The sequence below is a fragment of the Solea senegalensis genome, linkage group LG20 (assembly GCF_019176455.1).
Source record: "Solea senegalensis isolate Sse05_10M linkage group LG20, IFAPA_SoseM_1, whole genome shotgun sequence".
NCBI classification, from domain to species: Eukaryota; Metazoa; Chordata; class Actinopteri; order Pleuronectiformes; family Soleidae; genus Solea; species Solea senegalensis.
The window spans coordinates 4,217,800-4,289,888 of NC_058039.1; the positions used below are offsets into that span (position 1 = coordinate 4,217,800).

The 72,089-nt window shown below is 39.2% G+C and overlaps 4 protein-coding genes across 5 annotated transcripts; 2 read left to right on the forward strand and 2 right to left on the reverse strand.

The window, feature by feature from the left end:
• Nucleotides 1-2,869: 2,869 nt before the first annotated feature.
• Nucleotides 2,870-5,762, reverse strand: LOC122786798 (G-protein coupled receptor 20-like; the record flags this gene model as incomplete). The annotated part of the gene is made up of 4 exons (XM_044053295.1): nt 2,870-3,457; nt 4,732-4,864; nt 4,971-5,227; nt 5,616-5,762. Coding segments are annotated over 4 exons (1,125 nt in total), but the record flags the coding sequence as incomplete, so codon positions are not given.
• Nucleotides 5,763-11,490: 5,728 nt separating this feature from the next.
• Nucleotides 11,491-14,185, forward strand: cfap20 (cilia and flagella associated protein 20). 2 transcript variants are annotated; one of them, XM_044052243.1, is made up of 6 exons: nt 11,491-11,682; nt 13,049-13,128; nt 13,216-13,327; nt 13,503-13,691; nt 13,797-13,910; nt 14,039-14,185. In XM_044052243.1, the coding sequence occupies exons 1-6, from the start codon at nt 11,599-11,601 to the stop codon at nt 14,042-14,044; spliced, it is 585 nt and encodes a 194-aa protein (XP_043908178.1). In that variant the 5' UTR covers nt 11,491-11,598; the 3' UTR covers nt 14,045-14,185. The 2 variants fall into 2 exon arrangements, with proteins under 2 accessions (XP_043908178.1, XP_043908179.1); XM_044052244.1 differs by having other exon boundaries at nt 11,498-11,682; nt 14,042-14,185.
• A 133-nt stretch (nt 14,186-14,318) lies between these two features.
• dgat1a (diacylglycerol O-acyltransferase 1a) lies at nt 14,319-27,412 on the reverse strand. The gene is made up of 17 exons (XM_044052241.1): nt 26,950-27,412; nt 25,090-25,177; nt 21,200-21,240; nt 20,675-20,760; nt 20,320-20,372; nt 19,808-19,913; nt 18,944-19,072; nt 18,605-18,679; nt 18,403-18,506; nt 18,088-18,126; nt 17,955-17,996; nt 17,810-17,854; nt 17,409-17,521; nt 17,096-17,161; nt 16,811-16,898; nt 16,478-16,540; nt 14,319-16,359 (listed from the first exon to the last, which is right to left on the reverse strand). The coding sequence occupies exons 1-17, from the start codon at nt 27,237-27,239 to the stop codon at nt 16,213-16,215; spliced, it is 1,575 nt and encodes a 524-aa protein (XP_043908176.1). The 5' UTR covers nt 27,240-27,412; the 3' UTR covers nt 14,319-16,212.
• A 1,260-nt stretch (nt 27,413-28,672) lies between these two features.
• On the forward strand, nt 28,673-39,697 carry zgc:63863 (uncharacterized protein LOC393372 homolog). Its single transcript, XM_044052242.1, has 10 exons — nt 28,673-29,007; nt 29,991-30,045; nt 31,192-31,322; nt 31,408-31,488; nt 32,162-32,348; nt 32,431-32,532; nt 34,746-34,887; nt 36,103-36,287; nt 37,509-37,618; nt 38,993-39,697. The coding sequence occupies exons 1-10, from the start codon at nt 28,938-28,940 to the stop codon at nt 39,172-39,174; spliced, it is 1,245 nt and encodes a 414-aa protein (XP_043908177.1). The 5' UTR covers nt 28,673-28,937; the 3' UTR covers nt 39,175-39,697.
• The last annotated feature ends 32,392 nt before the right edge of the window (nt 39,698-72,089 follow it).

The window sequence follows — 72,089 nt, forward strand, 5'->3', positions numbered from 1 at the left end:
CACAGAAACAACAGAGCTCCTTTTTTAAATTCAGATATATGTATTACAGTTTGAAAAACAAGATACTTTTATTATTTATTAATGTTAATAATTTATTTATTAAATAGAAATCATTCAGGATTTTAGAGGTTTAGAAATTGTTATAAAGGTTTTTATATTAAACGAAGGTAAGTAACTAGTTTCCATACGTTCAATTTAACTGATTTAACTACATATCTGCTCCATGAAAAATGATTAATTATTAAAAATAATAACTACAGTTTGTCAGTTCCACTCAGTAAATTGTTGCACACAATAAGAAATGACTCCCGTAAGTAATGGTTGACAAAGTGTCTCCATCGAGTTTAATGAGCAGTTTTGATGATCCTTTGTTGTTGCTTTCGTTCTTATTAAGAAAGAAACAGATTTATTTTTTCTTATTTTAAAGACATCTGTATCACTGTTGAGTCTTTTGGTGTTTAAGCTTTAGAGATGATGAAACTAAGGCAAAAAAAAAACAATAAGATCTAGATAATATGCATATCATTACAGAATGAACCCGAGAGAGTGAGAAGTGAAAGAAAAAAAAAGATCGAAGATGACTTTGTTTTAAGTTTGCTGCTGAAATAACCTGCTGCTGCTGCAGTTTCGGAACCGTTTTCCTCTGGTCACAACATCTTAACTCAGCATCTTTACAGCAGACGACTGGTTTCCCATAATGCCTTGAGGCCAGACAGCAGAGAGAAGAGATGATGAGATCATTGTTTCTGTGACCGTGTGTGCTCATAATGAACTGTTATGACCTCTCATCCCTCTGAAAGGATTAAAGGGAAGTACCATCAAACTAAGTGAGATGATCACATGACTGCTGTGAGTGACACAGGGATTTGTCACACTGTAGCTTTAATTATCATAGTCATTATAATTATTATCAATTTGCACGGTGAAAAATTGCATGTATTTCAGTCGTAACAGTCACTGTAACCCCAGTTATCTAATGACGATGACGAGAACGTCAGCTTATTACTTACTGCTGTGGTGAAACACTGCCCTCTAGTGAGAAAACAACAAACTGACTCTTAGGAATGAGTGGATTTATTCAGCACTTTGTGCACATTACAAACATTGATTTAGTATTAAAGAAGCTGCACAAACACTTGTCACTGGACTACAACAGCAACAACTTACAATATTTCAAATGCATTTATGCACACATATTTTAACATTTTAAAAAAAACTCAAACAAAACTAAACTAAATAAATATACATACAAACAAACAATATCAATTATGAAGATAAACGTTTAGGTACCACTTTACAATAACAACACCCTACGAGAGGATTAATGCAAACACTCAATAAATCTTTAATGTGTGTTATAAAATAAAAGGGGCAACAAAGATTCATTTTAATTCATATACTCCTGTGAATTAATCATTTTGACCACATGTGCAAATTATTAATTCTTAAATACTTTCATTGCTGTATTATAAAGTGGTACAAACTTTTGACTATGACACATACATGGTGTTAAGGACACTTTGTGTTGTTTTTCAGTCTTTTCCCAGATGGACAGAAAACTAAAATAAGACAAATCAGACTAACAGCTAACATCCACATCATCATCATGTCCACTAAAATGTCAACAAATCAATGTGTTAAGGTTCAAATTATGGATTTGCTTTCCATGAAAGTAGGTGTTTGACGCTGACATTTGTAAAATGCTAAACAAAGGCATTGAAGGGAGCAACACGTTGTAGTTGAGAGACTCTCATGAGGGTTTATACTCATGAAGAGAGCTTTGCTTCCAGCTTATAGTGTGTTGACTCATGACTCGGCCCTTTTCTTTTCCTCTTTGTGTCATTCTCCATTACCGTGTCATTTACATCATCCTTTCGGCTTGTTTTAACCTCCTTACAGCATTTAACAGCATTACAGCAGTAAATTTCACAATGTGTGGTTTTGCAATTTACTGTAAACAGTCAAAGCTGTTCAGAGAAACATCATGTTCAGGTTGAAACTTTTTCTAAATACTATAACCTTGACCCGATACAGGTCAGTCACTCGAGACGACCATGTTATCATCTCCACCCTCTTTGCTGCTCTGTACGTTCATGATATCCTGCTCCATGTGAATCAGCTGACTGAATTCCTGACGTATTCTTTTGAATACTGCCTTAATTATTCATCTGCTGCTGGTGCCAATCCCAGCTGACATAGGGTGAAGGGTGGGTTACACTCTGGACAGATCACGTCCATCACAGGGCAAATATGAAGAGACAAACAATTATTCACTCTTACATTTTCACCAGTTTAGAGTGACCTGTTAACCTCTGCATGCTTTGGACTGTGGGAGGAGACTGGAGAGAACCCACATGCACACACAGGGAGAACATGAAAGACCTAGACCAGTGCACAAACCAGCAACCATATAGCCGTGAGGCAAAATTCTAGCCATGTGTACCACTGTGTGGCCCCTGCCTTAATTAATTATTTAGCATTCTAGTGTTTTTCAGTATTTTACGCCTCAATTAATAAGAAGATGAGAGGATGACGCTTGTTTGTGTGCGAGGCCTGTAATGTAAAGCACTTTGTCTTGTTGATTAGACAAAATCAATATATATTTAAAATGTAGCCCATTTACCATTTGAACCCGTAAACCACAGGGGCGTCTTCAACACCAACATCATAATTTCATCATGCAGCATCTTCCATTAGTATGAGTTCATTGATTTCACAGCAAAGCTGTTCAAGGTCTGAGCGATAAAGAGGTGAAAACATGGTTCTGAGTGACTGATTTTCCGGTTTTCTACTGCAACCTGTTTAAGATGGTGAGAAAATAAGTGAGTCTCTCTGGAATCTCTCCACAGGTTGAGCGGTGGCCACCTGCCTAAGCAGACTGGTCCACGTTGGCTGCAGAGAGGGGTGTGTTGGTGAGTGCGAGAGTGGCTATGCTGTGGGCTATTGCCAGTGCCGTGCCAGGACATTTATTCACTGAGATCCTCTCAGCTTCTCCTCCACTCGAGTGCCCGGCCTCCCTGTCCCACTCCGTCCGGCCCCTCCTCCTTGTCCTCCACACTCTCTTGAAGCTGTCTGTCACAAAGCAGTAAACCACTGGATCCAGGCAGCTGTTGAGGCTGCTCAGAGATACTGTGATGTGATACGCAAGCACATGCCCCGCCCCCTGACTCGGACCCTCCCCTCCCACTTTGACCCGGAAGTAGACAAGCACCTGCCGGATGTGGAAGGGTGTGAAACAAATGGTGAAGACCACGAGGACGGTGGCCAGAAGCCTGATGGCCCTCGCCCTCCTCGCCCTGCTCTGCTGAGGAATCAGGCCGTGACTGGAAGAAAGAAAACAGGCGACACGCAGAGTGAACACGACCACGACCAGCAGGGGGAGGAGGAACTCCAGGATGGTGAGGTAGAAGAGGGCAGGGAGGAGCACACAGGAGGAGCTGAACTCCAGCGCTGTGGTCTGGAAAGAAGAGGAGAGAAGGAGACCATCAAGTATATTGACCAGCAGGGACTGTAATGACTTATTCAAATACTTATACAGTACTTTAAAGGTAGGGCTGAAGATCCTGGAAAAACTGTTTGAGCAGGCTACATTTTGAATTCAAAAAGTCCAAGCCCCTTTCTTCGGACATCCCTCTGAAGCTATGCCTCCAGAGCATAGGAATGTGCAACAAACACGGATTCACAAGCACCGTGCAGCATCGGTAAGACATAAGGTTAACCTACCGGTCCAGTAGAAACAGAGACACCATGTCATCACTCTGCAGCCCTTTCTGGGCTTTCAGTTCATCGTAAAAAGCAGCACTGATGTTCACTCTGGTCTTGGATCACTCTGCATCAGCCTTTTTCTTGACCGTAGCTTTCCTAAAAACATAATTCGTTTGCGACCAAAACTTGCTGTTGGCACCTTTTCTGCCATAATGTTGTTGCAACTGTCTAGTTGGATTCCGCAAGCTAGCACAAGTTCTGGCGTTTGTCTTCTGAGCATGCACGATTAGTGAACGAAGAGGGGTCCGCGCATAGTGGGATGGGGCCGATGGCAGTTTGATTGATGCATCACGATCCAATTATTTCGCTCGGGCCGTTCAGTATGATTGGATGTTGTTTCTACAGGCCCGTCTGTTCCACAGCTGACTGACATTTTTTATTTTTGTGACAACGCATTAATTAATTGGTTGTAAAGTGGATTTTAAGCAGGAATTACAGCATTTTTACAGTAAAAATGCTCCAGAAAATGATCTCCCACCCTACCTTTAATATAGAGTTGGCCCCTCTTTTTGCAGCTATAACAGCTTTCAAACGTCTTGGAAGACTTTCGTCAACATATTGAAGTGTTTCTTTGGGAATTTGTGCCCATTGATTCTGTAGAGCATTTATGAGGTCAGACACTGATGTTGGACGAGAAGACCTGTCTCACAATCAGTTCATCAAGGTGCTCAATAGGGTTGAAGTGAAGTCAGTCAAGTTCTTCTACACTAAGCTCGTCAAACCATGCCTTTATAGTCCTTGCCTTGCATGTTGGAATAGAAAAGGATTTTCCTCAAACTGTTGCCACAAAGTTGGAAGCATAGCATTGTCCAAAATGTATTGGTATGCTGAAGAATTAAGGTTGTCCTTCAATGGAGATAGGAGGTCTAGCCTAAAGCCTGAAACTCCTGAATTCAATACTTAACATGTGTGTATAAGGTGTGTTTTCTGTGTGTGTTATGTTTGTAGATGCATATAAATCCTCACCTGGAAAGAATAGGTGACCACAACAGCGATGAACCACACGGTGCCACTGATGCACTTTGCTGCTCCTGTGGTTCTCCATCGATGAAGAGTGCTGGACATGTGGACAACAGCGAGGTACCGATCTATACAGATGCTGAGAGGAAGAGTGCGAGCGGAGTCAAAGGAGAAAAGTTGTTTTTCATAACACGCTGACAGTGTTTACTCATTTTCAAAGCTGATGAACAGAGAGAAACACATACCTGGTCAGAAACAGGATGCTGCAGTACATGTTGACAAAGTAGCTGAAGGTGTGAACGTAGGAGCAGGCCACACAGCTCCCCCCACTGTGATACAGGGCGATGCGTGCCGGTAGTGACAGCGCCACCAGCAGGTCAGCTACAGCCAAGTTGATGGTGTAAACCACAGAGGCTGAGGAGTGGGCAGAGGCCCCGCAGAAGACATAGAGAGCCAGACAGTTGAGGACAACACCGCCCACCAGCATCAGGCAGTTACACACCTGCAGAGGAGCAGAAAAGACTAATGCACTTTTCATGATCCTTGCACTGAACACATTTCTTTGAGTTTCTGGAGAACCAGAGGGATCTCAGGGGACTTTGAAACCAAACTGTCCTTTACATCTGCTTTCTTGACTCTCTTTTTGACTCAGTGTTGGGCAATAGCATGATGAATATAATTCACAAAACAGCCGACCTGTGGAGAGCAGGTCTTTGTGCAGTCAGGCTCTGTTGTTGTCAGTTCATACTAATCAATAATTGTTTTAATCATCCAGTGACTTTGAACAAATAGAAATAGCTCTGACAACTGTTACAACAATTGTCACAAAGTGCCTGATCGTTTCTTCTGATATACTTTAGGAGCTAGCATAATCATGATAATGAACTCACCATCAGAGAGACCCACACAGCATAGAAGTCTTGGTACAGCTGCACATCCAGGTGGGCTAACCTGTGTAAATGTGGCGCCCCCCACTGCTGACTCCAATTACTGCAGTTTATCAGGTCGGGTCTCAGGAGCAGCTCAGTGTTGGGAGCGGAGCTGACGTTGTCAGGAAAACTCTCCATTAGTTGTGAAGGATGAAGGAAAATGAAGGTTCTGTGAGAAAATAAGAAGTTAATAGTTAATATTATTTAGTGCAAAACAACTTCATCTACATCAGAGCACACAGAAAGTACATATAACAGATGATGTTGAAGATAGAAAAATACCAAACAGGACAAAAAGTAAAATAAAGTATCTATTAAAACACAACATGATGATGTGTGATATGACAGTATTGTGATCTATGAGTTTTGTTATATATGAGGTTGTGTAAAGGGAAGTTAAGTGGACATTTTAATTTTAACGGTGGTTAAAAATTAACAAAACTATTCCTGAAGCCAAGACTAGAACGAGCTTTAATGCTGACAAGGTTCTATGTGAATGTACATGTATATGCAGTATACAGTAAGTGTACAAATCCTAAAAAAAACACATTTAGTGTTATTCAAAGGAAGAGATAAAAGAAAAAATACAAACACATCATCTGCATATAGAGTGATTTTTTTTGTTGGATTCCTTTAATTTACAGGAAGGAAATGAGTTGGTTGTGGTGCTTAAAAGATTTAATGCTTCTTTCAGACGTGTATTTTTTTAATGTAAATGTTTAAGGCATGTTGAGATGGTTTTCTGAACTGAAGCATTTTTTTTTTTCTTCGATGAGACTGTCATAAATATAATGAAACCTAATGACTCCCATAAAGTTAGCTGGAGACAAACAACAGAGCCAATCATAGATGTTGTACTGTAAATAGACTCAAACTGCTGAAATGTCAAGTGACGGCAAGTGTTTTATCAGATACTGAAAACAGACGAAAGACATGTAGGATGAAAAATTTAATCCAGAGAATCTCGTTTTTATAAACAGTGTTCTCTCAAACTGCAGAGATGACTGAATCCATCTTCATCCGCTCTCTAAAGAGGATGTGACACTTTCAACAAAGTGAAGTGCGCAACCTCGCGTTTCACTCTATACACACGGTTCTTTTATTAATAAGAACCATATCAGTGTGAGCTGTTCTTTGACACAGTGGAGATATTTGGTGTTGAATACGAGGTTCATGTTTGACTTGGAGGTGTCACATAAATCTGATGAACGTGTCACATCCTGTTTGAATGAATGGAGACGACGAAGGCTTCGATGTGCATATGCTGTACATTTCACTGTACAATAATCTAAACAAAACTTTGAAGGGAGTTCCAGTTACGGAAATATGTGTAGAGGTTATATAGAAATACTTGACAGATTTGTCTGTTTGTTCCATCAGTGTCTTGATTCAAGTTACAAAATTATAATTACTGAATCTGATGACTTTAAAATGTCCTCAACTGAACCTTTTGAAGCTCTGTTTCCCAATCAGTTTTACTGATTTCAGAGAAAGTCAATTACTTAAAATCATAATTATGCATGTGATTAATTGCACCAATCAGGATTTTGCACTGAGGTTATTTAAACAAATAAAAACGTGACTTTGAATAAATTGAATAAAATGTTCTCAAGATAATTTTTAAACAGTTTTCTTCCCAGTAGTATTACCACATTAATCGTACCACTATTACTCAAAGTTGTTTCAACATAAAGGGACATGTGAAGGATTTCAATGACATTTTTATGAGCTTGATACATCCGTGAACCTCTTTCTTTTTTAATTCTCAAGAGGGGTACCAGGAAAGTGGTTTCTCACTAAAAACCAGAGACCGAAAGCCAAATGGATTTAACCTGAATCACAGCTTATACTCAAAACGATCTGGACAGAATCACTGGTTTCAGTCAAACCTTTCAGTTTTTTTCCTAATGAATCTCAGAGACGGATGAGTTCCAGTCTGTCAAAGCGTCTCGCTGAAGAAGTTGTTGGCAGATGGGTAAAACGTAGCTGGATTACGAAGTCTGGATTATAAAAAAAAACAGGAAAACACTTGCTTTCACAAAACTAAATGTGTTTTATTCTTGATTTCATATTCAAGTATTATAATTATATTGTGTTTGTGGGCTTTTGTTTTTGTGCAGATTCTTGTACCAATTTATTTGGCCAACGTTAAACGCGTGGCAAGGCTAAAGGAGCTCCAGTAAGATAAACAAGAGACCTGCAAAGAATTTACGTATACACAGTGAGTGTGCCTGCACAGGTTGGCCTGGATATACATTTGAGCACTAATAAACCATAAAGACTCTTCACTTATGTTAAAGATAAACCTTGAGTCAGTAAATCAGACGGAAGAAGAGCAGACAAAACGGGGAAATTCACTTCATGTTCTCTCATAAAAATGAATGAAAACTCATGTTCCCTCTGCATTAGAACAAGATGTAGCTCCTAAGTGATGCATTCTGTGTCATTATTTTACAAAAGAAGATAAAATTCATACTTTTATGATAGTAAAGGATAAACAAGGAAGGTGAACGTGTTAAAATGTTTCTTAAACATACCTGATGTAGAAGATGAAAGGGTGAGAGCCCTTGTTCGGTACACTGACGGACTTAACAGACTTCTTAAAGGTTACTGATATGCATAATATCCATATAATGAAGCTGTAAAGCTGATCAGAATCTTTCTTGTCAGTCTCTCCCTCTAGTTGTCCCCGCACAGTTGGTGAGCAGACAGGCAGAAGAAAGAAGGTAGAGTTGGAAAATGAACAACTGTCGAGTGGGACGACAGCTCCGGCACCTCCTCCCCATAATTTGCATGTCTCACATTGTAGAATATATATATATATATATGTATATATGTTTTTTGTCTCTTTTTGTTTCCTTCTATCTTATAATCCTGTCTCTTATATCCCTCTCTCTTCTTCTTATAACTCTCAATATCTTCATTTTCATAATAGTAATAGTTATTCTGTAAAGCACTGTTTCTTTGGCTTAATACCAAACAAATACAGAAAAGCCAGGTGGAAAGTAAACACTATATTTTGAATGTAACAGAACAATCAGGAAACAGTCTTTGGCCATTTTGATGTCACCAACAGCAAACAGAGCATTTGTATGACTCAATAAACGATGGGGAGTGTCTTACATGGTATTTAACTGCAGTTGGAATCTGTAACGTTGCATTACTTATTCCTTCTTTGTCATCATATTCTTTTTCTTCTTCAATGTTTATGCTGCAGTTGGCATCCATATTGTTGGATCACTGCCTGCGTATTTCGTATTCCTTCCTCATCACCATATTCTTCTTTAGTTCACCTGTAATTGTAACCGAGGGTAATATAAGAGTAAGAAAATGTAGGTTTGTTTGTTGACTCCCCACAGGTATAAGACTGGTATAATAATACAAAGACATGGATTATGACATTGGATGGATAGATTAGTTAAGTGCCAACTCATCATGGATGCTATGGGGTGAAAATGATCAGGATCCATATAGTCAACAAGATCATGGTCAAATTCATATATATATGTATATATATATATATATATATATATATATATATATATATATATATATATATATATATATATATATATATATATTCATATAGCACATAAAAACAACCCCTGTTGCCCCAAAGTGTTTCACATGCTTTAAAAGTTAAGGAGCACTAAAATACAGTCAAGAGTAGAGTTGGAGAAGAGTTGGTAAATGGTCTGTTTATATATATATATTATATATGTATATACATATATATATATATATATACATATATATATATATATATATATATATATATATATATATATATATATATATATATATATATATATATATATATAATATATAGCTGTTGTCTAGTCTTGATGACCACTCAAAGCTGCTTTACACTACAGTTTTGCCATTCACCCATTGACACCCATTCATGCAGCACATTTTCTATCACACATCTTTCACACACTGCCAGCACAGCCATCGGGAGCAATGTGGGGTTAAGGGTCTTGCCCAAGGACTATACTTTTACTTCTCAAGTGCATTTTATGGCAGAAAAAATACATTTGACATTTACTGTACGTAAATGTCAAATACTTTAAGACTTTTACTTCTATCAACGTAATTTCTGTTAAGATACTTGTATTTTTACTCATCTATCACTTTAAGGTATTTTATACAAGACTGTGATAACCTGACAATGTGACTGATGGGCAAACTAAAGACAATTAATGTATTATAAATCAATTTGTACTATGATGCAGAGCCTTGCCTTTGTGAGACAAAACAAAAAGAGAGGTCAGAATGGACTATATTATTTAAGTGGACTTTCAAGAGCGTTTATTTAAAGCTGCCTCTGGGGTGGTCCAACACTTTATCAGTCTGTGAAAAACATTTTATATATGTTCTGTTCCACCTCTGTTTGTTTCTGTGTAAATGCTTGACTCAGTTGAAGAAGGGCGAGTGAAGGGGGATAATAGTGAGACACAGACAAAGAAGTATAAACCTCTTTAAGATGTTTTCACTGAGCTGCCAGTCTGTGAACCAGTTTCATGAGATTTACAGGGTCTTGGAACCACATGCAGAGGGTCTGTGACGTTCATTTGAACACAGGTTGTATTTGGAGAGAAGCAGCACCTCATAAACCACAGTAACGTAAACAGTCAGAGAGGAGGCCATGCACCACTCCACAGTGTGTGTGTGTATGTCTCTGCTAGAGGCGACATTTAGGGACACATTTTAAATCAAAAACCAATCAACTGAAAATGGGTCTCAATTTAGAAAAACATAATGAGGGTAATATATAAGGTTATGCTTTATAATAATGGCTGTGTGTCCTGTGACAACATGAGTGTGTGTGTTTAAATGTATGTCCTGGTACATTTGTGTGTGTGTACATTACCTGTAATATGTCAAACAATACACGGTCACTTCTCATGAATTGTAATAGTGGTTGTTTTATTTTGCCCATGATGCTGTGGTGCAAAACACCTGGCTAATGTTTAATCGAATGTTTCTCAGACAGAGTGTTCAAATATTTGAAATTATGATCCGACCTTTTCCTGGCCCAGTTTGTTTAATAAAGTGCTGGAGACAGTAAGGAAGGATGTCCCACTTCACATGTACTTCAGTGGGTGAAGTGCAGTCATATACTTGTGTTGGCGTCACACCATATTTTCCCACACTCATACTATGCATATAATATGGGAATTTAAAGGGGCATGAGAATGTCCACACAGCCTGTCCACACAAAGTGCTACACAGCCTGTAGAATTAGTTGTATAATGATTTATGTTATTGTGGATGAGCTCCACATTTACACAGCATTCATAGTGAGGATACTATATAGATATATCCCTAGCCCCTTACCCTAATCTTAACTATCACAACTAAATAAGTGACAGAAGGACCAGCCATAATGTCCTTAATCCCTATGGTTTGTGTCTTGGTCTTCACAAAGATACGGATACAAAAATTCACATACACACACACACATCCAAAATGTCCTCATATTCCCAAAATGTCCTCACTGTCTTAGTTATAATACGTTTTGTGGTCCTCACAAAGATACTGATACAAGAACTAACACGCACCCACACACTCAGAGCATTCTGTTGCCACAGTGACGTGTGTCACTGTGTAACAGAGTCGGATTAAACGTGGACATGTGTATTCTTAGTAACAGCAAAATAATGACAAGGGTGACGGCTCGTCTTCGTTATTGTAACCTCTCAGTAAATACAGATGTGTAGACGTCGCAGTATCCGTCACATTTAACAGGGACAGACATACAGCTGAGCTTTGTGATTAACACGAACTTTGTGCTTTTTTTAGTGCTCGGCAGCGGAACAAATTATCTCGCGCTCACACGGAAGCGGTAGCGTTGGGAACACGGAAACCTAATCTGTAAACACCAGCTAGCAACAGTGAGGAGCCAAACACAGCTGACACGAAAGCGGGCTGAACAGAGACTATGTTCAAAAACACATTCCAAAGCGGATTTCTGTCTATTTTATACAGCATCGGCAGCAAACCTCTGCAGATATGGGATAAGAAGGTCAGTAAACAACGAGGTGGAGTAAACGCAACCAAACTTCGTTAGCATTGTCGTGCTAACGCTAATTTGTGACGCGTGTCTGTATAATGCTCAAAAATCGTATAGGATTATTTTCGCAGATTACTCCAATCTAACTGTTCCACGTGTGTGTTTGGAATCCAGAACGATATTGTTCAGGACCTATGTTGGAATGTAACATGGGGATTTAACGATGTTAGTGGTAGTCAAGGACACACCAAACATTGACTATGTGCTCTAAATTTGTAACTTTATAGTTAGAAATCCTGACATTGTCTATACTGTTTGCGTTATTAGATTTCACCTAAATTTAAATTCCTTTTTTGTTTTATTGATGTTTCAGTTATCAATATTCATGGTGTAGTGTTAAATATTATATATTTTGAATCCAGTGTTCAGGGGGCTACCGAAGGTTATGAAGCTACTAACATTTCTACATTGTTTTATTTATTTCTTTACTTGTTGATTGAATAATTGATTGATTGATTCTGCATAGCACAATTCTGCCCCAGTAAATTCATTGTAGGGCTTTAAATTGTAAAATTAACAAGGTGATTTACAGGTTTGAAACTGGATATAATTTGTAGAATCAACAAGAAATTAGTAAAAATATAAACTATAAATAAACAAATACTATTTCTTCTAAAATGCACCCTGAGGTCTTCAGGTTAGAAACTGTTAGTTAAGACAGTAAGAGACTGTTAGTTTAGGACCAAAGCTGATCAAACCTTTTCAGGCAGTGGCTCCCAAACTGTGGAATGTGCTGCCTCTAATCCTATGTTGCTTAACTTGCTTGGATTTATTTAAAAATCAGCTAAAGACTCTTTTATTCAAGCAAACTTTTAGTTAGATGTTTGTTTTTATGGCTTTGAATGTGTATTTAGTGTCTATGTTTTTATTCATTGTATTTTTATGTCTCCTTTTAATATTCATTGTATGTATTTTATTGTAAAGCATATGGTTTTATGTGAAGGGTGCTCTATAAAGAAACTTTATGTATAAATAAATAAACTACTCAATTACTAAAATAAATGGTAATTAGTGAAACAACTTCAAGGTTGCTCAGTTTTGTACAGTGTTGCAGTAATACACTCCCTTCGTATACAAGGTTAAACATCCAAAATCAATTCTTCCTTGGACCTTAACCTTCATACCCAGAACATTCAACATTAAAACTGTTTTATAGACAAGAACTAAGCAATTTCTTGGTAAACTATGCTGTGTCTTTTTTTTTTTTTTACATCAATACAAATATACCTGTGACAAACTAGTAAAATTGCTCATTTACTAATAAGAACATTTTTTCTTTTTAAAACATAACGTAATTAACCTATTTCTGTGTCCACAGGTGAGAAATGGCCACATTAAGAGAATCACAGATAATGACATTCACTCATCAGTGTTGGAAGTTGAAGGGACGAATGTGAGGTTAGTATGTGTGTGTGTGTGTCTTTGACTCATCCTTCAGTGTGTGTGTAAAACACACTCACCCTTACGCCCTCTTTCCTCTGACAGTACCACCTACATTACGTGTCCAGCAGACCCTAAGAAGACGTTGGGCATAAAGCTTCCATTTCTGGTCATGATCATAAAGAATCTTAAGAAGTATTTCACGTTTGAAGTCCAGGTGAGGAAAGCAGTTGTTCTCTGTGTCTTATCTTGGTGATTCAAACTAGTAACTTACACTACATACACAAGAAACCCTAACTAAACTCAGGATTTAATATATTTTGCGGTTTTATTCTATGTTGTGTTGGGTTTAATGGTGTCTCACGTTCCCTCCCCATCTTTGCATCTCTCAGGTGTTAGATGATAAAAATGTGCGCCGACGTTTCCGGGCGAGCAATTATCAGAGCACGACAAGAGTGAAGCCGTTCATCTGCACCATGCCCATGAGGCTGGACGACGGCTGGAACCAGATCCAATTCAACCTGTCCGACTTCACTAGGAGGGCGTACGGCACAAATTATATAGAGACACTGCGTGTACAGGTTAGTGTGCAGACGTGCCACTTCAATGACTCTAATATCTTTATATTAAAGGTTTATATTAGACTGTTCTGTCTGTTGCTCATGTACACACTGTTTTTCTCTCAGATACACGCCAACTGTCGAATCAGACGTGTTTATTTCTCAGACAGACTGTATTCAGAGGACGAGCTCCCTGCAGAGTTTAAACTCTATCTGCCCGTCCAGAATCAGAAGGCAAAGGTGAGACACACGCCTCCACACACAGATTAACTTAACATTGACTTAGTCATGCAATACACATGGTATAGTATGCGGACAATGGGTGTTTAGATATTAAAAATGTGTTTGTTTTTGTTTGTTTCTTGCAGCAGTAGTGCTTCTCAGGCTGTACCATTCCTCCACACCTCTTTTCTGTATAGATATGAACTTTAAAACTTAAATATTGTAATTTTGGACCTGGTTTTGAATGTTGTCATGTGTTGCTTTCAGCACAATAAAGTTTTTGTATGAACTGACCTGTCATTACAGTGGTATTGTTGAGACAGCAATTATAGTACATGTTTGAATGAGGGTAAAAGTAAGTGTTGTTTGACAGTAGACTGAAGACCCAAGTGCTTGTTTTATAAAATACAAAGTCAGACATGTCCATCAAATATAAACCATCTTTATACAACAACACAAATAATCTCAAATAAATGTCCGTGAAGATCTTCATTTCCAAAAACAAAGTATTTGTTCCACTTTGGAATCTTGTTTACAGCAAAGAACAAATTACAAAACGTTCAGAAAAAAGAAAGCGGTGGACATTTGGGGCAAATAACACCCACACACAAAAAGAAATGATGCTAATAACATTTTCTCAATACATATTAAAGTCATCTTTATCACTATATTTTTCCATTTTCTAAAAATTTCACAGAAATCAAAGTGCAAGGCAGAATTAAATGTTAAACTTTGGACGTACATTTTTCATGATGGTCAACTGTTTTATTGTATTAATAATTGTAATGTAGTCACTGCTGCTCACAGACCATGCACAGAATTACACCTTAAAGGTGGGTCAGACTTAGAGATACTTAGCTGCCATGTGTGCATTGAAACAGCATTAATGTGATTTAGCCACAAATGTCATAAAGCATAAATAATACTGTGTTTAAATGGACATTTGAAAAAGGCTACAGTTTAATATCTGGACCAGATTTTAAAGTTGCACTGGAAGTTTTACTGTAAATTTCCCTCATGTTTTTTTTTAGTATTTGGCCTCTTTGATTTTCTACATAAAACTTAAAGTATATGTATTTTTTATCAAGCACGTTTATGCAGCAGGCACTTTTCCAACAAGAAATGTTAACACACAGTTTGAAAATATGTTTTAACAGCATTTTCCCTGAAATATGATCAGTGAGGGAAGACGATGGGATGCATTTTTAAAATTAAATTTTAATACGTCTATTCAGCTCTTATTGTGTATTTAGAAATTGTGTTAATACTTAAACATCTTTCCATATGAGGCAATAGTGTTGGGCTGTAATGAATTAAATATATGGTCAAAATAATGCTTCTGAAAAATGTCGGGCAGTAAAAGGCAGTTTGACAATGTTACCGAATTAGCGGTTTGACTGTGTTTCAGCAAAACTGGAACACAGTCAAACGTATACAACACAAATTCCACCAGTAAATTACAAAACTTGATGACTCTTCTAAATGGCATATTTCCTCACACTAACAATGTGAAAAATACATTCATAGAAATCTATTGCTTTAACAGCATGCATCTCTTTAAAGTGCAAAAAACATTCATTGGTTCAGATCAGTAAATCATCCACTGCCTCAAATCAAACGACAAGGAAATCCCCCAACATAAATAATAGGTTCAAGATGGCATAATTCCAACAAATGAAATATAAAGGGTCAAACAAAACGTTGGATGCAAAAAATCCAACTATGCCAAAGGCGAATAACACGTTTAAGTTTGTCATAGTCACAAAACCAGCCTTTTATCCTTTAAGAGGGAGTTCATCCTTCTTCATATTTTCTTACAAATAACTTCATATAAATGTCTGCAATACAACTGGACAGCATCAAAGGGAATAATGTGTTATAAACACAGAACACGTGTAAAAAAAACAAAACAAAAAACCTGTCCCTGCCGTCAACAAATAAAGCTTAGGCAGCTTAGATAGGTTAACCTAACCTGGATCAACCACCTTTATCAGTCACTTTGGGAAGATGCACATATTTTTAATGATAAAATTAAACTGAAGGAATAATTTCCAATGACATAGTGATTAAACATCCTGTGCTGGATGCAGATATGAAGAACTAGTGACGGTGGCTTTGCAGACACTGGTGTTTGACGACAAAGGTGTGTGCAAGTGGAATGTCACTTCAGAATCTCATGTTAAACATATGTGACATAGACTGTCCTGCTGTTTACTGGCAAGTTTATTTTACTTTCCCTTTATTTACTCACTGCAGGCTGGAGTGTGTGTCTGTATTTGTGTGTGTGTGGGAGCATGACGTGTGTATCTATCCAGCACTGTTATGTGGTGCTGCCATAATGAATGACATAGTAGTCATGGAAATACATCAACACCGCGACGGGCTGGCCAATGATGAGCGAGATCCACACGGCAGCGTTTCCATAGTTCCCATTGAGAAAACGGCCCACAAACCAAGCCAGAGGAACCTGCAGAGTTCAAAGTTGAGAGCCTTAAAGTGTGCTTGTGTAAACATGGGGGACAGAGAACAGCAGTGGAGAAATTGTCTGTGACAAGAGTGAATGAATTTAGTTGAATGAGTCTTACCTGAGCCATCATTCCCATAAAAGCCCATAGTCTGAACATCTTGAGAGGAACACTAACCAGGTACTGAAGAAAAAAAGACAGTACACAGTTAATCTTACACTAATGCTCCCAAAAATGTGATAAAATGCCTTAATACAAAGGCAGAAAAGTTGCTTAAAGCTGTCTATTTTTTCCCAACGGTTCCAAAAACCCAACCTTTTTAAAATACATAAAATAAATGACTCATAAAATGCAATAATACAAATTTTACTGTCCGTGTAATACAGGCTATTTCAGGAACAGACCTAAAGTGTAAACAAAACTCTTAATGATTGAACAATGCCATCGATTTACCTCGTGGAAGAATGCAGACAAAAAAAAAACGACAGTTTGAGCCAGAAACTTGTTGGTCCCCCTCTTCAACATTGGTTTGTAGAAGTGTCTACAACACACGAAGACACATGAATGAGTTCATACACAGACACTTAGTCATAATGATGATCTATCTATGTATCTTAAATAGGGCTGCAACGATTAATTAATTACTAAATGGATCTGGTTTCTTTGCTGCATATAACAAAGAAATCATTAAAACTGAATCATTTTTGTTTGTGGACAAAACAGTAGATTTGTGCTCACCTGAGACACCACTTGTGAACCGGAATATTCCAGTTGGCCCAGAAATAGGTGACTGTCTCAGAATTCCTAAGATGAACAAATATGACAGACTGAGAGATGGACCTCAAGAGTATTGTTCCAAATGATGGCTGCATACGGTTTATTAATACATACACACTTTGGAGACCAATATTATTTATTGTCGTTAGAGTATGAGACATAATTCTGAAAAACAGCAGTCTATCAACAAGATAAATTAGCTTGGAAAATATCTACCTCTGTCTGTTTTCAGGTCTTTTTTAAAAAAAACTTCTACTGTATAATCTTTACTCACCACCAGTCCCTGTAGAACTCTCTGTCTCCAAACTGCAGCAGCTCTGCCACAAAGTTCATGGAGGAGTGAAAAAACCAATAAAAGAATATTAACCATATCAGATGGTTGGGAACCTAGAGTAGAGGAGGGGACAGGGGGAAAGGAGAGGAGGGGAAAGGAAAGGAGAAATGATCAAGGGAGAAATTAGGGGAAGATGTCTGGGAGGGTAAGACCACTATGTTGCGAGGACTTTCAGCAATTCACCCTGTGCTGTTACACTATATCACACACAGGGGCAATGTCTGTGTCTTACCTAAGAACACTTAGAAATAGAGGAACTGTGGATTGAACCACCAACCCTCAGATTAGGAGATGACCCACTCTAAACTGCTAAACCTGTGCAGTTCTGTCGTGATACTCACAGCTAATTTCAACAGGCGCTCCACCATCCGAGAAAAGTTCATTTCCTGTGAAGGAAATGCATAAAATTTTACATAAAATACAATATTTGGTGTTTACATACACAGTATAACATAAACTTTATATAGTGTGTCAGTGTATATGCACCTGTAAGGGTTTCATTGAGTTCTGTATTGTGGGAACCATCCACTGAAAGACACAAATGTGAATCACTTTAATTAATAGCTGCTGAAACTTGTGTTTTGTTCTGTGTTACGTGTTGAAGACTTCTCTGGCTTACCTGCTGTATTAATCCCACCAGTAGCTGCATGAGGAAGAACTACAAGAGAGGACAGAATATGAGAAAAAACAAAACATGCTTTTATTCGTTACCTCTTTTAAGGCCTTTTCTGGCCTTTTTAGGACCAGTAATGTAATGAGGCAGAACCTCATTTCTGAGGAACTGGTTATGTTTAGGGCTAAGACTTGAATTGTGGTTAGGTTAAAGTTAGGGTTAGACATTAAATGGTTACGGTCAAGGTTAGGGATACAGCTTTGTTGAGTGAGGGTCCTTAAAAGGATAGCTGTGCAAACCTGTATGTGTGTTCCTTCTCACCATTTCAAAGAGTCTTCTAATCAGGAAGCGTTTACGTATCCGAGGTGACCGTGGGAAGTTGAGCTGGTAGCAGAGAGTTGGAGCAAATACAAAGTAGTACATGTCTAAAAAAAATGAACAAAGAAGTTCTCCATTAGAATTGATCATTTAAATGCTTCAGTATTTTTATTTAATTGTGCAGTTCTGCTTTTTTATTTTTTACCTCTGTGGGTGAGGTTGCCTGGATAGGAGACATGACTGTGAACCTCTGAACCATTAGACTGGGCCACAGATGGACCTGAAACACACACACACACAAAGGCAGACAGTGTGTAAATGGAAGCCCCACTCTCATACACATGCTTTTATAAAGTTGTCCCTAAAATGTAATTTAAATTGTAGCCACTAGATGGTGGTAGCTTGACTTCAGTCGTCAAAAATGTAGTGCTGTTTGTTGTGCAGAGTCATGTCTGTGAATTATGCTTCTTTTCCTTGGTAGAGATGACTCAACATTAACTGTGAGTGAGTGAGTGAGTGAGTGCGTGCGTGTTAACACACTTACAAGAGTATGATCTTGTCAACCTTTTGGCTTTGGCTTGTCTGATTTCTCGACACCACCGGTTGGTATCTTGGTAGGAGTACAGCTTTAGAAACAGCACTGTATAAACACCTAGGGATAGAACACCACCCACTGACACACACACACACACGCACGGTTACTGACAGAGCAATTAGTATTGCAGTTAGTAGTATTAGTATGAATATTATGGCCATATGAAAAAATAAATGAATAAATAAAACAGCATGAATTCTGACTTTTTCTCAGAATTCCGACTTTAATCTCTGAATTCAGACTTTAATCTCACAATTTGGACTTTAATCTCTGAATTCTGATTTTTTTTTCTGAATTCTTTCTCAGAATTCCTGCAGTTTAATTTTTTTTTTACATGTGGCCCCAATACCCTTCCGTTAAAAAAAGGAGAAACACTGTCTAAACCAAAATAATCCTTCAGTTATTATTTTTATTGTCATTTCTGAAGCAGCTGAATATTTTCTGTAGAGCTGCAACTAACGATTATTCACATAGTCAATTAATTTGTCGATGATTGTCTCAATTACTCCTTGTGTATTTGTTTGGTCCATAAAATGTCAGAAAACGTTTTTCCAAACCTCGCAATGAGGATGTTCTCAGGTGTCTTATTTTGTCCGCAGACCAAAGTCTTTCAATTCTAATTACTTCTTTGTCAAATGGAGCAAAGAAAGCAGAATATATCCACATTTATGAAACTAAAAAAACAGAAAGCTTGCTTTAATTGTTGCAGCCCCACTAACGTCACCATTTAAACATGAGGCCACTCCTACTGCTTGACATAAACTGTATATGTCACATGAGAACAACTGCATGTTTACTTGCTTTAACCTGTACCTGGAGTGATGGAGGTCACAGAGAGGATTGTGGCTGTAGGAAAGATCAACACGGATGTCAGGTTAAAAATGTGAAGGAGCTGCCCTGTGGTTTTGGAAATGGTGCCCTGAAAAGAACACATAGGAGTCTTTAAGTAGAGAAAAAAACAACGTTTATTCACAGGAGTCATAAATAAATTCATTATAATCTAATCTGGATGAGCAGCGGTGTTCTTATCAGGGTCGAGAGGAGCAGGTGTAAAGACGGTAGATAACGCCACGTTGACTTAACTGTGCAGATGTCAAGATCATGTCTCTCACAAACATCCCTGATGGGTGATACATGAATGTATAAAGCAAACATAGATTCTCTCTCCGTGCTCACAGAATTTTGACTTAATCTCTTTGGTCTTGGGAATCCAAACATATTAACTGCACGGATAGATATATCAAATTTAAAATCTGGTTCCAAGAAAAATGACAATTTGTGTTGTCAAGTATGCAAGAATGTAATCCAAGTGATACAAGACTCACCACAGTCAGACGTCTCTCTATGTACAAAGCTGCTAGGATAAACACATTAGACACTGAAACACAGAACACAGTCAAAGATTATTACCGTCATTGATTTGCCACACAGTTTAATAATCATTTATATGCTTTGATAAGCACGTTTCAGAGACAGTAAAAGTTGAGTATATTTGTGAATAGTACACTTTTGTTGCCAGATAAGAGACAATGGCAGAAGTCAAACCTCTTTGTGCAAAGTCATATTAGAATAATCATTAGAACATAAACGTCCATATTCCTCAGGTCAAGGATGAAAAACATTACATTCTCCATGTGTTTATGTAAAGATATTATTGCAGTAAAAATAAAAGTTCCACACCAATGATGAGGCAGGCAGCTGGCCAGCTATAGGGGTCCTTTAAGAAGAGCGACACCACTTGGATCGGATCAACCAAAATACCATACCTTGATGACAAAAAGAAAACATTTGAAATGAAAAATTATTGATCCTAGTGGGCGAAATGTAAAACAAATGCTTATCACAATATGCAACATAAACCCTGAGAGGTTAAGATGAAAGAATATGGTGAAAATTGTTTTGTCTCAATGGAGATTAGAGATTAGAGATGGGTGCGGTGAGGTAAAGGTTTAGTGAGGTTAAAGTTTTGATAAGGATGTTGACTCGCGCTGTTATTGCAGTTCTGCCCACAGCAACGGGACAACTTGGGGGGGAAAGTTGAGCTCCAGGGTTATCGGCTCAGAAGGAATCTCTGTTTATACTTTCTGATGAAGTGTATTACATTTCATAATAACATCTGAACAACTTGTACAACGGAAAGCGAGAGTGGTGTTTATGAGCGAGAGCAAGGCTGGTAAACATTTCAATGTGTAGTTGCACACTCACTTTATAATGTTCTCCAAAAAGAGACGCGCGTTACTTAACACCTGAGAGAGAGGGGACAAACAAAAGACAACAGGAGACAATAATTATTGTGCAAAGTCATCAAACATACAGAGAAATTGTGTAAAAACACCCTTTGTTTGTTGAAATCTTTGTCTAATAACAGGCATTCACTGGATCTGGACTTTGTTTATGGACTAAAATGCTTCACTGTGAAAGTGGCTTATCATTTTTGTCTTTGCACACAGACCTGCTCCTGATTAGTCTGCAGATTTAAATGCCTTTGTTCAAGCTGAGTGTGTTTCAAAGTTAATAATACCCTTTAGTTATACAGCAGTTACAAAGCAGCAGGGATACAACCACAGACTGATTATTTGTTATTTTTATATAATTATTACTTATTAATCAATCATTACAAATTAAGCATTTTTGTTCTCAGAATGTTGCTAAGTCACTAAAACGTTCCTATTTTTTGATGCCCTGAGTAATGCATTAGTGTATTTGTTATTTTTATTGGAAATTAGGGCTGAACAATAAACAGAAATGTTATCAAAATAGCAATATGGCCTACTGCTATTTGCAATGTGTGTCAAATTTCCATTTTAGATGATATATCGTCCTGATCTGTGCACATCATATGCTACAGACTGAAGATAACATCGTTGTTTCTCACAGATCTGCACAAATATCACACAGTAATCATTTTAAATACGTTATTCAAATGAAAATGAGAATGATTACGAAAAAGTACCATTACCTCTCATATCGTGAGTCGTTCAGCCCTATTGGAAATAATATATAAAACAATAAAAGAAAATAAAAGATGTATTTGCTTTCTTGATCTCCAACAGCAGGTTGATCTATTGGAGGTTCTGGGATTAGAATTAAAGCTTGGATGTGGTCAGAAAATTTGGAGCTTGCCCTCAAAGTAATTATTAAGTTGACAGTTAAATACGATATATTCATTACACACTGAGTGGAGTGAATAGACATCACCTTGATAATGGCTGCTCACTCTGTTGAAAAGTTATGTTTCATTATTCTATTATCTATTAAAGTTCAAGGTCTGAGTCTCGCTTTGTCTTCGTTACCGGAGCTAATACTGATCTCAACACACATACAATATATACATACATTCTGTTTATGGTAGTTTACGAGATAAAGACACAGTGGAGATAATGACGAGATATGTCACGCGATAAGGTCGTGCTGCTGTGATCATGTGTTGTGTTGCACCAGAGCCCGATGTTCTGCCAAGACTCTGCAGCAATGTGGTTTCGATCCAACTGTGAAGGTTTGTCCGAGCCACTCACAATTGCCCCGGTAACCTCTGGCACGGTCAGGAGCACGGTGTTACATATAAAACAACGATCGGTACAGAGAATTGAGAGGGGAATGTTGCAAAATCTGATTTTGCAAGACTTCAATTGCAATTGTGTGCGTGTGTCTACGCTTCAGTGAGGTCAGAGTTCAACCTCACTGGGTGGGGTGGGGGGTGGGGGACAAGGTTGAACTCAAGCTGCCTGGTTATTAGGAAGCATTTCTGTCCAGTGGTCAGTAATATCTACTGTCATTATCACACTCAGGTTAATTTGAGTTTGGGAATATAAACTCAACACATTTTTATAGTCTCGTTTTATGCGACTGACAGTGTAATGTTTTTTTTGCTTTGCTTTGCTTTGCTTTGCACTGGCCTTGGTCAGTCTAAGGTCATGGTTTGATTTGGCTGAACATCACAGAAAACAATGATATGAACTCACTTGAAGAGTCACTGTTAATACCACATACTGGGATGACTTCCCCTTGTCCAGGATCAACACTTTTTATTATTCCAAACATCCTGCTCATCTCGACTAAATGAAGTCAAGCTTAGGGTTGGGTTATCATAATGGCATATTGGTTTTTATTTGGAAGATCTGATATCGATCCCTAACATCTTTGGATCGATCTTTTAATGTATGCCATTTCCTGTTTCCAGTGCGCAAGACTATTGAGACACATCACAGAAAAACAAAGCGGCAGGAAGTTTTGTTTCTTGAAGTCGTGTATTCCATATTATAATATCCGCCAAAACTCACAGTATAGAGATGAAGGAGTTCACAGAAAACGTCTAATTTGACATCTCGAGAGACGAGAAAAGATAAAGATAGGTATAGACAGATAGAGAAAACCAAGCTCAGCACACACATTACTCCAGCTGCCTCGTGCTTTATCAGCCAAGTCCCCAAGGTTTCCTCACAACAGTCAAAATAAAAAAAAAATAAAAAAAGGAATTCCAGCTGTCCCTGGTGACCACTCAATGAAGGATGTGGTCGTCACAGCCGTGTAAACACACAAATGCTGTGTAAAAGAACATTAACATGAACAGCATTATATGCCCCCACAAGTGCAAAACCGAGTGTTCATCTTGACAGAAGAAACATGTACACACGCACTTGCACACGTAATTCAGCGCTCCATTTATAGTTCAGGTCCATTTCACTTTCAGAAGGATTACAGCTAACTGGATATTTGTGCTCTCTGTGCCTATTACATACTAAGTGGAGACTATCTTTAAAGGGGATGTGGGTTATCTGAAGACATAGCCATTGTGGCGGGGCATGAAGTTACTTTGAAGACAGCCATGTTGTTGACCTGAGATGAACTTTGCTCCGTGACACATACCATGTAGTAATTACCTGTGACACATGTGTAATCTCTATTGCAACATTGATAGTTCACAGGTAATGCATGTGGGACAGTTTTGTCAGGCAGGTTACAGATGGAAGGAAATATGCTTTAAATGTTGTTCCGGTTTCCTGGTTGTTTATTGTGTTCATATGTGGGTCAGTTGAAGAAGCCCAAACCAGAATTTCTCTTCATGCCAATCAAAACACATTATCTACAGCTTCCTTGACAGTGTGTACGCGTGGCTGTGTATGGACACACATCTGTTCTGTTCTCCTGTTTGTTTGGTGCGTCTATTCAACTATGCTTTGTATCATTTTATTTTAAATGTAGTTTTATTTAAATACATACAATATTGAAATGACTATTAACAAATTAATTGATTAAGTGGCATGTGTGTAATTTATACGCACACACACGTATATAAACTTATGAGAATCTTTGTTATTTATTCATTCCACTCACCGTGTTGATAAGCACCAAATATTAGCTATACATTGACTAATAATACATTAGTGTATAAATGTACTGTATAATCATCCTTTGACGGTGCTTGCAAATAAACGGATTCAGGTCAAACAAATACAGTACAGCAGATTTGTATGATAAAGTTTAACTCACAAAGCAAACCCTTAACTGAGATACAGATAATGGAAAACTGGGCCAGAGCAACTGTTGAATTACTTGTTGTACATGTGGAAAGTCTGCTTGTGTGATCAGAGATAAGTGAAAAATGAAGTTATCAAACTCAGTGCAGACAACACAAAGAGACACATCTCAGGTTTCAGGCCAGTTTTCCCAACAGGAAGTATGGAGCGTGGATCAGATTTGTGTCCAAACCTTGAATTACTTACTGCTTTGCAGTGTTATTTGTATGTAAATATGAAACAAAAGTTCACTTAATCATTATTTGTGGAAACAACGGGTGTACAGATGTAAAACAAAGGTCTGATTAGATATGTTAAGACTATTTTTTTCTCTGCTAAATGTAAGCTGAGGAACTTAAGCTGTTAATTGAGACATGGGACATGGGACAAAACATAGTGATTATCATGAGAGTTAGTGTACAATATTGTGCATAAGTTGATATGTTGAATATGTTACCAATAGCGGAAAAAATTATGTTTAGCTGTTCAGGGTTTACATTGCGAACGGTGGTCAGTGCCAGTAATAACAGTTCAGAACATTTCTGGTACTAAATAAAGTCAACATGTGGCTTCACTCACCAGCATGACAACACACCAGTTTAGGATTCCTCTGTAGTTGCTGTAACCGCTGGCCGAGCTCAACAGAGACTCCTGGAGGACGTGACAGCTGGAAGGAAACACACGGTCAACCATTTTGATGATGACTACATCATTTCTCATCCATTGAAAAAAATAGATATGCCAATACTGTGAGGAAATCAGTAGGACTGATTTAATCTTGAGGCTGAAGGCTGCATAATTCAAGTCCTACACAGCATTAGTCATGTTGTGAGGGATCCAGCACTCCTTCACAAAATTATTTAGTAAAATATTTTGCTATTCCTGAGCCCAAACTAACTTTTTTTCAAATATGTGACGCACTATAATATGTTTGTATTTACGACACAAAAGTGTTCACTGATTTATTCATGAATGAATCACATTTCATTCTTTCGGCTGTTGCTGTAGGTTGCAAAATCACTTTTGCACAACTGCTGTGACGTAGAGACGAGGGGAAAGAGATGTAAGAATTAGGTGGAAAGAAGGGGGGAGAATTAAAAAAAGGAAGATAAAACTTCCAGCAGCAAGTCAGCAAAAAGTGAAAGTAAGATGAAGAGGAAGAGTGATCATATGTTCCATGACAAAACACTGGCAAGACCAGACTGGCATAGGAACGAGCAGATATACACGTTACGGACACAGTAACTGCAAAAACATGTTGCACTATTGTTTTATAGATACTGTCAAACAGGAATTTAACATTTCCCACATACTGCACTGAACGCCTCATCTCGCTGGCAAGACTCCAGTAAATGTAGAACAACAACTTCATTTCCACATTATAGTTGCACTGTCATTTGAGGTTAATTTCCAAACATCTGAGGATCACAGACTCCTCTCAACTCTTTAGTTTGTCAAATGTTTATTCATTATACATTGATATAAATCTGAGGGGGAAAAAAATGGGGGGTATGAGATAGATTATCAATAAGGGCAGATTCAGATTAGTTAAAACCTTTGTTCCATTTGCAAAAACACATAAGGGGGTGACTTTTACAGCTTCAATCCAAGATTAAAAACACAAAATTTGGACTTTCTAAACCTGGACTGCAATGACCCATTGATGCTAAAGACCTTTGAAAGGTTTCAGTTTGGAAAACCTTGATATACACATTTTATTTAATGTCAGATATTTAACAAATTGTCTCTGTATGTTGGCCATGTGATGGACTGGTGACTTGTCCAGGTTGTATCATGCCTGTCACCCTGAGTCAGCTGGGATTGACACCAGCTTCCCACAACATTCATGTGGAAGATAAAGAGGTAGATAATGAATGAATGAGTGAATGAATGAATATTTAACTGATTCATAGCCTTGCTCTTCTGTGCCAGTCATGCCCACCATATCCGTGAGCCATAAGTGAATAACCTTATTTCACTGTCAGTGATTGTTTACAGACGTATACAATGTTTTTTCTTACTAGAATTCTTATTATACTTATGGTATTATGGTAATGCTCTGTCACCTTTTAGATCTATCCCTTCCAATCTCAGAGACTTGATAAATTCAGCCTAGTCATTAAAACTTTATTTGAAAATGTTTCCTTTTTTGATTGTTCTTAAACTGTCAAGTTTTGTTAGATGGAGGAAAAAACTAAATCAGCCAAACTGACACATATTAGCCATGAATTAACAAATTAAAGATCAGTATCGGCCATAACATATCCATATCGGTCGTCCCCTGAATCTTGAAAGAGAAAAACAAATCAGAAATTATATTGCACTTGTATTTGCCCAAATTGTTCAGCCCTTACAAAAGACCTGTTTAAGATTAGTGATTCCTGAGAATTGGAAGTAAATACATTTTTAATATCATTAATAATCACTAATTGACTTTACCTGAGTCTATCGCTGATATCTTCCACTGCGCTCCTCTGTTTCCTCGGGCTGTTCGTGAGCTGCTGCTCCGGCATCTCTTTGCTCATCTTCCCGTTGTTATTTGAATATCTTTGCACCTCGTCATCTGTTTTGATTTTTGCGGGACACTGGATACGTTTCCCCCCTTCTCCGTTTACCTTGCTGCCGTTGGCTTGCTTCACAGCAGCCGCTCCGCCGCCGCCGCCACCGCCGGTGAGGGTCGTCCTCCTCCGGCGGGTCGCGGGCCCTCTCACGTCGGCTCTGTCGCTCATGTCTACGGCTGCAGTCTTTACCTCCCTGCCATTTCACACCGAACCGGCGTCGGCCTCTGTTTGCGTTTACAACAGGAGCTAAGTGGAGTGTGAGGTGCAGTCGTGTCAGCGGAGACACGGAGGAAGGAAGCGCCTCATCAACGCCACAGCTCAAGGTGCAATTGTCGGCTGGGTTGCCAGGTTTGTGTTTTCAGCTGACATCCCTCATCGAGCAAGTTTCCGGATTTCAAAGATAATTTCCTATAGGCCACACACACAAATCTGATCTCTGCAACGCATTGCCAACCAAAATCAAATGAATATCAGAAATGAAACTGTTTACAACAAAATAAAGTGCTGGCTAAAAGAAAAACAGAGCTGTACCCATTAATTGTTTTAGGTGTATTTGATCAAGTGTAGTTTTATTGTACTGATTATGTTTTATATTTATCATTTGATAATTGTTATTGTGTGTAATGTAGTTTAGCTTGTATTTCGAGCTCATTTTAATGAAGTTATTTGATCATTGTTATGTATGTGCTTTTACATTTTAATGTGTTATGCAATGGCGTTTTTGGATTAGGGGTACGGCCCCACCAGAGGGCACTGCTGTGCAGGGGAGGATTATAAACTTTTATACATTTTCCTGCACAAGTTAATAATAAATTCAACTTTGTCCTCAATGAAATGTCCGCAGTTTTCATTTGATGAACGCAATTTCCTGTGGAGACACTTTATGTACTGTAGTTGTGTGTGAATATTTCGTTGTGCCTGATGCTGTGCCTGATGCTGCGACTCCTCTGTTTCCTGCATGGCCCCACCAGAATTTCCAGACCAAAATCGCCACTGGTGTTATCTAATTTTAGCATGTAGCTCTGTGTTTTAATGTATTTTTATTTTATATACTTTTAATGTTGTAAACCAGCAATAGCTATAAACTCTACATACAGCACATCAGTTGCATTCTTTGTATTGGAACTATTAAAATAGAGTAAAATAAAATAAAATAAAATGTTCTATTTATTCTATTCTCTAGACTTAGCAATATGTGCAATGCACATATGTGGGTCATAATTTAACCCAATAGCTCAAATGGGTGTGTGTCTAAATATATGAACTTTTTCAAGAATTCAATTGTAATTTAAATGTAATAATGTGCTAATGTACTAAATTGAAATGTAGATTTTGTTGTCAGGGACAGGGTTTTAAATTTGAGACCAAACAAGGCAGAACTTTGGGCAGAGTAATGTCAATAAGTCTCCTGCAATACAAAACTTACCCTCACATGCAACCTTATATATCTCTGTGTACTTCCAGTCCAGTTACAGTCACTGTCAACCAGACATGGTATTTCAAAAACGATGAACCATAATATAGTTGTGTTATTCATTAATACACATTTTAATATTTTAATATTCGTTTGTTTTACAAAATCCAAGGAAACAAACTTTGCCCACAGAACTGCAAGACTACAATCAAGTTTGCAAAGCGAGTCTGAAGAATAGCCAATCACATTCGTGCGCTGTGTCACATGGCATTTTTAACCAATTACAGCGCAGCAGAGTGATGTCGTGGTAGGGTGCATGCCGCAACTGGCAGCTGTTTGCCGTTGCTAATGTCTCCGGGGTTTTTAACCTGTTAAATTTCACATTTTTAAGTTGTTAACTTGCCTATGACACAACACAAAGTTGGTCCGTCGGCACGCGGGGTTTAAAGGTGATGAAAAGGCTTAAAAAGAAGAAACAAAACGCCGGGTTTGGGGTGAATGAGAATGGAGCTTCCACCAGAGGTGAGTCAACCGCAAAGGGAGTAGCTAAGTAGGGTTTAATAAAGGTACGTTTAATATAATTACAGACTGCTCAACACAACTCTGTCGTCAAAAGCTGCCCGTATGGGCCTTTATACCGAATTAAATGCCCACATACGAAGCTAAACTATGTGACGATGAGGCGAAATCTGAGTAAACTTAATGCTGTTGGTTGAACCTGCTGACATTAACTGGCTAATGACCAGACGTTTCATTAACATGCAACTTGTATCTGCCTGTTGCCTTTTTATTTTCATTTTCAATAGTGTTGTGACAATAAACTTTAGCCACATATCATCTGCAGTGGTGCTTGCGTGGCAGCCAACACGGACAGTTGGGGAAACCTGCAGCTGACAGTCAGGCAGAGTAGAGATGATAATCTCATGCTGTCATCCACTTTGGCAGATCCTTAAACGCAGGATTTTTGTTTAATCGTTCAAATATAAACTGATTGAAACTCGCAAAATCTAATTTTTTTTAACCTGAATTTGTTCATGATTCACAATGTATTTAGTGGTATTCATCTCACTCTTTATTGCAGCTGTGTATGCTATGCATTGGAATAAAGCTGATGGCATTTGTTGAATATTCGATTGTTCAGTCAACAAAGAGTTACTGATTATTAGGTTTTGATGGTTGATTAGTCAAAATGGTTTAATCTTCTCACATTATAATATTCCACGTTTTCACCTTGTTTATATTAAATAAGTCTAAATGAATGAATTATTTGGGATATTTCTACTGTTACACCAAAGTAATTTGCCATAACAATTTTGACATTTTTCACAGCTCTCTGACTAAAAATAACCTGACCTTTGTGCTTACTTTCAAATATGCGTTGGTTTGTGTGTGTGCCAGGTTTCAATTCAGCTTCTTGCTGTATGTTTTCTTGTCTCTTATATGTCCCTGTCTCTTGTTCTGTTTTTCATTTTGGTCATGCTGTCATATCTGTCCTTATTGTACAGAACAAGACTATGGGAGGAAGCAGAAGTTGGCTGAGATCCATCAGGCTTTGATCAGGTTATAATTATATTATCACATACAGTTTGCTTGTTGAACACACTTTTTCTTTATTCAGGCCCTAAATGCATCCTGTCAGAAAAATCAATTTGAACTGTTAAAAAGCAAATTTTCTCATTTAGGGACAAACTATTGAGTCATTTATAAGGATAATTGGCATCTTCTGACACTGATGAAGAATGATTTAGTTACACTGAAGCATTGATTCATAACAGTTAAGTATGGTGTTTTTGTGATATAATACAACATGTGTAATAGTTTCCTTTTAAGCAAAATGTTTAGTCAACATAAGAGACTGGATGTTAAGCAGTGTTCTTGTTGCTGATTGCTTCTCCTTTTGCTCATTCAACACACTGTTCCACAGTATGCATTTACACACACACACACACATACACATACCCACAGGTTGCTTGTTAGGACCCTACGCTGACTTACATTCATTTGGACAGCCTAAACAAAGCATTATTCCTAACCTTAACCATGGCCAGTTAACATGTAACCCTAACCATAAACTAACTACAATTTTTAAATCTTAGCTCTAAACATAACAGTTCCTCAGAAATTAGGTTAATGCCTCATTAGGATCAGTTTTTAGTCTCCACAAGGACTAATGGTCCTGATAAGGTCAGTGTTTATGCCAGAAAAAAGGTAACAAATATAAGTACAAACACAGCCACACTGTGAGACCTGCATTGCTCATTGCTTAGCTAATTTCATACATGCTGGTTGCTCACATGGGCTTTGGCATGTGAGACCGTGAGATGTATGAGGAAAGGTTTGGAAGAGATTATACAGCAGGGGATTCGCACACACTTTACACAAAACACAACAATAGTTTTCTTTGTCATCTCATTTTAAACTCATGGACAAATATCAGGATACTATCAGCTCAGGACAAATGCCACAGTGTCAGGAACATTTAGAGGAACACAGCAACTGAATGTGACAGTCCTGAGTGTAAAATGTGAAGATAATTGCATTAGAAGTACAACCAAGAAATTATACCTGATTTCTGTATAAAATCATCTCGTAACAATTAAATTGTAAATTATTCAAACCTATTAGCTGTGTTTCCCTTTTCTTTCATTTTGAGTGAAATCAGTTTGACAGTGGCATTGAAATTCTGAATGCATTTTTGATGTACAGTGATCCAGTAGACATTGAGACCCTGAGGAGAACAGCAGCCAGCAAAGGAGGACTTCTCACTGATGAACTTCGAAGGAAAGTGTGGCCCAAACTATTGAACATCAATGTCTATGATCTCCCACATAAACCTGGTCAGTACTTGATATTAATATTTGTTTGTTGTATGCATGCTATTACAAGTAAGAAGCTGTAATAGTACATTTTCTTCTGTTTAAGGTCGAAATGTAAGGGAGGACCACAAGGACTACAACCAGGTAGTCCTGGATGTCAGGAGGTCCATGAAGAGGTTCCCTAAAGGTATGTGGGTGTGTTTTAATTCTAAATATAGCAATGTAGTTTGTATTGCAATTTATCCATCATTACAGCATAATGCAGATATCTGCCAACAATTAATAAAGTAGCAGTTGCAGTGGGGATGACTTTTTTGTCTCAAGCCAGCCTTCACTGCTAGAAAAGTGTGCTATTTAACTGTGACACTGTTGAATTAATCCCTGTTAGCTTTGGTGTTTATTTAAAAACCTGTCTGTCCAGAGGAGGCAACAAACAAAAATGCATTTAGCCATAAATGGGAAGTCTGGAGAGGATTCATCACATTAGATTTTAACTTCTGCTATTCTCTTTCTGTTTACTGAGCTCTTAAACTAATGTGAATATGAATAATATATTGGTGATGGATATTTATGCACATATTGTATAAGGAACACATTTAATGGTACGTTTTAATGGTGTTTTCTGTATTTACTGCAAAGTAAAATAAAAAAACACAGCATACATAGACAGTGAAGGAGTGAGGATGTGGAATAGATAGAAATTATTGGGAAAAAACTGTAACTTAAGAGTTACATATTGTGTTTTAAAGAATCTTGTGACCATGTACCAGTGAGTGGCCAGGCTTTCATTGGTCTCTGAGTTCTTTCTGTTCAACAGTGCAATGAGAGGGTAAATGATCTGATCCTCTGCACTCTCTCAGGTATGCCAGCCTTAGAGAGAACTGTTCTTCAGGACCAACTAATTGACATCATCCTGCAAGTTTTAAAACGCAACCCTCAGCTTCATTATTATCAGGGCTACCATGATGTGGCTGTCACTCTGCTGCTGGTGGCTGGGGAACGAATGGCCATTGCCATGTTGGACACGCTCTCCAAATTTCACCTCAGGTTGTAGAATTTTCTCATTAAATTCCTGAGTAATTAAGCAGTAATAGACTCGTATATCATCTGTCTTATGTTTCGGCTGCAGGGATTTCATGGATCCTACCATGGACAGCACCAAACACATCTTAAACTACCTGATGCCGATACTGGAACAAGTTGATCCAGAACTGCATGACTTCATGATCAGGTAAAGTCAGACAAATACAACTGTGGTTGTTTTTGCTCAGGATATGACACAAATATATTGTTTTTGAGAAGTTAATTGAAAAGTTAGTTGAGGAAACCTGTCTGCCAAATGAAGGAAATGTAATGTATTGTAGGTCACAACCACTAGAGGGCATCAAAGTGTTGATTTTCAGCAGAACCTTTTACAGTAAGACAAATGGCTGCATTTTAAGGGTGTTTATTTCATGTTGAAAAGTCATTCATATCAGTCTCATTGAGGAGTTCTTGTCAAGTTGTCCAACAGTTGTTTTTAGGACCTTTAATGTCCTTTCAGTGTGTGTCCATCTTTATGTGTGATGTTCCTACCCTATCATTTAAAAATATTTGCGATTGAAACAAAAATAAAAATAGCATTTTAAGATACAGTGTAAATAAGTGTCGCAAGTCAATGAATTGTTGTCTTCGGTTTGCTAAAACAATGTGTGCTTATGTATGTATGTGTGTGTGTGTGTATGTGGTATGCATTTCTGCTTCTACAGTACTTTTTCTGTCTGTTCACTGATGTTGCTGTGCTGGCAATCTCCATATTTGCAAACTATCCATCGAGCTGCATGCAAGCTCACGCCAGCACAAAATACACTACAAAAAAAATCATCACACCTGCAGAAAAAGGCATTATAAACAGCTCCTTCCTTCAAAGTTTGGAACGCTCTATAGTGCACTGTTCTTCTTCTTCCCCTTATCTCTGCCTCTTTCTTCTCTCGCCTTTTTTTTTAATCTCTCTCTCTCTCCCTCCCATCACACATGGTCTTTCTCTGTACCCCTCCCCCTGTCCATTACTCCCACAAATCTCTCGTCTTGTCACTCCCTCCCCCTATTCATCCCTGAATGCTCCTATCTAATATTTATCAACTCTCCAATTTACTTGAGACTCTCTCTAGAGACTGAAGACTGTCTAAAATAAGTACCTTTTATGTAAGCATCCCCTGAAAGGAGGGTTATAAACAGTATCCGAAGTTGGTGGAATAATGAAACGACCTTCTGCCATTGTGTCATTAATTATGTTAAACTCTTTCATGTGAGTGTGGGTGAGAGAGAGGTTTACTTTGTACCTTTAGTCTAGGTTTATAACTGTATCTCATCAGTTTATGGAGCTGACACCGGAGTTTGAATTAATGTGGCCCTAATGTGAAAACGTGGCAACATGATGACAATAACAGGTGGTTGTATATGGAGAGAGATTGGAACTCCAGTTTGTCGGTTCAAAGACACACACTGTCAATCACTGTCCTGATTAGCCACTGCCATGTGGTTGATTCTTAAAAGTATAGTGTGGAATATTTCTTATGGTTTAGTGACAAAAAATTAATAGCCTCATAGATATAGTTTCTAATAGTATTGTGATGCGAGGGGTGAGTTTAGGAAAATGCCTATTTGTTGCATTCAGCAGTCTCACTATTAGATGGTAGTAGTTAATACACCAGGGGTCTCAAACTCCAATGAACTAGAGGTCAACAAGAATCTACTGTAGTCAGGAGGGGGCTGATCAAGTGGAAAAAAAAAGGTTAAACTGGCCATTTTGACCATTTTGCAGGGGCATGAAAAGCCCATGTTCAAATTTCAAGAGCAAATTCAGAATATTTCATATTTGAATTTGCCCCAGGCTTCTATTAATTCCATACCCTGGTCTCAGGACTCTGACAGTAAATCTACAAGAACATTTCCAGTATCCCGCAACACTTTATCCATTCTGGAGCCAGACCGCCACAAACAGGAGGTTCTCTCTGCTCTTGAGGCTGTTTACTGGTCAATAAATGCTCCCTCTTATCAAACACATTCATGAGGTGACGTAGGAAGATTGAAGATGGAAGACAACTGAGAGAACATCATTGACCGCAGCTTTGGCGTCACTGCTTTTGAGAACGTTCACCTGCCTTCCAGTAAACTAGTGTTACAGACTGTATATCAAAGTTTATAGCTTTTGCAATTTAATTTTCATGAAAATGTAATAACACTGACTGCCTGGAAGGTAGAACATCAAGTCAAATGTGCCTAAAATGTGTTTTGTAACCAAAAAGGATTTGTATGTATGTTGCTAAGGCAAGATATAAAAGGAACACGAGAAATTATGTGAAAAAGGTCTCGTATGTGAGATCACGTAGGAAGTACACATCAGAATGTTGAAAATGCGTCAGACTGTTAGAGGACTAAGTGTACTTTTGTCTGTTCTTGTAGATCGGAGGTGGGAACCATCTTCGCCCTGTCCTGGCTCATCACATGGTACGGTCACGTCCTATCAGAGTTCAAACACACCCTCAGACTCTATGACTTCTTCCTGGCTTCACACCCTCTGATGCCCATCTACCTTGCTGCCACGGTAAGACGACATCAACACTAACAGGATAAATGGCGAGAGGCAGTGACTTTGTTTTGCCACTAATTCAGGATGCTCAACCATGAATGTGTGCTGACACGCGCACACACACACACACTCTCACACGTTCACACAGTGAGACTGAGCACTGTGAAGTCACTGGACTAGTTAATTAGATGCCTCCTAATGAACAGATGAGGGAAAATGAAGGAAGGGCAAAGAGAAAAGGAGGGAGAGAGGGAGCGATAGAAAGAGGGATGAAGGGAGAGAATAAAGACTGCGCCATGAAACAATAACAAAGAGACATGACTAATGTTTGATAGAGATGGAGGTAGAGAAATTACAAAGGGTAATATTTTTGATCTTTTCAGTAGTTTCACTCTAGAGTAGCTTGTGGAATGGATTTATTCTGTGTGTACAATTTGTTTTGCCAGGTGTTAATTTGTTTGTGACGAGGCCTTTTTAATGAAGGTTTTTTGTGTGCAGTCTTATTATTGCATATAATTATGTGTGTGTGCGTGTGTGTGTGTGTGTAGAGGCTGGACAGAGGCAGAACTCCGTTTGAAGTGTGTGAAGCAACAAAGCAGAATGTAGTTCATGTTTCCTCCAAGGCTGAGTACAGCGCACAGCATGGGAGGGTGGGGGTGGTGGGAGTTGGGGTTAACTCTTCATCTGCCTATTTCACTGCGGTGAACTTGCTTTGCCTCACAAACACAAGTGAAAACAGTAGAGTCTGGTGGTACAGATTCTTGCGGTTACTGGTAATGTGGGGTTTAGAATACCAATCTTTGGGTATTTATAATGATTTGATTCATTTGACATTTTAAACACATATGGCATGACACAGAAATGTAATTGAGCCCTAATATTTTACAGTTTAGTCATAAACTTTATTATAATTAGCTGTAAATAAAAGGTAACAATTACAAAAGCCACCACAACACATTATTTACACAACATTTAAACACAAATTCATGTCTTTTATACATGCTGAACATCTTTGTAAGCTATATTGAAAAAAACATCAACAACAATGACAGCAAAATCACATTTACTTTACTACATTGTATGGTCGGTGATATTCTGTATCATAATATTTTATCGGCCAACTGATAATTGAGAAAACGTCTAATGTACAGTATGTAGACGCTTATTCATATTTTACCACCTTCACATACTCAAAGTTCAAAACTTTTAACGCCTTCCCCTCCTTCTCAGATCGTCTTGCACAGAGAGAAGGAGGTGAAGCAGACCGAGTGTGACATGGCCATGGTCCATCACCTCCTTTCACGCATCCCTCAGGATCTCCCCTATGACCTTCTGATTGCTCAGTCCTTGCAACTTTTCAGCCAGTATCCCCCTTCATTACTGGCCAAGCGGGCAGCACTGCAGTCTCGCAAGAGGTGAGGAGACCGTCACTGTAATGAAAAGGGCTAATAATAATGGTGATACTGCTAAATCAACACAGTCGACATCATATGATGACACTTTAAAAACTGTGAAATTTTAGTTGAATGCAACCTGTTGTTTAGCTCTTCGTAAAGAAGTATTATATAATATTTCTGCATTAACATATCTAAATAGGTTAAATATTTCTTGTGAATTGTACTTAAATTGGCCAAAGTGTTTCCAGTACTGTTTTTTTATTGAAATTAATGGAGCATTTAATGATGTCATCGCCTTTGCGGAGCCACTGCTGTTTTATATAGGGTTTGCCTTTATAAACAGCCATACGTAATAAGCTTTTAAATGCTCTAGATACTCCTCTTAACTCTGTACTTTACTCTGGAGTCTCCAGGAAGGAGGGAGAGAGAAGAGTGTAACAAACTGCCTGGCATATCAGTTTGATTTGCGCCCTAAACTGAGGGGGAAAACATGTTTTTTGGTATATGGTTTTACTTGTTATTGCTGGATTCATGGATGTGGTGTCTTCATTTTACTCGTTTTGTCTGATTTTGAATCCACGAGAATATGAGCAAATGTAGGAAGTTGATACGCTCAGTAAAGAATCAGTGAAAAGACTTGTTGTCTCTTAATGTTCTGTTATGTACTTAATCAATGAAGGCATTAATCAATGCATGAAATAATATACATTAATGAAAAACTTTAAAAAGTACATTGGTTGCAGGTCATGTGATGAAATTTCCTCAGTAACCAAGAGGGGGTGCTATAAAAACACATCCATCAAAACAGTAGTGCTGCTGACACAGGCATGCCATATTGTGTGTGTGTGTGTGTTCCCATATTCTTTATTACTTAGCAGGAGATATTAGAGACACAACTATACACTCTCTCTCTCTCTCTCTAGCCATAGTCTATAATTGTCTCTTCCTCCCTGTCAGTGTCCTTCAGTATCACTTACAGTCATCGTTCAGGGCAGGAAGTGACATCACTGACACTGACAGATAGTGATGTCCAATAATCCATAGCTTCCTATCCATAAAAGCCACTGAGTCAGCAGTTTTCTCGAATCGTCTCCAACTTTCTGCCTCACCTGTTTTGATCCGTCAGTTTACCATCGATCCGTCTCTTCAATTAATTCTCTCTGTTAATGCTTCACCAAAGACCTGACTGCATTCTTCCACTTTTACACCCCTTTCTTCTTTTTTTCTCCCTTTTTCTAGTCTGTCCATCAGCACCTTCCATGCGTTTCAGCTCTCCACTCTCCACCAGAGGCCAGACTCAGTTCTCCAACGCCTCACCAAGGCCCAGGGCTCCACCACCTCCAGACATGGTAAATATTGTAACGTTGCTCTTATTAGTGACTCTGAAAAGGAAATCCTGAGGTACAGGCAGAGTGAAGAAAATATGAATATTAACATTCCTACCCAACCAAAATCATTTTTACGAGTCCTCAAAAATAGGTACTGGTTAATTTTTCGTCCCCCATAAATGATGCCTTGCTTTTGGGCCAATCGGTAACAAGTACACAAAAGATGTGGCAACCCCCCCACCCACCAATCCATCAGACTAACCGAGTGCAAATGTATTTGAAAAGAAAACAAAGATAATTTTTTTTGAAAATCTGATCATCGGCATCTGACATACTGTCTGTTTTGTGCAAGCAATCAAAAACATGTTGTAGAATTCCCCTCTGGAAAAACAAACTGTAATTTTAAAACTGAAAAAGCACATTATTCTCTGCAGTTTCATCAAGATTCAATTAGCAGCACCTGAGACACAATGCTAAACAGATTAACTTCACATAACTTGGTTTTCTATCTTATCTTTTTAAGGGAATATTTGTTTACAAATTCTTCAGTTCCTATGTTTACCTTTCTTTCATCAGTATTTAAGTAGCATACACTCACATGGATTTAATTTATACAGCTGAAAGTAGCACATTTACATCATGGATTCAAGTGCTTGTGTTGATTTATGTGCATTGTCCCTTTTATATAAGAAGAAGGAACTTATAGAAAACAATACATGCGCACACAATGCCGAAAACATGCAAAGGACAAATATTTGATCATGAATTCAGTACAACATAATTTCACCTAATTAAAGAGCAACTCTGCTTTAGGGCTGAGAGCTTAAGACTATCCAAATTGTATTTGCTCCACTTAGCTCAAACTAATGTAGTCTAATTAAACTGCTAAGCGATTGATCTTTATCCATGAAGACTTAAATATTCAGTTTTTGCCTTAACTGTTTTAGAGAGGTGTTGATTGAACTTAAGTTACAGTGATGGATAAGAGAAACAGTCACAAACTACAAATGTTAATCACCACCTCTACAACAGTTTCAACAAAAACTGGTATGTGGGTCGGGATAATTGCAACACTGCATTTTAACCTCAAGTAACTGTTTGGCCTGTAACCTGTAACTTAATTAAACTGAGAGCACTGCTGTTGACTATTTTCTTGCCATGGTGCAGAATTGGTTGTTGTAATGTACTGTGATCGTTTGCCCCTTCCTCGTCGTCTCTACTCCAAGTGTACTCAAGTGTTTTGACATTCTTTGACCCCCTTTTTGTTTCCAACGCTGATAACAAAAAGTGGCTTAATCCCCCTTTAGTTCAGCTTTGAGCATTCTGAAACCTCTTGTTCCCGTCTTGTCTCTGCCCTTCAATGTCTGAACCCTCCTCTTTGTTTTGGGCTCGTAGCCTCCCAACGCTCAGGCCTGGAAGCAGCTTTACCCGGGGGCCGAGGCCAGCTGTGGGGGAAGGGGAACAGGATGGTGAAGATGGCAGTGTGGGGGCTCTCTGCTACACTCGGGGCGGCTGTGTTCGCTGTGGCTCAGACTGCCATGGACTGGGGACCTGATATGTTACTACAGCTGTTCTGACAGTGGCAGTGGAAGCATAGACTGTTAGAAACGGAATGACACATGATGACTTACACCTGCTCTCATTATGGATTTGTAATTTACATACAACTATGCTAAAGCACAGACAGTGAACACTTTAAGTTCGTCTCGTGCAGAGAGGATGGTCAGGAAAAGCAGCAGCAGGAGGGGAGGTTGGTTATCATGGTGTTGAACAGGTTGTTGCCACTCAACCACAAGGAACATATGCTAACCACTAGTCAGCCTTTAGGTTGCGTGTGCACATGTGTGCGAGTGTGTGTGTGTGTGCATTTAAGCGAGCGAGTTTATGGTTTTTATGTTACCACTAATACCACGTGTCAGCATGGATGAAGACCAGACTTTTGGACAAGTGGTAAGAAAGCTCCAGGGCCTTTTATTAGCATTTCTCATGCATGGTCACTCAAGCTATTCGTCAATAAGTTTTGAGAAAAAATATCTCATGAGTCACTAAACAGTCACAGAAACACAAAGTGATAACAAATCAATGCAAAAAAAGAACAAATGTCAGAAAAGACTTAAAACGGCAATAACAAAAAAACCCCACTTAACAACAACAGAAAGATATATATACACTTTTTGTTTATGCTCGAGTAATCGATGCTTTTTGACTGAGAACCACAGAGAGTGACAAAAGAGGAGTAAAACCAAAAACAACATCAACAATGTTGTTACTTCTCTTTGTTGTTGACACAAAATAGCCATGGACGTGCAGAACAACCTCAGAGAGACACGCTGTTGGTTGTGGGACAAGGGCCTTTTATACGTTTGTGCCCATAGGCCAGTTGTCTCATAATTTGTCCATGCATGTGTGACACCAACACGTCTTGCTCATGTCGGCTGTTGCTCACATGCTAACGTTGTTACATTTGTCACTCATTCGCATTTCCCCGTTAGCTGAGTATTAGCTCATCTGTGTGTGTTTCATGCATGTTTCTTTGCACTTATGTTGAAAGTATTTTAGCATGCTTTTGAGCAAAGACAGAGTAGTCGAGAGAAATTATGGTTTGATAGAGGGAGGGATGTGATCCCTGTGAGTTTTTTATTCATTGCTTAACTGTAGCTGTCACCAAATTACATTTCCAGAAATGTTTGCATCACAAAAAAAAGCTGTTGCTGCCCCAAAACGAGAACATCACTCACTGTTAGCCTGCAGCCCTAAATACAAGCAAAGGGCTTTTTGCAGATGCATTTTTGCTGAAGGATTTGAAAACCATATTTTCTTAATGACATTTTCTGTAGTGGTTCTCTTGCTGTCTGGCCGACCGCTGCTGAAAAAAAAATATGGGGAAGACACCAGTACTTTTACATTCTTAAAATATTTAGCAGGTTTGTGCCAACATCCACCCTGAACAGCCGTCAACAGAGCCACAGTACATGACTCAGTTCTTCAGCTTCATATTTCTCTTCAAAATGTCACCACTGTGCAATTTGAGGACGCCTATCTTATCATTATTAGTATGTTTTTATTATTGAGAGAAGCAAGCCATGTGCACCTCTTCAAAAGACTCCACTGACGCTGTATCTGTTGTTGGACCAGATGTAATCACAGAGTTTCATAGGCTGGAAATTGAATATTAATAATGGAGGCCGGTTCCACCTGAGGTGCACACAATATGTACAGAGTACAGGGTTTTTTTCCGAATAGCAGTGCATGTTGTGGTTGCTGACTTATGTTTTGAAATATTTAACAGCTTTTACTTGCGTGCAGTGAAGCTACTGAATTTGTTAGCACAACTTCACTGGAATCACAACGCTCCCTCCTCCACTTCCTGTATTGTCAGATATAAATGTGTCTTGATTTTTACACAGCTGGATGCACAGACTGCCCCTGTTGATTTTAGCCTCTGCAGAGCATCTGTAAGTAATCTGCCGTGTGTACCGACCGTGCTAATCATTTGTACTACAGTATAGAGAAGAGCAGGTGATCAAAAAAAGAACATTTCTCAAGTTAACTGCAACTATGAAGGGTGTGAATCTGTGTTAATGTTTTCAGAAACATCTGTGGAAGGTTGGCGAGCTAACAAGCCCATCAGTCAGTCAAACCGCTAGGACCACATGGAATAATCTTAATTTATGTTAATTTGATTGCTCATAGTCAAGACCTTTTATTAGTCAATCAGTAATAATACATCAATGGACTGTGCCTCAGGTAGTTGACTGGCCTGTAAATCAAACAGCTGGTGAAGATGTGAGGAATTCACACTTCATTTAAATTATTTTCAATGATTGGTATCATGTGTTGATGAATTATTGTGTATGTGTGTGTGTGGGAGAGGTAGAGAAGAAACTAGTTAAACTAACGGGTCAACAAAAAAGCAGGTCTCACTCCCCTGTGCTTTCTGGGCATCGTCTATGTTTTTATTTATTTCACATTTTGATGCTCTTTGTGCCTCTTTAGCAGTCAACAAATTACTTATTTTAAAAGCAACAACGGAATGGGCTATTTATTAAGTGCGTATATCTTAATTGGCTTATAAGTTTAAAAGTAACCTAGTTGCTTTTACTTTGCATGTTTGTACCTGGTCGGGTTTTTAAAATTCAGATTAGAAGTAACAGAAATTATTTTTGTTTTGCTATGGAAATCATTATCAGTGGGGCGTGTTTCCCACTCTGAACTGTTCCTTCCTGTGCCAGTTAATTTTCTAAATAAAAATTAATAAACAAATCACTTTGTTAAGCGAACATTTATTGTCATGGTGCATGGTTGGCCTTGATTTGTTCCATTCTGCTCTATTACACAAACGGCTCATTCAGAAGTGAAGTAAATTATGTCACCACTCACTGAGCTTTAAAATTGAGAGTATATAATTGTGCATTGATGATGCTTTGTTACAATCAATAGAAGACTGATTGATTGCTTGGTTCATAAAAGTGCAGGGAAGAATCACACAAACCAGGGTTTGTGATCTTCAGACAAAATTGTAGATGCTGCTGTGTAGTTGTGTGTGTGTGTCTCTCTCTCTCTTTCTCTCACCCACCCACACACAGTGTATTGGTGATGCTGCCAGATCCTAATGAGGATTTAATTCCAGCCACTGGCTCTTGGCATGTTCACACACACTTTTTCACTCTGAAACACCTACACCAACACCTGCACTGGCCACAGTCTAGCAAGGTGAAAAATGACTGAAGAGTGTTTCTTGGTTTGGGTGAAACCGGTACAGAATATAAAGTTTGCTTCAGCTGTCAAAGCTTGCTCAAATATATTTCTCTAAATTCAGGGTTGGAAAATCTTTAAAACTTCACATTTACACTTTATTATAGAAGTAATAAACAGTAATTAGACGATCAACTTATAGTGCCATGATAATTTTGAGACTTTGTTGCACTCCAACTACCATTTTATTAAATGTAGTTAATAAAACAACAGAAATTTCTTAGATGACTAATTGCAAAAAGATGTAGACAAAATCCTGATGTTAACCTTAAACTTAACCGCTGATGTCCTGGTCTCTCCAAAAGCTTTTACAGTCTCTTTGAAAGTGCAAATTAAAGCCTGTAGTTACACATGTACATTTGATCTCTGTGGGTATTTTAATACATTTTTCATGATGGTTACACAGTTAGACACTTTCTTTGTGCTCTGGTTAACGATTCTCTACTTAAAATTCAGTTCATAGAACAGTCTGAGGAATCCAACAGTTGTCTGCACATTTTTGTTTCAGAAGGAGATGATGTAATGATGTCCTGCCCCACCTTTATGTGCATGTGTGTGTGCTTGTTACCTCCAAAAGCTCCAACTGGTCCAAAACTCAGCAGCCCGCGTCATCAGTAGAACCCCCTCCATAGAGCACACCTTCCCCCCCGTCCTCCAACAACTTCACTGGCTCCCTGTCACATACCAAATACAATACAAGATCCTCCTTCTCACCTTCAAAACTCTCCACAATCTTTCCCCCTCCTACCTTTCTGACCTCCTTCACCCTCACACTCCTCGTTCTCTCAGATCATCATCAGCCCTCCAACTCACTACACCCTCTGCCTGTCTTGTTACCTTGGGGTCCAGGTCTTTCAGGGGCTCTGCCCCCAGCCCCACACGACATCCGCCATACCTCCCTGGTCTCTCATTGTTTTAAGTTCTTAAGATTTTAGCTTTGAATATTGTATTTTTACTGCCTGTATTTTATTTATTTTTATTCTATCTTTCTGCTCTTTTAATCATGTACTGTAAGGTGACCTTTGAGTGTTTTGAAAGGTGCCCTTAAATCAATGATTACTAGGGTTAGGCATTAAATGGTTATGATTCTAGGTTATAGGCTGTCCAAATGAATGGAGGTGAGTGAGTGTCCTAAGAAGAATAGCTGCAGGCTTAGTGTGTGTGTTGTACATCTGTTGTCTTTGCATAGGCTCTGTGTAACTGGCCTTCTCTGAGAAATTAGGTCAGGTTTTGTGTATGTTTGTCGTAAGCTACCTGTAGGGAAAAATCTCAGAATAACCAGTTAATTGGGGACAGCTGTCCAGTGGATGATAAGAACTGAGCTTATTGTGTCAGCAGTTAAGGTCAGGGTTAGTTCAAGGGTTAGAGATGGGCAAATATTGGTTATGGTTAGGGTCAGGCTAAGGGAAATTAATCCAAGTCCATGTCATGTCCCCAGAAGTGACCTATGACTACCCCGTGGGTGGGTGGGTGTGTGTGTTTGTGTGTGTGTATGTATGAAGGCAAAGGCAGTACATCTGTCCATCTGACCCCAGGGACACAACTAGAGAGCGATAAAAATCAGAGCAGAGACATGAGGTGAAGCAGAAAGGCAGTGGTTAAAGATGAACAAGGGATGAAGAGGCCAGATGAACAACCATAGAAAACCATCTGGTGGATGTGTTCAAGGTAGCTGAGGTCTTTGAGAATGTGTATTTAAAAACAGTCCCCCGAGCCTTTCTAATGAGCTTGAGTGGAAGTGAGAGTGGGGTCGGATCAGAGTGGAGAGCAGATGTGGAGAGGGATGGTGTGGATTTACACTTGAAGCTGTCTGGATGTGTGATGGCCCTTATTCCAACAATTTGCTTTTTCAGTGGAGCTTGCATGAGCCTGGAAACAATCTCAGTGTGTGTGTACTTTAGCTTTTAGCACACAAATGAAACACATAAAGGAACAGAGAGGAGGTTGGTGAAACAAGTAGGTAGCGTATGTATGAATGGGAGCTGAATCAAACACTGTATGTGTGTGTGTATGTGTGTGAGACGCAGAGGCAGAGGGAGAGGGAGAGAAACATTGGGCATGCTGGGGACAACAGCTGCTCCTGGGGACTGTCTGATGTCTCTCTTTACCCCTGGTGACACAACACACACGCACACACACAAACACGCACGCTTGTACTCAAAACCACAGTGAAACCCTGTTGAGCCATAACAGGCTGGCTTTTAACGAAAATGCATTCATGTATTGGACTAAGACAATATGAGCTCCATGTTGTTTGTCTTGTTTGTGTTTTTTCAGACTGATTAATGTTGATCTTGTCCCTCTGGAGTGTAAACCTGGAACTGTGCCAAGCCTTTTACTTATCGGTGGCATGGTAATGTTTACACAATCAGTGAAATTTGGCACGATCACAGTTTACCAAAGCTGGATGCTGATGATCAGAAATGCTCTGAAGCAGATTTAAAACAGAGGAGTTACAGCTGGTAGATGAAGTCCTGACACTGGTAACAAACATATTGTGATGCAGTTTTCCTGATGAAGAAAATAAACACTTAATGTGTTTGTTTATGTTGTTTAACCTCCGACGTTGTCTGTAATTGAACTGTAATTTAGTTTGGATTAAGTGCGACTGTTTACAGCAGCTGTGAGTGTCATACCATGTCACATGAATTGTTGTGATGAATGACAAAACTAGCTGCTGTTACCATCGGCTTAGGGCCTCATTAGTTGTTTTCCAGCCATGGTATTGTTTCTTACACAATTGGCCAATGGTAGAATTTAAGGGGCATATAAAAAAATGTAGTTGTGTGGTCTCTGACAGCTTTCCCCACCCTGTTGCATCAACTCTGGTTTTAGTATTTTTCCTATTTACACATCTAGCAGATATGGAGCAACATTATTGTATCACTTGGTGCATGAAAGTTTAATATTCACCCCTCTTTTTAGCTCTGATTTTGGTCTCTACCAGCTCCCGAGAAAAACACCAATCACTATCTCTTAGCTGCTAAGTGTTCCACTATGCTCCCTAACTAGACACTAACTTTGCCTGAGTGCTGCTTGGTGCTGGGAGGCTTGCTGATATCTCAGCCTTTCCACAGAAAACAGTGCTGATAAGAACTGTGGAAGCAGCTCAAAACACTTACGTTTTTGGCCCTTCAAGCAAACATTGAGCAGGGAGACTGGAGCTGGCACATAAATCCCTGTAGTCCTGTCACCATTAACAAAGCCTTTCTCATTACAAGAGGTCATTTGATCCATTATTGATTATAGCAGCTTAAAAAACCCAACTGTAGTTTGTGGACAAGAAAGTTGTTTGCCTCCTTTTCTCAGACTGGGTGACAAATCAAAGAGTGTCAGTGCTCGGGTTATTATTTTGACCATATCACTTTTAATTTACAGTGAAGCAGCATCAATCAAAGGCTTTTGAGGCTGGATTTCCCCAGCGCACACACACACAACCTCTTTTTCTTCCTCAGTCCTTCCTTTGCTCCCTCTCACAGCCCCTCACTCTGCCATGGATCAGAGAACAAGTCCCAAAGTCGCTTTTTTACAGGCAAAACACATGCAGCATATTCTTGCGGGTTCACTTTACAACTCCAACCATTAACAGTCGATCTGTGTGTGTGCACGCGTGTGTGTGTGTGTGTGTGTGTGTGAGAACACTCGGCAGACTGCACAGATTCTGTGTGAGAGTTCACCAGTTTTGGTCTCATAATCTTTTTATAGTTTCAGTCTTTATCTGTAGCATTTACGATAACACCGTTCTCACCAAAGTAAACCTGAGAACGGCAGAGGTGTCACTGAAGCAACCTTTTATCTCTAGATACTGTGTATGGTTTCCAAATATCAGTCCAACAGTGAGTAAAAGCATGAGGCCATGCATTGCTTTGGCACAGACACTGAATTGGTAGCCTGTCATGAATGTCACAGATAACAGGGACACTTTTACAATGGCATGAACTATTAGTAACTTAAATGTTTATTGTGGAGAAGTCTGGCTGATAGATATTTTATTTAGTACGGTCAATATCAGTGGTCTACAACAAAGTCTGACACAAGCAGTGGAATAATCGGACAATATTAAATAATATTATAATAATCCAGTGCAGTTTATTTAGTCTTCATCTGAAATGTCATCAGTCTTTATTGCACATGTTAACTGTTCCACTGAGGGTAATCTTAAAGGTGCTATATGTAAGAAATATATTAAGTCATAAAATGAAATGAAATACTGGCTTCACTGATAACAATGGTGCAGCCAGTATATTCACAAATACATTTTCAATTGTGTTTTTTGTCTGTTGCGCCACCTACCAGCACTCAACCAGTAATGTGTGTGTCACAAATACTGAATTCTACCTAAAAAGCCTCACTATCCCTCTCGTTTGTGTGTGTCGCGTGTAAAACAAAGTCACCACAGTTTCATGCAGCCGTGCAGTGATGACTCCGCCCATGTTGAGTAGATACTTTTTTTTGCAGTGGAAATGCAACCTAAACCGTGCCGTGTGGTGCCATAATGGAAAAGGGCCATATGTCCCTTAATTGAATTGCAGTAAGTAAAGGTTGCACACAGGTGTTGCCATTACAATCAAGATTTCAGCCATTCATTGGTGAGCACTCTGTTAAAAGAGAACACGTGCACTGTTACTAAATCAAACTAATAAACAAGATATAAAAGTAAAAATATAAATATCAAAATAATGTAATGAGTTAAGAAATAACTAGAGACTAGCAGCTCAGTGGGGTTGTATTTAGTGATGATTTCATGTTCATCCGTCCCATGGATGTGGAGATATTTTAGTCTGGACCAAAGTGGAAACTAATCCCCACCAGCATCCCCAGAGCCACACTTGGCGAGAATGAGCACAATTTTAGCAAAAAGTGCCAAATGGAAAATCAATTTAACACAAGGAATATTTAGTTTAAATAAAGCAGTTCAATTAAAAATTGAAAATGAGACCCTGCATGTCAATGAAAATATCTGTATAAATAAAGGTTAAATCATTTGTTGCCCAAACTAAGAAAATTAAATTGAAAGTAGGAGAAGCGTCTAGCGAGTGTTATTTTTGCAAGTGAAACTTTTCACGCCCTAACACTGCAAAGACATTGTCATATTACTCTGAATCACTAATAACCCTTGGGCCTCATTAGTTTAACCCAGGCCTGGTCCGCACAGCTTCTTATTAATACCTGATACTCATTACTCAGTGTATGCGTTTGGTGACGTCCCTGCGAGGACACCTGGGAATGGCCTCCTTCGCCTTTCACACATGACCTCTTGTCCTCCCGGTCCCCCACTGTGCCCAACCTCTGCTGACCCCACCTCTGTTTCTATGGACACCAGAGGAATCGGGAAACACCCCGACGAGTCTTATAGGTCTCCTTTACATTCTCATCTTGGTGTGTGTCTGAATTTGGTGAAAGATCCTCTCACAATCATGTGTTGGGTGCACAAATTAGAAAACGCACTCATGCTGTACAACACAGGGCTCCTTCAGTGTTGTTTGTGGTAGGCTTTATTAGATTTGTGTCTCAGTTCTTGACAAAAGTTAGCAAGCAGACAGTGGAGAGTAAGTAAGACAACAAGTTAATGTCACCTACTGTCGTCAGTCTCAAGGCTGGTCAGCGTTCTCTTGGATTGATCGCTCATTCAGGAAATACTGAATGAAGCACGTCAGCAAGACCTTCAGTCTGAAGAACAGTTCAGTGCAGTGGTTATTATTTGTAAGGATTTTCTAAGGTTGAAAAAAAAGAAGAAGCACTTTTTTGACATTGGGGGCCCATGTCACCATGGTTACAATAATAAACGGATTCTGTTAAGGTTGAGTTAATTGTCAGACACATATCAAATGAATAGAATGGTCTATTCACTCCGTCCATCTGTACAACTTGTCTTTTCCATTGTGATAGCTGTCCTGATGTCTAACCTTGTCGTGAAAGAGTGCATCATCACCTTTGGGCTGAAATGATTGTACCATTGTGCAGGAGTTGCCGCAAAGAGACATAAATTCAACACACTACGACATAGACGTTTACACGTGACCTTCACTGGTGTCAGTGAAACACTGTACTTTCCTGTAAGGGGTATTTCTGTGTCCTCGGGTTTCAAATGACTGTTGTGTTAAAGTTATTTCCAGAGTGGCTTCATGATATTTCACAGCAGCCGATCTTCGCAGTCGGTTCTCACAGTTTGACATTTGGATAAAAGTTTCCTCCCCCTTTCTCCACGGACTAATTTAAAATGTGTCATAACTGAAACGTGATGTCTTGTTAATCTTTCAGACTAGCTCTGAGCGTTTGAGGCCTGCTCAGCCTGCATCCATTACACCAACCTCACATAATCTAATTTATACACACTAACTCTGTAGAGTAGAGACTAACAAGAGACGGCGAGTAAATTTTCCACTTGAATTGGATCTGTCTGTGTCAAGAGTGTGCATGTGGCAGAGAAGCACATCCTCTAAGGCTGTGAAACAAGTTTTATGGTGGGAATGGATCAATCTGTCTTAAGTCACAGGGCTCTATCTCATGTCCTTCATTTGAAAATGCCTGCCAGAAAAATGTGTAGAGCTGGCAAAATGTCAACAAGCATTCAGTGTGTGTGTGTTGGTGTGTTGGTGTGGGAGTTGGTGTGCTTCCACCACAGTAAGGACCAACAGGGTGACTGAGTGTGGATCTTTTCCTCTGTGTATTCGCGTGTGTGTGCATACAAGAGTGGGTATGAGTGAGAAATATGAATTTGTTTGTAAATGTCAAGAAGTTGGCAGTCTAATGGTCGCGCTGACGGATGAGCCATGAAGCCATAAAGTGATTGGTTTGGAGATTCTCATTCATTCTAATGCAACTGTCATAGTGAAGAAGCGTGTGTCTGCGTGTGTGTAACCGAGCAAAGCAGTGCAGCAGCAGTTTAACTGCATCCAGGATGGACTTGCTTGTTGCGTACTCCTTCTCTTTTTTTTGTTCTTCAGCTCAGCACAGCAACTTCTGCACATTTTCAGGATCAGTGGAAAGCTTGTCCTCCAGTTTAACCTTTACAGCTCCCATCTTTAATCATGCTTTGTTTAAGAGGTTTACATGATTCAGTTTCTAATACACAGATGGGAAAACTCCTAAAATAATAAGCCCACAGGAAATAAATACTGGCCGACTTCCTCGCTATACTTTGATAACAGATGAATGTGTGTCTTCATAATATTCATATGACCTTGTGAAGGAGCAGCTTTAAATGTCTAGTGGTTTTTATTTAGCTGATTGGTGTGAGGTAAGAAGCAATGACTTCTGACTGAATGAAATCCCATTCTCTATTCTTCAAAACAACAACGCTATTCACTATTATCTGGCGTGAGACAAATGCAGTGTCTTATGACTGATTAAAGATGCAAAGTTGAACAAATCAGCACTCATAATCAAGTGTGATGAAATGAGCGATAATCATGGTTAAGTGAGATATCATAGGGTGACAACACTAACAGATTCTTAACATTTTATATGAAGAGTGGAAAGTGCCAATTCAAGGATCCCCAGGCGAAGGCGGAGCCTAACCCTCCTTTGCCACCAGAAGGTGTTGATTTTTGAATTTGATTAAATGGGAATGCAGACGAAAGACCGGGGGCGACTACCTGAAAGGAGCGCCAACCAGTGGCGAAGTGGCATCTATTCAAATTCTTTACTCTCCATATGACTTATGCACGTCTGAAAAAGATAGGTCGTCACTAGTTAAGTATGTCTTTTGTTTCTCACGTGCATTGCTGTCCATTTAAATAGCAACAGTAGTTCAAATGAGCTCAACCTTAAACATCTACACCTACATTAATGCACGATACATGGCGGCCCAGTGTCGGTATTTTGTCCACGACTTTATTGCTGGAATCGAGTAATACAATTCAGCCGCACAATCAAGTGACATCTTGATATACATTTCAATGACATTTCGTATTTTGTTTAGTTTGTTTCTGTGATTTTGAACGAATGCACCTGCTCTTTTGTATGGAACTTTTGCCACGAGTGTTTTTGTACATGAAAAGGGCAACAAACTGGCGACAATGTAACTATCCACACATTCATGTGGTGACTTACTGATCATGACCCAGAGTGTTGCGTGCTGGTTTGGTGTTGGTTTGTGTTTGTTGGCCACTAGCCCTTCCATCAAATTTTGGTGGGTTTTCTCAAAAGGGATGTTGGTTGCTTTTTTTTAGAGATGTCAGCTGTTTCTGGATTTAAGATCCGCTATCAAAGTCTTCAATCAGTGTTGAATTTGTAGATTTCCTGTTGAGATGGTCTGAAGGAGGTGTGCATTTTGGCAAAACTATCGGGAATCCCTGTACTTGTTGGTTTTTAATTATGTATAGTATTGTATGTATTTTAATTATGTATTGACTGTTTCTCTACTTATAGGCTCCAATAAACACACACACACACACACACACACATATCTGACACTGCATTACATTACAAGTGTGGTCGCAGACATGGTTGGAATCAGTTAATAAAATATTTAAATTAGGCCCACACTCCATTAGAAATCAAATGGATGACCATGGGCAAAAAATTAATCTATCTAGAGACACATTAACAAGACATAATGTTAAGACTGGGATTGCATAGTTATTCACCACCCATGGTAATCAAACCAAGGATTGTTGTCATTTATAAATGGCCCGAAAAGCCTTTGGGTGCTTCCAGTTACATTTACTCCCTTAAAAACTACATTCAGCATGACTGCAAAAGAGAGAATGATCCAACCTCTTGGTTCAGTAGTTATGCTACACTAACTGTGTACAGCAAGTGCATGACACTAGGATGTGCTGTGTTTGGTCCTTTCTTCCTGTCTCCACCAGCAGGGCTGGCAGAACAGAAATAATGCTGCAAGGAGCAATTTAAAGCCCCAGTTTTTGGTGTCAACCCTGTCAGTGAAACAGACAGGAGATGGTGGAGGATAAAAGGACATTAAAGTGCCTCGAGAGAGAGGAAGAGGAAAGGATAAGGATCTATCAAGGATTGGTTTCTTTACCAGCAGCAGGCTGGTCACCAGGAGCAAAAAATGCAAATTATTTCTTCACCCGCAAACACATCACTCTGATTATTGTACTAATAGGATTTTAAGTGTGTGTGATCCAAAGCCATAAGCCCACATCCATGACCACAGATTATGTTATAAATAAATGTGTCTGAGCATGTGCATGTCAATGCCTGATTACGTTGTCACAACTTTGCTGGTGACATTACTTAAAATCCTGTTTCAATCTCATTCCTCTGCAGATCCTCCACCGAGCTTAAGTGGCTGTCCACTATGAATTTAAGTGTTTCTGTTTACGGATTTACGAAAATGCAAAGTGGAAAACTAGCATTGTGTCAGGAGGCAGAAACTCATGGACTCACACTGAGCGTGAGAGAGAGCTAATTTCCTTATTCCTTTCTCCTACTATAGAAAGAGCTGGTTCTGTCTGACTATTTAGTTTAATTAGATTTCTTTTCTCCTTCATGTCCTCTCTCTTTTATGTTGTCAACATAAACACACCCACAAACAATTCTATAATTAATCACCAGTCAAATATTTTCTTGCTTCATTATCAATCTGATGCAACATGTGTTCAGACAGCATGTGACCAACAAATAGACCTCTGTTGGTGTTGATTCTAGTACTGGTAACACTTAAACCACAAGGATTCATGGAAGATTTGCTGGGAGAGACATAGATGGAGACATGTGAGATGGATTCTGCATGAGGTGAACATACTGTGAGAGAAGACGAGGAAAAGGTGTTGATCAGGTGTAGAAAATAGTTTTGGCACATGCACATTATACCCTTAAACCATAACGTTTCTTGCACAGTTTTCACGTTGTGTATGGATGAAACAACTGAGATACACCAGGTCAATTAGTGTGAGTATAAAGCGGTAGAAGATGGATGGATGGAGCATTAGGGCCAAACTGAAGAGAAAACAATCTTTAATCTGTGGAGAATAAAGCCATATTAAAGTTGTAATATTATTATCAGAATAAAGTCATAATATTACAACTAAGTTTTACTTGAAGCAGGTTGTAGCTGATCATCTGAGATTTTGCTTGAATCTTTTAAGTTTGTAAAGTGTCAGGTGATCCCACTTCCAGGCTAAATGCTAAGCAAATCTAATCATACACATGCTCAAGCTCCAATTGTACCAAAATTTGATTCATCTTATGAGTATGATTGATGAGGTAAGGTCTAAAAGCATATTTCAGTAAACACGCTTGTTTAATTGACGAACGTTTGTTGTGAAGTGATGTTTCATTACCACATGCTTAGTTTCATGTGTTGGATTGAACATGGCAGCACAGGTTTATTTATTCAAGTTAAACAAAGCTAACAGACAGTGACATTAGAGGATATGAATGATTAGACATAAAAGCCAGGTTTCCAGGTCTTATCACTTTCAAGTAGGATATCTTTTGATGTCTTTTCTCAATTATACTTTATTCGCTTATACCCACTCACTCACTCACACCTCCTCTCCTTCTCATTCCCTTTCATCTGTGTCTCCTCCATCACATCCACAGAGCACGTAACAGCAAACCCACACATTCATTTAGCCAACATTTACCAGGTAAACACAACCAGTAAACTGACACTGTGGCATGAAGGGAATCAGATTCTCTTTCACGTGAACTCCGCTGCTCTTCGACTTCCCCCCCGTCGGCCACCTCACAGCGTTCATTCTCCCGATACTATCATCCTGTACAAAGGAGCCGGGATTCACTTGGTGTTAGTTTAGTCCCAGGAATCATCAAACAGAGCTGAGAGATCAATTCACTCTGAGTGTAATGACTATTGATTCTGTTGGAGCACAGACAGAGGAGGACTTGAATGTATTCAGATACAATAATGGTTTTCTCTCTCTCTCATGTTAACACTGAGCTTCTCCTCTGCCATCGGTGGGTCGGAACACACTAGACGAGGGCTGGACGTGCATCTCAGGTACACACATGCATGCAAACACGCAGTCACACTTTACATGCATACAGGTGCGCACTCCTTTCACACACAGAGGCGTTTATTCAGATACGAGACAGGTATCATCCACCTGTTTTCACGTTAAGATCTGAGACATGACGCTGAACATGGACCTATGAGGTGTAGCTGTGAACTGGCTCCAAACTCACTAGAGAAAAGCAAGAAATTAAGTGAGGTGAGGCGGCGTTTGTAAACGCGGCAATCCCATTGTTTCACGTCTATTACCATGACAGGAAACGCACAGAAACTGAAATTTTGTATCAGTAAAAGAAGCAACAAAGACACAGATGCCAGACACATTTTAGAACAACAAGGAATAATGTGATTAAACAGAGATACTCATGCTCACCTAATTGTGTCTCATTCCATTCTCTTTACTGCACTCAAGCCAGTTGAAACTGTGTGTGGAAGCACCAGCTGAATCAGTTTCTGTAGATTTGTTTTTGTTTCTATTTTCTTTTTTATATTAAATTCCCTTGGCATTTGCCTCTTCACTGTACAATCAAACGTTCAGTGTGATGATTTTGCTGAAGCTGAAATTCCTTATGGAATTCCTTCATTCCCTTTTCTCTCTTTTCAAACAGTTACACTGAACAATACTAAAAACAAGGGTCTGTAATGTGTTTCTCACATCACCAATATTTTATATTTTGTTGTGTAGAGAACCGACAGTAGCCCAAACATTTCCCTAAATCCAAAGAAAGATCTGAATTTATAGTCAATGCGTAGGATACTTTCATTATGGTTGGTTATGACCATCATGATAATCAGGCCGCCTGTATTTATTTTGATTTTATGGCTGTAGTATTGCCAAAAGATGTTCCATGAGTGAATGCTTCTGCCCCTTTTCCCAAGATAACTTTCACTTTCGATACCTGGCAGTTATTCACCCGTTTAGGAATTACCGTACTGAGAAGCTGACGTCACAAACGCACTGCTGAATGTTGTCTGTGATTGAAGGCTACTGTAATGACAAGTACATGGTGTCTGGTATCCATCCATCCATCTTCTACTGCTTTATCCTCCACATGAGGGTCTCAGCTGACATAGGGCGAAAGGCAGGTCACACCCTGGGCAGATCGCCAGTCCATAGAACTTTCATAGCAATGGTCTAGGAGTTACGGTAATGAGAAGTACGCATGACGACGGTATGGATGGTAACAGAGGGTTTAATGTCAGAGATGTCCCATCTCTGCTTTATGGTGTCTTTTCCTTTTTCATTGAACTGTGTGTATTTGTCACTAATGACTCACACAACAACTCTCATGATCATACGGTGATTCCTCAGAGTCTGGAAACCAGGTCTTTTGTTATTGTTTTAGTTGAGTAGACTCCTATAACATTACATACTGAGCATTTAAGTGAAGTTGTCTAAAATCCCTCACCATTGCAATAATGTAATAAACATGATCTTTTTTTTCAGTTAGACTGTGTGGAATGAATGGCTAGTGTATCTGTCTGTCAGTAACTGTCCTCCTGCAGGCTTTGTACCTGTGTACACTCTGCCTGGGCTCTTACAGCACATGACTGCTGAGCACAGACTACAGCTAGAAGTTAGCGAGCTTTGATGAAAGGGTGGAGAGGAAGGAGTGGGATATAGGCTAACAATTGCATTTTGTTAAGTGCAGCCCGCTATTGCTTGCATGTCTAGACTTTCGAACTCTTAAATGCATTAGCCAGAAGACAAACTTCATTTTTGTTTTCACTGATAAGTGACCAGGGACAGAATAAGATTATGACCACATTTCTCAGCACAGAAAACCATGGACATTACAATGTGATGCTGCCTTCTATTGTTATTATATAAGCACTCACTCACTCACTCACTCATTGTCTACCGCTTTATCCTCCACATGAGGGTCGTGGGATGAAAATGTATAGGTCACCAGTCCATTGCAGGGTCAACACACAGATACTAACAACCATTCATTCTCACCTATAATCAATTTAGAGTGTCCAATTAACCTCTGCCTGTTTTTGGACTGTGGGAGGAAACTGGTGTACCAGGAGAAAACACACACACACACACACACACACACACAGCCTCAGTCAAACAGAGGATCAAACTGGTGACCTTCTTGTTGCGTTATATTCTCCTGTGTTCTTAGATGAGCACATTTCAGAAACTCAATTTCAACATCATTTTGTTTATGTGCTGGTGTAGGGAGATAAAGCAAACTCTACTTATGATGCCCTCTGTTGGTCGTTGAAATTTAAAGGTTTGACCTTGGGCAGTCTCAGGTGATTTGTTGGGAAGTTTACCTGGCGTTGACCAGCGGAAGCCTGGCCACAGAGCTGTGACTAAAAAGGTGAGTCAGGCTTTTCTGCTGTTGTGCCTCCTCCGTCCCTCTTCTCCTCCATTTATTTCTCCTGATGTGTCATCACAGCCAAGAAATCCCTCGTGTATTAAATGGCTGAAAGACCTTTCTGCTTCACAAGCTGCCTCTATTCCCTCTCTGCTCCTCCTTTTTGTTTACCCATGTTGGTCTCCTTTTTTTTTCCTCTCCACCTCACAAGTGTTACGTTTTCACCTTCTTAAAATTTCTTCAATCCACTCCCCACATTCGTCACACTCCAGGAGCAAAATCTGCACACTCAAAATTTAGTGCGTGGATGTGCGTGTGGAGCCCCGACAAGCTTTGTTAAGGTCATGAATCTTTTACGTTTACCGGTCAGCACAAAAGCCCCCTCTCTCACAAACACACATACACACACGAAAACAACTCCTGGTGGTGTATTTGCCGTTGTAGATCCGATATCTTAACTTGGTTAGAGAGGCTTGCAAAGAGACAAGATAACAGAAGAAAGGCAGAATCAAATGAATCACAAAATGCTGAGGAGCAAGAAATCTCGAAGGTTGATGGGAAGGTGAGAACGAAGGAGGGAAAGGGGAGAGCAGGAGAGATGGACATGAGAGAAAGGTGCAAGCTTATCTCACTGGCCAGGCTTCAGGGAGGTCACTGCAGACTGACTCAGGATGGAGGACGTACAGAAGGAGGAGGCACAGTCACCTGGCACAATGACTCGGAGGAGAGAGTAAAAAAAAAGAGGACAAAAATATATAAACGTGCTATTGAACACACAAAGCAGAAAAGGTGGCGTTTGTGAACATTTTTTTCTGTCCCTGATGAGTGAGTTCTGGTGTGTGAATAATCACTGTTGTCAGTCAGACGCAAAGACGGAATTAATGTGACATTGTTTCACTGCTGCAGAAATCACCAGGGACTGAAGGTCAGAGTCGATCGCTGGACAAACTGTCAGTACATTTCAATGCACAGTCAAGTCAAGTTACAGTCTCAGCTGGACTACGCCGTTCTGTTGGTCTTCTGCCCTTGTTGCAGTATGTGTGTATATATATATCTGGGTTAAAGCTCGGGGGTGGGAACTGTTGCACACGTGTAGAGCCAGCTTGAATCGCTGTTTGGTCCTACTGAAGGTATACTGTACATGCAGTAGTTGTTCACTCCCAACTCGTATTATATGGGTGTGTTTTTCTGACTTGAAAGATAACATGTATTTTAAATGATCCGATCCGTGGTGTGTGTTAGAATGGACTGTTTATGTTTAATTCTCCGGAAGTAGAAGATGAAGCTTCCATTGTATACAAATGCTGCATGTGTCTGTTTGTTCCTCCTTCATGTCGGTTCATTATCATTTTTTTGGAATGGAATTTTAATCTTTTTCCAGCAGTTGTAACGGAAATATGTCAGTCACGTGTCTGATCACACGTGATGATCGGCAAATACCAATTCTGATTACTTGTGTCCATGTAAATGTAGCCACAGTGTCCCTTAAAATACTGGCAGACCATGTGATGTGGACACTATCAGAATCCTTGTGAAACAGGCGAGCTATTCAGTAGTCTTTGGTAACACTTTTTTCATACAGTCCACTATTTTAAGTACATAAATTGGAATTGATCAGGTTCCTACTGCTTATAGTTGATTTCATTTAGAGGAATTTAGAGGAAAAGAGAAAGAAGAATAAAGAGGTGTTAACAACTTGTTAACAAAAAAAAAAAATCGATAACAGCAGGAACTTTATTAAACATTTAAGACTAGTGACCATACTTGTCCATACTTATATTGTAGTATTTTATATTATACCATTGTAAAAATCATGCAACGAAGTGTAGGAGACATAACGGAATATAAATAACACCGTGTGCAGCTGCCAAACACAAAATAAATAATATACTGCATCTTTTAAAACATTATTTTCTCCCACACATCACAATAATGCCTGAGGATGCAAACCACAATTTGTATTTTATATTTCACACAGCTAGACGTTAATGGTGTAATTAATGTGATGAGTGGATCAGTTGCTTTAATTGCACAGTTACCAACACTCAAGGTAACACCCAGATACCCGATAATTACAAAAATAGTCATGTTGTTTCTCTCTTCCTCTAAAAAATACAATTGTTCCCCCATAGTTTTCTTCATCTGCACCTTTAAGTACAAGAGCCATTATGTTATTGATACCCAATTAATAAAGTAAATGATTGCCTCTATTTGTATAAAGTTTTTTAATAAGGTTTCACCCAGTCTTTGCCGAACCTAATCAAATCATTTCTCAGAAAAGAGATTTGTTATCCTTGGATAACCCCAGTTCAGTCACCCTACTCTTAGTTTCGATAAACACTGGAATACTTGTGGTATTAGTGTATCACTATAGTTTATGAAGGGTTTATTTTGCATTTTATCATCCTGTCAATCTGCATACTTCAGTCAGTTAAGTAAGTAAGTAAGACATGAAACAGCCCCAATCAGCCAAGAGAGGCTGTATTTTTGACGAAAAAATAAGAATGATGGGACAGTGATGCTATCCCTGTTTGCCCAAATTACTTTACAAAAACACTGTGTGTTTTTTTTCCCCCTCTCACATCATGCAGAGATGACAAATCCACAAAAGCACAAGCTGTCAGTGCGCTGCATTCTTCTCTGTTTTAGGCGAAATGACGTTGGTGAAGGTGTTATTTCAGCTTCTTCTGCAACAGATTTCTCGCTGTAATTGGAGGATGTTGGTAACAGTCTCTTCTCCAGTGAGAAATCTTTGTTCTTTGACTCCGAGGAACAAATACAAACCTGATGTTTACTGATTATACAGTGGCAATGTGGAGGAAGAATATCCTAACCATTAAAATCTTTGTAGCTGTTCTGAAGGTGTCAGCATGTTGTGTGTGTGTGTGTCCACAGAAAGCAGGTAAATCATGTATCTATAGGGAACAAAATAATAGCACATCTTTAATGTGCTATAAGATTAATTTCCTCCCCATTCTTTCCACAAAAACTAAATGGAAATAAGTATCCTGCGGTCCAGGCTACATTTACAATCAAGCTCTCAGCCCACTGTGTCACCATAGGTTGGCTGACATCGGGAAAAAGAGTCAAAGTAAAAGCATAACATGTCATAACATATGTCATGACAGGATGGAACCTATAATTATAATATATAAATTTTTTTTGGATCAAAATGCTAAGGATAACAACATTTTATGGGTGTAAAATCACCACTCTGTATAAGCAAGGCCCCTCTCAAAGAGAAATATAACTTTATGACTTTGCTAAAACAAAGGCTAGAACAAAAGAGTATCCTGTATATCAAGCTTCCATTCATCAGGTGGCCAGATAACACCTTCAAATGAATGTTGCTCTATGTGAGCCAGATGTGTCGACAAACATCTGCTCACTAATGACGTTGCCGTATCAATGTGAATGTGAGGCGATAATGAGTCAGTGCTGTTTTGTGCTTAAGCTTCTGCTGCATCCAAATGACAAATGCAATCATTTAAGGCAGGATTAAGACTTGGGAAGAAGGACTCAAATGCTGTGGCCCGAAAATGTTAAAAATGGAATGTTAAATATGCACTTTCTGCTTGGTGCACAGGTGTGTGATGTTTTCTGTAAAGGTGACTTCACCCTGAGGTGTTTTGCTGTAGTAATGTGTTTTTATCTCAGTCGTGCACGAGGCTGCTTCTGTTTAATTTACAGCTCTGAAAGTGTACTCGGGATTCGAGTGTTTCCTGTAATCTTCTGTGTCATCTCCACACCGCCTTTTTTTTCGCCTCCTTCCTGTCACTGTTCACTGTCGAACACCGAGGAAATACTGTAAATAATAACGACAACCCTCCCACTCTTGTCCTACAAAGTAGAGAAAGATTAGAAACATCCAAATGATCCTGGAGCCCAAAAGTAAAAACAAAACAAACAAAAAAAAACAAACACTGACAGCTTCACATGGGGGAGTCCTGAGTAAACAAACGCGGATCCAGAAAATGCTGATTCCAGCCTTTCCCGGGCTCCCTTGATGCAGTCACGCCCCTCCTCTCTTCATCTGTTCATTAAGGTCAACCTGATTTTTTTTTGGGCGAGAGTTGGGAGAGGCGGTGAGAAAGAGAAGGAGGAAGACGAACAGAGCGAGAGATGTAAGAGGATTTGGAGCTAATTAGGGGAGTAGGAGGCGAGAGAAGAAACAAATGAGAAAGAAAGGAAGGAAGGAAAAAAAAGACTGAAAAGCAGATGAGGGGAAAATTGGGGGGAAATGGAAGAGAGATAGACAATGAAAAAGGCAGAGTGGGCAGGTGAATTTGCTCAGTTAGCTCCCTGGTGTTTAATATCAGTCTCCCACTCTTTCTCTCCCCCCTCTTTCACCTTTTCTCTCTCCTCCTGTCCATTAATCCTCCTCTCTTTCTTTAATGTTCCCCTCTTTTTCCTCCCGCTTCCACCTCTCTCTCCCCTACGATCCCTATGTTCCTCTCGCTTTCCCTCAGTCGACTGATTTTCTCTGTTTCACACCTCTGCTATCAGAGGGGACCGGCCAGATGGATGCAGGTGTGTGTATGTGTGTGTGTGTGTGTGTGTTTGTGTTTTAATCTGTGTGTGTGTGTCCTAAGGATTAGTCATGCTCTTCTGCCTCTGCAGCACTGCCTACTTCCTGCCACAGACACACACACATGCTTGTGTACCACTCCTAATCAGGACACTCATAGATTTACTGTATTCCCTAGCCCATTACTCTAATCTTTACCATCACAAGTTAGTGCTCAACCCTTGCTCTTAACCTAAACCCTTAACTTAACCTAAACCTAATTCTAACCCTAACTCTAAAACCAAGATTTGAACCTTGAAAATGCCCTCTAAATGTGTGCGGACCAGCCAAAATGTCCCCACAAGGTCATAAAGTCCTCACAACAATAGGTTTGAATCCAAATTTATCCTCACAGCCTACTACTACACACACACACTAAATTTGGCACTGGCATAAACACCATTTCCCTGGCTTTGTGCTGATCTGCCAGTGTGCTTAGCTCCTGCCCAGGTAATTTTTCATTCAAATTGACCAGGTGCATAAAGATGGTAGATTCTTGAAAAGGCAGTTTCTGTTCCTCCGTGCCCAATTCCATGATACATTTCCAACATTTTTTGGCCAAATGCTGGCACTTTGAGACATACTGAGCTAACCGTTATCGAATTCCCAGAAATCACTGTGCGTCATTGTTTTGTCTTTCGCAGGATAATTCTTGAAACAATACAGAGACAAAAGGGAATTGCTTTCCTCCTACAGAATCATGATAATACATGTGTGAAAACGTTGTTGACCAATCTACCGACATACTTACTTCACTCCAACTCTTTACAAAAGCTGCAAACTGTTGATTGTGATTATAAGATGTGTAGTATTTAAATGCTTACTTATCCTGAATGGACCGTTATAAAACATGATACATGCTGTTTAGAGAATATTCAGTGTTTGCCCCCTCAGTGTAGATTATTTTTATAACCACAGGGGGTGGAGTGGATTCTGGAAAGCAATCAACATGATTTCTTTTTTCATAGTTTGGCATCGTTATGTTCTTTAAATGGAAGCTTCACTGCTGGTCTTATCACTGCTGTAATGTCGAGGAATCAGCTGGATTTGATCTATATGTTTTATTGTCATTTAAAAGAGATAAAGTCAACAACGCATACATACAATGCATCGCTGTTCTAAATGCTCACCGGAGCATCACTTGTGTTGTTATACATGGTTGATTATCATCTCCAACAACGCCGATATTTACGCCTGTTGGAGCAACAACTAATTCAGCAAATGATTTGCACTTTTCAGATCCATATGCAGCTCTACAGTACATATGCTTATCAACAGCAGGAACTTTGTCTTTTCATGGGATTTACTAACAATAAAGAAAACATAGAAATCTTAAATAACCTCCAATGAACAGAAATAACTGTACGTGAAGGATTTTTTTTTCTTACCTCCAGTGTTTATCTCTGTGGTGTACATTGTGGTGTTTTTTTCATAACCGCAGATTTAAAGAATACTTTGTTCACACATGGCCTCTGGTCAGCAATCAGCGTTATTGTTTTTTCCCCCCCATAATTTAAGTCCAGTACGGTCTGTAAATGGGAAATTTTCACTGTGAGAATTTGTGCTGAATGTATACTATCATCTCCTTTTTAGTGCAGCAGCTTGGAGAAGATGTCTCCTGCTACTGCTGCAGTTATGTGTAACGACACAGAACAGCAATAAGGGCATTATCAATTGGCCAATTCGAATCTGCTGCATTTAAGGCAATTATAGTACATAGATACTGTATATATGGATGTCAATGCATGGTAGAATAATGCACACAGAAGTGAACACAGTGAAAGCAGGGAGAGGACTGCAGCACCTGGCTGATTACAAACGTCTGTGACTGATCACATAGCAGCTTGAATTGTTCTTTACATCTTTTATTTACATGCAATAATTCTAATAAGTCTTATGCCACCATTAGATGTGTTTGTAATGATGTGTTTAAATACAGTACTTTAATATGTTATGCACTATAGTTGTTCCCCCTTTTGCGGCTACAACAGCTTCCGAACTTCTTGGAAGACTTTCCTCAACATTTTGAAGTGTTTCTATAGAAATTGTTGTCCATTCATTCTATAGAGCATTTATGAGGTCACACCTGGCTCACAATCTCTCTTCCAGTTCATCACAAAGGTGCTTGAAGGGGTTAAGGTCAGGTCAGTTAAGTTCTTCCACACCAAACTTGTCAAACCCAGTCTTTATAGTCCTTGCTTTATTCACTGGAGAACAGTAATGTTGGAATAGAAAAGGGTCTTCTTCAAACTGTTGCCTCAAATTTGGAAGCATAGCATTGTCCAAAAATGTCTAGCCTAAAGCCTGACTGAAACACCTGAATTCAATACTTAACAGCAATTGAATGCATAGTATTCATCATTTAAATGTTAAATTGTATAAAATGTTAACATGGTAGCCCTCCATATTATTCTCTACCCTTCAGGTAACGCTTGGTCTCAAAAAGGTTGACCCCCACAATAGCACAACGCTTTGAAACACAAATGGAGAGGAACCCTAATGAATGTCACTGGTAACATCTGATGTCCTATTATTTCATATCTAAAACAGCTGCTGTCAAAAAGGTTTATTATTTTTGACATGCTTTACTGTAATGTACACAAGTATGTGTTAAAATCATTGACAGCTTGCTTATACACTAAATAAGACCAACTTTCAGTCCCATCATTTGGGTAGTTTCTGTTGTTATTATGATTTAAGAAGCAAAAACTCAATTACTTGATAATAAATGGCTTCACCCTAGTTATTTTATTAATATTCTCTGAAAAATGGCCAAAAAGATATCACTCATTTTGCCTGGGTATGTAACGTATGAGCACAACTGTATATAAGACTAACCTTCAGTCACATAATTCCATTCAAATTGCCAATTATCACAACATTTGACAGACAGAAAATCACAGTTTAGCCTCAGCAAGGCCTCTCTCACAAAAAATCTAACTTTATAATTATACAAAGCCAGTGGTGGTCTAAGACACAGTACTTTACGTACATTTTCCTCTATCATGGTATGGTCTCAGAGATAAAACAAACACAAATGGCCCCATTATCTGATTGTAGCTTTGTTTATTTCAGTTGCTCAGTTTAGCTCGGTTCAGTTCGGTTTGGTTCAGTGTGGATCTGTTCATCAGTGTGAATCAGTGTTGTTGATGTTGCTAAACTCATCCAGTTGTGAAGTGTAGCAGAATCAATTACATGGCTAGATGCTCCCAATTAGACTAGGCTGATCAATGTCAGCCAAGATCACTGCATAATCTCTCAAACTCTATAACACACACACCCGCGCACACACACTGCATAGATGATTTGATAATTAAATCAATCTGAATAACTAGAGCTTCACTAATGAAGCAATGATCTCACATCTCTCGGAGATCATTGAGGGGAAAAAAGCCTGTGTGTGTGTGTGTACGTTTGTGTGTTTGTGTTTATGTTTGTGTGTGGGTGAGACAAACTGTTGTTAAGATTGTAATCAGTAATTTACCTGTGATCCCACCTCACTCCAGCGTTGAGAGAAGAGCCGTTGGACACAGGAGGAGCCGGAGAGGATGACAGAGTGAGTGTTGGATTAAAGGATACAGGGAGACAATCTGCTTGCGGCCGTGATCCGATTCTGTCGCTTTAATTTTAATATATATATTGATTGTGTGGTCAGAGAATGATTTCTCTGAGGAGATAAAACTCATCACCACAGGTCAGTTCCCCTTTTGTTAAGTTCGCCAACAAGTCCAAGTTGCTCCAGAGAAATTACTTCTTTTCACATTGTCCCACCTAATTTCCCCTGTTGAAGATAATCGGTGTGATAGCTCACCTTGTTCACCTGCTCGCTTTAGGAGGTCTCTGATGACAACATCAAACATGTCTTCTAACAGTCAGGACGTCCCGAAACAAAGTCGGGAACAATTAAAGGCAGACATGTAGAAAGTTTGTTTTGTAGGAGCTCAACTTTATTTAGATTAACAAAACAAGGACAAGACAAGTATCACTGGTTTTGGGTCAGATGTAAAAATCATAAAAAGTAACTATAAACAAATTTCTCCAAACACCACTTACATATGAAAGCAGTTACCTGTGACTCTTAAACATAAACAGTCAACCTATTTGATTATTTTGAGCATGTAGAGTGGGAAAGTGTGCAGTGGTGTAGTGTGGTCTACTGTAGTGAGTATACTGTCAACCCCCTCTGCTGGATACATTGTCCTCTAAACTTGCTGTAAAGTTGTGGCCAGGCTGTTGAAAGCCACTTCATTCCAATCTGGCTCTGTGATGTGACGTGTTCAGATCAGTCTAATCCCGTCCCAAAAAAAGCTACACAAGTTGGTGGCTCACTGGTAGGGTGAGTTGTCTTTCAACAAAGTTGTGGGTTCAATTCCAGGCTCTGCTCGTCTACATGCCGATGTGTCCTTGGGCAAGGTATGCAGTGTGAATGGGTTTGAATGGCAAACCTGTAGTGGGAAGCAGCTTTGAGTGATCATCAAGACAGGAAAAGCATTATTTAACAAATACCACCAGCATACTTGTCTATATGATGAATTTGATTGTATTTACCTACTTTTCTAATGAAAATGACTGACATCTTCACTGTTCTTTAACTTCTGTCAAAGAACAGTATTGGCACGCATCCCACTGCATTTTAAGTGGTTATATGGAAATCCTGGCTCTTTTGTAGTGGGTATACGGCGTATACTGTAGACCAGTGTTATCAATCCTGAGAGAGAGAGAGAGAGAATCTTTGTCTGAAGTTCTGTTGCATCCCTGCCTGGAAGAAAAGTTTCCACACAAGCATGTCATTCACAGTCCATCATCAGCTTCCTCTTCACATTTTTAACAATTTTAACACCCTAATTTTTCTCCTCCTCTGTTTGACATGTTTTTAAGAGGGGTACTGAGGCTTTTTATGTTCAGGATTGTACAGTATAGCTGGTTGGCATTGGGAAACATTAATGAAAGTTTTATTTTTGAATATTCGTGCTGCACCATAGTTATCAGTGAAGCCAATATTTAATTTCAGCATGTTTCCTCAATCTCTGATGTCATGTCACGGTCATTTTAAGACTTAATTAGGAAAGTTCTTAGATATAGCACATTTCTGTCTCCAACTGTGACTCATATTCATCTCAGTCACCTGTTTTATTCTTTTTTCCCTGTCATTTTCCTTCTGTTTAGTTGGAAATCGAGGCTCAAAATGCCACAGCAGGCAGCAGTTTGTGTGAAAGAACTGTAAAAACGCTGTCAACACTACCTGCCTGCCACCAAATAACAGACAAAGTGGATAAACACAGCGGAGCATATCACCGCTCAAAGCGTCAGATAATTCCCAGAGGAGTTGGTGGAGACTATTATATGACTTGCTTTGTGTTTGTTCACTATTAACAATCTCCATGGACGTCAGAAACCCTCAGTTTATTCAGTTTTTAGTGCAGGATATTTAAAAATCATATAAAAAAACCATCTGCTAGGAATGAAATGTATGGATTGGAATTTATTATACAATATGTAGTCATCATAACAGGCAGAATAAAAGTCAATTTATTTAACCCTTAGTATTTTGGCTGCGTTCTTCCATTAACGTACAGTATTTACAGAGACTATAAGAATGTGCAATATAGAGTGTCTTATGTCCTTTTTTCAGCACAACCTAGGCAATCTGATGGGAAAAAAAACAACTATATAAACACATCTGAGCAAAGAGAACTTGAAATGTTTAAAATCAGATTGTATTTGTGATTCTTGAATTTGTTCAAGAAAAACAGTCTAATTCTGTGACTTCTGCACAATTAGTGCTACTTTATATCACGACTAAAAATGCAATATAAAATTAATCAGAACTTTGACTCAACAACTCATAAGAAGATGACCCCCTGTGCATTTTTTAAAACCTCAATATGTGACCTATAAAAACACACCCCCAGGTTGTCCATATAAGGAGTTGTGTATTGCCATGTCAAATTACCATAGGTGCACCTGCAGCACAGATCTGTGCTACGTGAGCACTAAGGGTTAAGGAAAATAATTTTTTATACTAATGTTGTTCCTTTAGTTCAAGAGTGAGGAACCATGAGGTGAGGGATATTGTAAATTGCTCTTTAGAGGCAAAGATGTTTCTTATCCCTGTTCTTAGTTTTTCTTTGGATGTTTTTTGGATGTCTCTTTCTTTGTGCTGTTTTAGTGTGTGTTGTTGATGTGCCTGAGTCACTCTGCTGCAATTCTGCAGGGTGCCTGCAGTGTGTGTATGTGTGAACATGTAGGTGTGTGTGTGTGTGTGTGTGTGTTAACTGCTAATCACCACTGTTTGGTTTTGCTTTGTTGAACCTGCTGCTTTAGCCCAGAAGGAAAAAAGAAAAATCCTGATTAATGACATGATCTGTCACCCCAGCGATATGATGATTAACGGCATGATTCATCACCATGGTGATACAATGGAAATAAAGCCATTAATTCTGCTGATCAAATGACAGATGGTTTGTGATGGGGGTGAGAGAGATGGAACACGGAAAACTGTGATTGAGAAATGGGAAAATACCCAAAAAAAGAAGTACAAATAAGCTTTAAAGAGTGGAGGTAATAGACCAAAAAAAAAAAGGTGTTACAATGAAGGAAGACAAAGAACTAGAGGCCCGGCAGCCTTTAATTGGGAATGTCAGTCTCTCCTGGCAGGATGTTGCGTTGTCATCTTTTCTGCCGACAGGTAAAAGAGAGATATGGAGACTGATCAAGTCAGCCTTCTCTTTCATCTCGATATCCTCTCTGACTCATACAGGATGCTCGCACGGTCGTGTCATGCCTCTTAAGATGTCTGCTGGGGCTTCTGGACAATGAAAGAGGAAGAAAATATGAGTTTTTGACACATTTTTCACCGGCAGGACTTTGCAGGACTTTGCTCCAAAACAGCATGACGCTTCATCAAACGTGAATGAGTGAAGTCGTGTAGTGCAGACAGCTGGAGGATTACAATTTCAGTAACTGCAGTGATCTTTTCACCTGGTGACTTTTTTTCCCCACCTGTTTTAGTGGTGTTTTTTTTCCCTTTATTTTTCACACCAGCATCTGCAGCCTTTGCAACCCTTAGTACTCACACGGCACAGATCTATGCCACAGGTGCATCCATGGTAAATTGGTGTGGGAATAATACACAAATCCTTATATGGACATATTCAGGCTTTAAAATATCTAGGGACACGTCAGCATAGCAGAGTTAGGATTCAAACTCTTGCTCTGCCACTGAGCCTGAGTTCATTCCCTGGCCAGTCTTTATTTTGACAGCAGTGTGTGTCATTAGTGGATATTGAAAACAAAGACTCAGACCAGCATCTCGAGCAACTGACATGTGGTCGGTTCACATGCATTTGGAAGCTTTTATTTATTCCATTATTTATTCTCTCTTAAGTTTAAATATATTTCTGCATTTGTGTCCTTATAACATACTTGTACATGAACAATATAGTGAAAGAACATGAACAGAAGATTTGAAATATCAAACAAACACACAGACAACAACGACAACAACATAAGAGAGAATAACAATCGATATCAATCAGCTTTTTATAGAATTATAGCTCATTTCCATGACATAATGCCAAGGTCCGTATATTCACCTGCATTAACAGTGATGTTAGCAGTGCACCTCCCTTTTTTGCTGCATGAGGTGCAGGACAAATAATTATGCTTCTTCCAGCAGAATCCTCACAGATGCACCAGCTTCCATGAATGTGCAGCGCTTTGTCTTTTTACTGCAAAAAAAAGCCTCATTTATGTAAGTCACTCCAACTAATTTACAGAAACGAGACATGATTTCACATCTGAATATTTGTTTAGTTTAATCTGGAAAAGGCAGGTTTAAACTGTATAGATTTGATTGGGAGCATCTTTTTTAAAAAATAGTTCACAATACAGGTCAGTTTTAGACAACCTGAAATTACCACAATCTCTGAACACTACATTACGTGGTGGCGCCACGTAAACAATGGCAATACAAAGTCAATGAGGATCCCTTTTCGTGGTGGCCCCACCTATTGGTGATGGAAGTGTCGCCACGCAATGCCGTGTTAACAGATTGTGGTCATTTCACGTATTTCTGTAAGATCATTGAGGGACACAAAGAAACCACTTTGTTTTATTTATTTTTTACAATATTACAATATTTGTAGGAGCTGTTGCCGCACGAACCCCCTATCTTTTATTTCAGTGAATATGGGTAACTTTTATTTTGAAAATCCGGACACTGAATTCATAATGAATGAATGTTTGTGTGCAGCTGTGTTGTTGCCCCCTTTTAATGTGCATTATTCACAATTTACCTGTGTTCTTCTCAGTTTTCATTGAAAACAACTGTTTTTGAATTCTCTCTCTCTGTGTTTTTTGGGTTGCTTGCTCGGTGCATCACTTTTAGCTTTCGTGCTTCTCTTGTGTTTGTGATGGTGTGTGTGCTGTGTTTAAACAAATGTGAAAGAAAGCAACAAAGGGACACAAGAGTGATAATGTGATGTGTTGTCAGGATTCAGTCTGTGTGTGTGTGTGTGTGTGTGTGTGTGCGTTCACATGTTTATCTACTTCACCTAGTTATGTCTTCCAGGTTGAAGTCTGGTGTATTTGTTATTTCACTTTCTCCTCCTGGACTCCAGTGACTTTTCTGGCACACATACACTCTTTGATCTTATAACAGTGTGTGTGTGTGTTTTGTTCATCTGAGATGGTGCAACACAAGTTTTTATGGTCCAATAAACACTCCAAGGGTGCTAAAGCTTTAAAAGACATCTTTGTGATCTAATTAAATACTGGACACAGTGCTGAAACTGCCATCAGCCCTTTTCGTTACACAACAGTAAGTTAATCAAGAGACTCATTTGGCAAATAATCAGTGTTTGCCTTTGAACACACTTTGAACACAGGGAGGATTGTAGAGTTAGTTCAATTTATTCTTGTTGTTTCCCTCCATTGTTACTAGCTCTTATCTTACATTCTGTCTCTTTCCTGTCCTTCTTTTCTCTTTTCTTTTTCCTTTATTCATTAATAGCTCTCTTTTTCTTTTCTTCCTATTGGTTTTTGTCCCCCTTCTCTTTCCTCTCCTCCATTTTTCTACCTTTACTTCACTTCCCTTTACTTTAACTCACCTCCCTCTCTCCCATATCCTCTCCTCATTATCCCAGGTATTGTTTCTTTGCAGGTCTGTTGCTGTCTCATCACTACACTTCCAAGGGCTGGAACAGCTGGAGCAGAGACGTGTTGCCAAATGCATGAGAAACACTCATCAGGGCGTTACTGAGTGTGTCCATGTGGATTTTTATGTTACAGACAGAGTAAAAGAAGTGGAGAGGCACAAGAGAGAATATGTGAATGCATGTGTGTGAATGTCCCTAGGTCCCATCTGCTTGTGTGTGTGTGTACACCGGGGGGTTAGTGTGTGTGCGTGCATGCTGACCCACTTTGTCTTCCATGCAGCAGTGGCAGCAGCTTGTGCAACAGAGTGCGATGTGCTTTTTAAACAGCAACAGTCTCCCGTGCTCTGCACCAAACACAGACCACAGTTTGCACACGTGCGTCTTCATGTACACTCACCTGCCAGTAACTCACCTGAGTTACTGTCGCCTTTCTATCATCTCTGGTCATTCTCCTCTATCCTCTGGCAGTTTTCTTCCCCCCCCAGAGACTTGCTGCTCACTGAATGACCATTCTCTGTAAACCATAGGGATGGCTGTGTATTAAAAAAATCCCAGAAGACTTTCTGAAATACGCCAACAAGTTATCTTGGTACCAACAACCGTGCTACATTCAAACCACCACCATAAATCACCATTCTTCCATTTTATGATGCTCAATTTGAACTTCAGCACGTCGTCTCTACCATGTGTAAATGTCTAAATTGGGTTGCCAGTCTAAATCAAGACTGGCAACCTGTCCAGGCGTGGGCATGGAGGATGAAGCGGTAGAAGATGGATGGATGTTCCCAATTAGAGGGAAATGAACAATTAATAATGGCACATATGAGCAGACATCAGTGTGATTGACAGCTGGTCTCATCCAGTAGGTGCCCAATTGCAGGTGATGCACCTGAACCTCTGTTTTCAAAACCGCAATTAAGCGAAGATTCTTATGGTTGACATCAGGACTGATGAGTAACTGGAGTTACTGAAATGTGACTGGCTGATTAGAGATTTGAGTGAAGCAGCAGTTGAACGGGTGTACCTAATAAAGTGGGTGGGTGTGTTTGTATGTCGCCAGGATGATCAAGACCTCCACCACCACAGCGTAAACATAGAACATAGAAAAAACAGGCATTTCAGCGAACCTTGTTAGGGTTTAAATGATCACACGCATCATCGTGTTGCTTTATTTCATATTTTTTGTTTCACATGTTTATTGTTAAGTATGATGTTTAGTTTCCATTGGCTGATTACAAACCACACAAAAAGATGACACACACTGATACCAACGGAAGAGCACGGATAATGTACGATAATGATATACAGTCACAGGGAAACTGTTTCAAAAATTACTTGCTGTGAAATTTGTTGACCTACATTGTCTCGCATGACGGAACAAAGTGTCACCGGTAAAAGAACAACATTAAGTCCCTGTGAGTGAGTGCAACGCTGTAATTAACCTAAAAATCAATCACGTCCGCTGGAAACTACATGTTTATACGATTAATTTACACGAGCAAATGATAAGAATAATAAGCGATGTGAGTGTGGGAGGAACGGTACAGTAGAATATTGTTTTTATGACAACGTAAATAGTGCGGCAGTAGATCGAGTCGTCTTTCAACGTGAAGGTTGAGGGTTAGATTCACAGCGTCTACATGCCGATGTGTCCTTGGGCAAGACACTAAACTCCACGTTGCTCCAGACAGCTGCACATTCAGTAGATGTGCTGGATGAAAGTGTGAATGAATGAGTGAATGGTAAAAAACATACAGACCATTTATATCTGTGTAATATAAACTTGTGGCTGCCTTGACTTTTGCATTTGGTTCACATAAATTGTCTCACTTCTCCTTAACTGTGACACGACCAGACTCAAAGGTTTATTATTTATGTTGACCTGCTTTTTAACTGCCGTTGCTTCCCCCCTCTCCTCTTTGGCATTTTTAAACACGCTGTGTGAGGGAGTCGGCTCTTAGCAGAATTTGAAAGTGTAATTACCCTTTAAATCTTGCACTAAATGAATAGTTATTTAATTTCACCAGTGTTGGGAGCTTCCCCCAGAATTACAGTGAGAGGAGAGCGTTCACTGTTTAATGCTGCTGGCACCGTCTCACTAGGAAACAAGTGTGTTTGTTTTTCTTGTCCAATAGAAGAATGAAGGAGTGAAGAGTGAGGGACAAATACAGATGAATCACAAGTTTGAAGTTGCCAGTGTTTACAGTTTCCAGCAGAGTGAAGTGGCTCAGTGCCACAGGCCTCGTGTCTCACTCAGGGAAGAGTCAACACTTCTTTTGGAAAGTTTAAAACATTTTTAAAAAGCGATTTAAATCATGTTGCATGCTCAGATCTTTTTTATTTTATTTTAAGACACTGGAGAACATAAGAATTCGGCATCTAAAACAACATGAATGTATGAATATATGCGCATAAATGTATGTATTCTCTCTATTATGCACATATACAAGCATACAGACACATGCTCTTCTCTTCTCTTCTCTTCTCTTCTCTTCTCTTCTCTTCTTCACTAATGCTAACATCATCTATATTCTATGAGTGATAAAAGCAGGGGCAACAATTTGTGTGTGTGTGTGTGTGTGTGTGTGTTCGTGTGAGAGAGTGAGCGAGGACAGAGTCAGACAGACGGCTAATGGTTTCTGCTTTAATAAACCACAGTCCTTCTCATGGTTGATTCATTCACAGCCAGACAGACAGCCATGACTAAGATTAACCAAAAAATAAACACATAAATGGA

Excerpts from the sequence above, each read along its gene's own strand:
- cfap20 (XM_044052243.1), top strand. The coding sequence starts at position 11,599 with ATGTTCAAAAACACATTCCAAAGCGGATTTCTGTCTATTTTATACAGC. Across the intron at positions 11,683-13,048 it reads TGCAGATATGGGATAAGAAG|GTGAGAAATGGCCACATTAA; the intron begins GTCAGTAAACAA and ends CTGTGTCCACAG. Across the intron at positions 13,692-13,796 it reads TAGAGACACTGCGTGTACAG|ATACACGCCAACTGTCGAAT; the intron begins GTTAGTGTGCAG and ends TTTTTCTCTCAG.
- dgat1a (XM_044052241.1), bottom strand. The coding sequence starts at position 27,239 with ATGAGCGACAGAGCCGACGTGAGAGGGCCCGCGACCCGCCGGAGGAGG. Across the intron at positions 18,127-18,402 it reads TTAGAAGACTCTTTGAAATG|TTCTTCCTCATGCAGCTACT; the intron begins GTGAGAAGGAAC and ends CCTCTCTTGTAG. Across the intron at positions 17,997-18,087 it reads TGGTGGGATTAATACAGCAG|TGGATGGTTCCCACAATACA; the intron begins GTAAGCCAGAGA and ends TGTGTCTTTCAG.
- zgc:63863 (XM_044052242.1), top strand. The coding sequence starts at position 28,938 with ATGAAAAGGCTTAAAAAGAAGAAACAAAACGCCGGGTTTGGGGTGAAT. Across the intron at positions 29,008-29,990 it reads GAATGGAGCTTCCACCAGAG|AACAAGACTATGGGAGGAAG; the intron begins GTGAGTCAACCG and ends CTTATTGTACAG. Across the intron at positions 36,288-37,508 it reads GCACTGCAGTCTCGCAAGAG|TCTGTCCATCAGCACCTTCC; the intron begins GTGAGGAGACCG and ends CCCTTTTTCTAG.